At 33.5% G+C, this 72,089-nt stretch overlaps 5 protein-coding genes across 7 annotated transcripts; 3 read left to right on the plus strand and 2 right to left on the minus strand.

Annotated features, from left to right (window-relative positions):
• The first annotated feature begins 8,278 nt into the window (after positions 1-8,278).
• On the plus strand, positions 8,279-9,674 carry LOC117908462. The gene is made up of 2 exons (XM_034822057.1): positions 8,279-8,781; positions 8,869-9,674. Exons 1-2 carry the CDS (start codon positions 8,441-8,443, stop codon positions 9,359-9,361), a joined length of 834 nt encoding a protein of 277 aa, XP_034677948.1. The 5' UTR covers positions 8,279-8,440; the 3' UTR covers positions 9,362-9,674.
• A 1,291-nt stretch (positions 9,675-10,965) lies between these two features.
• Positions 10,966-21,520, minus strand: LOC117908560 (putative cyclin-B3-1). 2 transcript variants are annotated; one of them, XM_034822205.1, is made up of 24 exons: positions 21,472-21,520; positions 21,028-21,090; positions 20,883-20,940; positions 20,727-20,805; positions 20,094-20,151; positions 19,929-19,977; positions 19,737-19,821; positions 18,933-18,990; positions 18,077-18,134; positions 17,910-17,991; positions 17,717-17,746; positions 17,573-17,627; positions 17,353-17,401; positions 17,162-17,255; positions 15,726-15,783; positions 14,551-14,853; positions 14,352-14,474; positions 13,201-13,296; positions 12,883-13,044; positions 12,723-12,782; positions 12,044-12,142; positions 11,635-11,813; positions 11,348-11,551; positions 10,966-11,264 (listed from the first exon to the last, which is right to left on the minus strand). In XM_034822205.1, exons 2-23 carry the CDS (start codon positions 21,040-21,042, stop codon positions 11,416-11,418), a joined length of 1,986 nt encoding a protein of 661 aa, XP_034678096.1. In that variant the 5' UTR covers positions 21,043-21,090; positions 21,472-21,520; the 3' UTR covers positions 10,966-11,264; positions 11,348-11,415. The 2 variants fall into 2 exon arrangements, with proteins under 2 accessions (XP_034678096.1, XP_034678095.1); XM_034822204.1 differs by having other exon boundaries at positions 21,380-21,472.
• Positions 21,521-33,341: 11,821 nt separating this feature from the next.
• Positions 33,342-51,517, minus strand: LOC117909676 (2-dehydro-3-deoxyphosphooctonate aldolase). The gene is made up of 14 exons (XM_034823775.1): positions 51,306-51,517; positions 51,109-51,206; positions 50,934-51,030; positions 49,838-49,903; positions 47,756-47,815; positions 47,566-47,640; positions 47,383-47,467; positions 46,833-46,891; positions 44,661-44,705; positions 36,297-36,395; positions 35,012-35,059; positions 34,798-34,845; positions 34,221-34,303; positions 33,342-33,626 (listed from the first exon to the last, which is right to left on the minus strand). Exons 1-13 carry the CDS (start codon positions 51,339-51,341, stop codon positions 34,247-34,249), a joined length of 873 nt encoding a protein of 290 aa, XP_034679666.1. The 5' UTR covers positions 51,342-51,517; the 3' UTR covers positions 33,342-33,626; positions 34,221-34,246.
• A 795-nt stretch (positions 51,518-52,312) lies between these two features.
• Positions 52,313-57,016, plus strand: LOC117909583 (prohibitin-1, mitochondrial-like). 2 transcript variants are annotated; one of them, XM_034823643.1, is made up of 6 exons: positions 52,313-52,383; positions 52,927-53,107; positions 54,747-54,863; positions 55,469-55,650; positions 56,044-56,245; positions 56,538-57,016. In XM_034823643.1, exons 2-6 carry the CDS (start codon positions 52,931-52,933, stop codon positions 56,724-56,726), a joined length of 867 nt encoding a protein of 288 aa, XP_034679534.1. In that variant the 5' UTR covers positions 52,313-52,383; positions 52,927-52,930; the 3' UTR covers positions 56,727-57,016. The 2 variants fall into 2 exon arrangements, with proteins under 2 accessions (XP_034679534.1, XP_034679532.1); XM_034823641.1 differs by having other exon boundaries at positions 52,341-52,428.
• Positions 57,017-60,486: 3,470 nt separating this feature from the next.
• On the plus strand, positions 60,487-62,077 carry LOC117908498 (zinc transporter 1-like). The gene is made up of 3 exons (XM_034822121.1): positions 60,487-61,145; positions 61,220-61,369; positions 61,553-62,077. The coding sequence occupies exons 1-3, from the start codon at positions 60,519-60,521 to the stop codon at positions 61,856-61,858; spliced, it is 1,083 nt and encodes a 360-aa protein (XP_034678012.1). The 5' UTR covers positions 60,487-60,518; the 3' UTR covers positions 61,859-62,077.
• The last annotated feature ends 10,012 nt before the right edge of the window (positions 62,078-72,089 follow it).

The following is a 72,089-nucleotide window of genomic DNA, read 5'->3' on the forward strand; positions in this document are numbered from 1 at the left end:
CAACTAGTAGAGAAAAAGTTTCAATTTTCTGTTGAATTTTGTTTTAAGTCTTAAAGAAGAGGGTTTTTTTTTTTTTTTTTTTAATTTGTATTTCACTTGGTGCACCCCAATCCTAATTTATTTTTATTTAATTGTGCAAAAATATATGATATTTTTTTAGTTGTAAATTTTCAAAGGTTTGCCAAGTGTGGGATCACTTGGACCGTTAAGCAACTGTTTTAAGAATTATTTTCAAAGATATTCTTCAAACATAACTTTATATTTTTAATTGTTTCTTAGAATTCTTAAAAGAAAAAAAAAAAAAACCTAAATACTTAAAAAAAATTGTCATAAAAAATAGCCTATTTCTAGCGCAAATTCCCAAAAATAATATTTTAAAGAAAAAAAATTAGAAAAAGTGTTTTAAGTTAGAAAATTATTTTTATTCTAAAAATAAAAAATTATTTTAAAAAATAGTTCCCTATATGACACTAATATGCATGTTTCTACGAATAATTGTCTAAAAATTTATAGGTTTTTATAATCTATTAAAAAGAGAAGTAACATTTAAAAAGTTAGAGAGAATGATTATTGAGTTAAATTTATTTATTTTTTTCTCCAATTTTTTTATTATCTGTTATTTCCCTCTAATTTCATAATTTAAGGCAATCAAAATAAAATAACTATTCTTCATTATATCCCTTTCAATGGATATCTTTATTATATCCCTTCAATCTTACAATAAAAGGATATAATATTGATGGTCATTCAATATAATTTATGGCTTCGCTTTAGAAAATGTAATAAAAAAATATTTAAAATTAATAAATTATTTTATCCATCTTTATTATATTTAAAGATAAAAATTTCTCCTATGTTAATTAAAACAAATTAATTAAAGATGAATATCACAAGATTTTATAATTAAAATAAATCAACGAATTTTAACTATTAAAAAACATTATCAAGTAAAAGATTAACCTCAACCTTACTTATTAAAAATAATAATAAAGGAATTTTGAAAAATTATATATGCAAATTATTTTTTACCGTTAAAATCATTCCAATCTAAATCACTTATACCTAAAATCTCTCAATCAAAACTAGTATATTACTTTCAATATTATTCTTATATTTGCACAATGTTATAAAATAATTTCCTCCTATATCTCATTATCACTAGTATATCACTTTCAATATTATTCTTATATTTGTACAATGCTATAAAATAATTTCCTAAGTCATTACAATCTGAGTGACAACTCCAAAACCTTTCAACCAAATCCATTTAAAAACTGAAATATCACACATAAAACATTCACAACTTCATCCATCCAATTAGTCATGCTTATATTGCTTTTCCTTTCCCTAATATTGTTTATTATATTAAGTTATCATGCAAATTTTAAAGTCGTAATTCACATGGCTGGCAATTGAATCGTCACGTAGATAATGTTTTAAATATATTATTGTCTTATTCACTTATCATGGGAGTCATTGAATAAATTATAATCTTATCTTATAAGGTGGGTAAAGAGATGAAGGTGAAAGAATCTTTACATAATAATAATAATAATAATAATAATAATAATAATTTACTGACATACCGCGACAAAAAATAAATAAAAAAATCCCAAACCTTTAATATTATTTCTAGGCTATATTCAAATGTTACATAACTTCCGGTTTGCATTTCAAACATTTATTTTTAGATTTGAAGACTAATTTCATAGTCCTCTAAACATATTACTTTCAAGTTGTATGCCACTTGTCTAATGAATTCAAATTTTGTTGAATCATGAAATTACAATTTTAAAAAACCAAATTTAGTGATAATTTACTCCACCTTTTGATGTGTACAATATTTAAAGACAAAAAATTTGTCCTATATAAGTAGAACAAACTAATTAAAGATGAAATATCACAAATTTTACCATTAAAACATACCTAAAAATTATATCCATCCCAAAACACTAATCAAATTAATTAGAGATGAAGTATGACAAAATTCACAATTAAAACAAATCAACGAATTCTATTTATTCCAAAACATTGATCATATGATTAAGTAAAGTCGACATCCAAAAAAATTTATTAGCATGATCAAAATAATTGAAAGATTAAGTAGATATGATAGGATACTAATCAACTTCAACCTCACTCATTAAAGTTAATGATAAAGGAATTTTGAAAAATTATATATAAATTTTATTTCTCATCCTTAAAACCACTCCAATCTAAATGATTTTTATCTAAAATCTCTCTTCCAAAATTAATATATTATTTTTTAATCAATGTTTTTAGAATTAAACCGTTATTTGAATTAAAAAAATTATCAATGTACAGTTGAGTAGTCGGATTGGTGGTCAAATTTGATATCATAAATATATAATTAAAAATTATAATAATATTAAATATAACATATATATATATAATATAATATTTAAGTTTGAAGATAGATTTAAGATGGAAAGAAAATTATAATATTTAATTTTATTTATATATTTATATATTTAATTTTTTAAAATTATTATATTAATTAATTTATATTATTTTCATATTTATAATTTAATAGTTAAAATAAATGCGAATGTAAATACTTACATTTGTTTAATGATAAAAATTTGAAAAACAAATAAGTATTTTTATATATATGTTTATTGCCTGGTATTTTTTTGGAATGAACACAAAGCGACCGTTTTTCCACTTACACGTCGATGGTTAAAATCCCCGTGAGAAAAAGTTCTTTTGTGGACTGTTTGTGACCAATAGATAGCTTCTGTACTTAGCACTTGATAAGGCGTGGGTGGAATGGGCTGCAAGGGCCGGTAAATAGTAGAGGCCCCATTCTTGAAGCGGTTCCATATGTTAAACCAAATGAGAAAGGTCACTGGTCTTCAACGGTCCAATCAGTTGAACTGAACTCGGATCTAATTTTGAAAACACTATTCTCAATATCATTTTTATATTTGTAAAATGTTATATAAAATAATTTCCTCCTACATCTCATTATCATACAAAGAGGTAAAACAATAAAATAAGTCATTATAGTTTTTGAACCGCGACTGCCAAAAACTCTGGGCCAAATCGACTTAAAAACTGAAATACCACATATAAAACATTTTACAATTCCATCCATCCAAATAGTCATGCTAGATTGCTTTTCTTTTTCCTAATATTTTTATTATATTAAATTATTATGCAAATTTTAAACTCGTTATTTACACAACAATTGAGGCAATTGAATTGTCACGCGGATTATGCCCGTTGCCATCTGACACATTTTTTTTTTAACTCTAAAATAATTTATTTCTTTTTTAATAATGACGCATATTTTTGTTTAAAAAAAAGAAATCATATTCAAATGAATGGTGACGGGACTAGTTGCCCCGTTTGCCGTTTAAATTTCTCATGCAAGTCTTGTTTCCCTCTGTTAACTTTTTTTTTTTTTTTGAAAATTTTTAATTACATCAAACTAAATATATTTTATAAATAATTAAAATATTATAAATTTTTATAACTTATTTTATTGAAAAGTATTTTACTATTTATATATATATATATATATATATATATATATATATATATATATTAAAAATAGGGAAATAAAAATTAAATTAAATTAATTTTAATTTTATATATATTCGGAGTGGGATGGAGCAGTATAAGGTAATACCTAAACTCGTTCCGAACTTGTTCCAAGATTTACAAAAAATCTCAAATTCATATATAAGTCGTTTATTTAAATTTTAAACATATCTCATTAAGAATGACATGTGTATTTGAAAAGGTCTGTTTCATTGTCATCCCTATATTTCATTCTTTTAAAAAATAAGAGTTATTTTCTATTTAGAGATAATTTCATCATTTTTTATCTCTATCTCGTGTTGGTATTTAACGCGAAAATTAACACACAAAATTCAAGATCATTGAATTCAACCCATCTAAAAAAAATAAGAATAAATTATATACCATTTAAAGAACACGCAACCATGTTAAATCGAGAGATTCCCTTCAATTTATAAATCTTAAATCCTTGATCTCTTCTTCTCCTTATCAAACTTTAATACACAGAATTATTTTTTGTAATTGATGGAAGAGAGAATTCATTACACATGAAGGGTTTCTGTATATATCTCTTATTGATAGGAGAAGAGGGCCAAGAATACACGTTCAAAACCGTTTTGAATGTGTTATTCGAATAACTATTTTATTCCTATTAATATTATTATTATTATTTGAATTTACCCACTCCATCAAAGGCTAAATATCCTTATAACAGTTTAAATATTTTGGACATTCTTTTAATTGACTAAAAACTTTTATAAGTGGATAAAATAATTAAAGCACTAGGTTATTGGGCCACCTACTTAATTTTAACGTGGAAATAACATCTCGCACGATTATATATTGAGAGTTTATTAAACTATCTTTAAATATCGTATTTAAATTTCAAACATTTACTTTTAATATTTGAGAACCTCTCCAAATAGAGTGATTGCTCTTTTACATGTTCCTTTTCATTCCAAGGAGCCTTTTTCCTATTAATATCTTAGGTATTTTTCTAATTTATGTCATAATACTAAAATTATTATTATTTTAAAAAAATTATGACTTTGATTTTGGTTTTCATTTCTAATTAAAATAAAAAATAAAACCTCAATCCCAAAGAGGTAATACATATTTAAATGAAGCCATATTCATTACATTTTTATTTCTTAAAAGAAATATGATTGTTGAATACTTTGACAATCATACTACAAATGTAGTTGGGTCCAACATGACATTTTACCAAACCAAATACCCTCAAACCTTGTCTACTATAAGATAAGGTTTTGACCTTTATTGGCTTCATGCATGGCACCTAGAGAAAACATTCGATGTGGGAGTAGAGATGGCAAAACCATCCTCCAATTCTCCATCTTAAAATGGAATGTACTATTATTCTCTTCATAGCATAAAGGGTCTTTAATAGAATATCCATTTAAGATGCTTCCCAAGGGGCTTTCCTTCCCTCATTTTGCTTTCATCACTTTGGAACCATTTTGGCTTTAAGCCAACTTAAAGGGCCCCATAATCCCATTTTTTATGCTTGTGATGAAACAATTATAAATTGATTTTAGTGTACTTCTCAAATTAGGAAATGTAAATAGCATTAGGGTTTGTTGGTGTTGCAAGTGTTCAACTTGTCCTCATAAGAGTAATGTTTTCATATCAAATAACGATCAATATGCATGGTTCAAATAAGTTTTGAATAAGAAAGATTTCTACCTTTCTTTTTTATTAAAAAGATTCGAACTAAAGAATTCATGTATCATTTGAGCATTAGTTACTAAGGGGTTACAAATATATCTTCGTTCAATAAAAAAAGAACGAATGTTCATTTGATTTTGATTCTTGTAGATCGAAAAAGGGGTTATACTAAATCTGTATGAAACCCCAAATTTTCAAATATAAACTTCGTATTACTCAATCTAGTTTATATATATTTTAGAAAAGCGAATTTATATTTTTTTTAAATAAATAATTATTTTTACTTTCACTCCAAGTCATCCCTCTCCTTCTTTTTGGCTCTCCTTATATATATATATATATATATATATATATATATATATATATATATATATAGTATAATTGATGTTATCATGGTTTCAAAGTTGAAGCAAGATGAATTTTATTCAAAAGTTTGAAAATGTCATTAATTATTTTTATATTTTATATAAAAAAATATAATAGAATTTCTAAAAATAAAATCCAATCATACCCACTAATTAGTTCTATTACTAAAGGCTTAAAGCATGCTAAATGCATCATTTATTTTCTAATAAGTGGATTTATTCTATCATGAGATCCAAACTTATATACAAAATTGAAAAGGCATCAAAGAGATGATGAAATATTTTATAGTCAAAGTCAAATCAGTGTGTTCACACCAATAATTTAGGAGTATAAGAAGAGAAAATTTCAATTCTCAAATTTCAAAGTTGTTATTTTGTAAAACTTATCCGATATGCAATTTTTCCTCACAAAAATCCTTTATAAGTTTTCTTTTTCCTTTTATACTCAAAAGAAACCCTTTTCAACACTTCTACACAATTGGAAAAAGAAATGATAAGCAAAGTCAAATTTGTATATTGTTATCAAATTTATAAAAAAAATCATTCGTAGATACGACCTACTTTATATATAATAAGATTTCATAATTTTAAAATATATTTATATAATTAAAATTAATAATATATTCAATGTTGAATATCACAATCACAATTTTTTTTAATATAATCTATCTTAATTTTTTTTTTTTAACAAACAATTAGAAAATTGAAAATGGAGATAAATACCAATTTTTCAAACATCAGTTGCAAATTTTGCATTTGATTGTTTTCGATACATTTCAAGAGAGAAAATTGAATTTGATTGTTTTTAATACTTTTCAAAGGAGAAAATTTGAGGGGAAAAAGGAAAGAGAAACCCAATGCTAAATATCACAACCACAATCACAATTTTTCAATATAATCTATCTTTTTTTTTCTTTACGAACTAAATAAAATTGAAACTCGAGATAAATACCAATTTTCCAAACATCCGTTACAAATTTTGAATTTGATGGTTTTCGACTCGAGATAAATACCAAACTGTCAAACATCCATTGCAAATTTTGTATTTGATGGTTTTCGATACATTTCAAGAGAGAAAATTGAATTTGATTGTTTTTAATACTTTTCAAAGGAAAAAATTTGAGGGGAAAAAGGAAAGAGAAATCCAATACTAAATATCACAATCACAAATTTTCAATATAATCTATCTTTTTTTTTCTTTACAAACTAAATGAAATTGAAACTTGAGATAAATACCAATTTTCCAATCACATGCTAAATATCTTTTTTTTTTTTCTCTGTTGAATTTGATGGTTTTCGATACTTTTCAAGAGAGAATTGAATTTGATTGTTTTTAATACTTTTCAACAGAGAAAGACACCATGTGGCTAAAACCGACCCATTTTACTGAGCTTCATTTCTGCATACTTGGGCCGGGGGACTTTCAAGGCCCAAGGCTTGATGATCCATTCATTTCGCATGCGGCGTCATGACCTTATAGGCGGAGCCTAGTTTGTTATATCACTTAATGTCCTGTCTACGTCCGATGTGGGATTAGCACCTTACCTTTGTATCTATCTAACTATCAAACAAAATAATTATTTATTTCTTCATCACAATAAAAATATATTTAAAAAACATCATTAATAAAATATAAAATATTAATATTATTTTTATAACATCGGATTATTTGATTAAAAGGGCTATTAAAAATCTAATTTTTGAAATTTAATATTTTATTCTTTTTCGACCTCATTCGAACAAAAATATCCTCATTATTTTCTTATAAAAATAATCCTTTATTTTTAAACCTACATGTAAATACTTGAAATGGTAAATGATATTTATATAAAAAATAAATTACTTTTCAAATAAAAAAAATGAGAAAGTTATATTCATAAATTTAGGAATCATTTAATCAAATTTTATCCCTTTTAACCAATTTGTAAATATAACTCTTTTTGTGTTTTTATTTACAAAGTAATTCATTTTTGACATAAATATCCTCTACTATTTCAAATATTTATATGTATTTTTAAAAATATGATTGTTTTTACAAGAAAATAATAAAGATATTTTTGTCCATATAAGATTAAAAAAATGATGAAATGTTAAGTCTCAAAAATTGGATTTTTCATTACCCTTTTAATCAAATAACCCTATTCATTTATATTAAAAAAAAAAATCAATAGCATGGAAACTCCTTCCTTGTGTCGCATGTATAAATATAATGACTTAAATGACCCTCTAAATTAATCCTTTTAGTATAAATTAAAAAAATGATAAAATTATAAATTCGAGTTTGCTTCACTCATTATTTTAGGAAAATGAAAAAAAAAAATCTTTAATATTATCTTTCCACTTGTTTTAGATTATGCTTCAGGAAAAAATTAAGAAAAAATAAATAGAAAAATTATAAGAAAATAAACAAATAAAAAAATGATAAAAAAATAAGAAAGAAATTTAAATTATTGAATAATATATTTATTCCAAGTTTTCCTCGTCTTCGTATAAGAAAAATAAAAACAATTAATTTTATATATAGATATTCTATTATAGTTTTCTAATATACATATTAAAAATAACTAAGAAGGAAAAAGTATGTATGGAAATGACACCTAATTTTATTTTGATTTATTTATTTTATTGAAAAAAAATGAGGAATCTCACTCAAGTCATGGACTCATGGCCATGCTCCAAACCACAAACCCCACATTCTTTTCAGCAACACAAACACAATTCCTCCTCTCTCTCTCCCTCTCTCTCTCTTTAGGCTCCCATGGAAAGAAGACGCTGAAAAACCCAAAACTCAAAACCAAAATAAATTTCAAGTGAAAATAACCGTTGATTTGAGAAAAGTGAAGATGGCTTATCTTCTACCAAATCTCTCACCATCTCTACTCATCTCTTCTTCCTCCAAATCAAAACCCAATTCAATTCCCACAAAACCCATTAATTTCAATCTCTCTTCTTCTTCTTCTTCTTCTTCTTCTTCCACTAGTACTACTCTTACCAATCTTCAATCCTCAACACTCCAGGATGCGCAGGTTAACCTCCAAACCGCAGGTGCGCGTGATAACCAGCAGCAGAACCAGCAGCGGCAGCAGAGGGATGACTTCTATGTCAACCTGGGCCTTGCTGTACGGACTCTCCGTGAGGACCTCCCTTTGCTCTTCTCCAAAGACCTTAATTATGATATTTACAGGTACTTTTCCCATCTGGGTGATTCTTTTCTGTTTGGTTGCTGATAAAATTTAGGGTTTTTGCTGAGAATGTTTGGTTTTCTTTCCAGGGATGATATAACTTTCTTAGACCCACTGAACACGTTTACTGGTATTGAGAACTATAAATTGATCTTCTGGGCATTAAGGTTTCATGGGCGGATTCTGTTTAGGGAGATTTCTCTTGAGGTTTTTAGGGTTTGGCAGCCTTCAGAGAATGTGATTTTGATTAGGTGGAACTTGAGGGGTGTCCCTAGGGTTCCATGGGAAGCTAAAGGAGAGTTTCAGGGCACATCCCGCTATAAATTGGATCGAAATGGGAAAATTTACGAACACAAAGTGGATAACTTAGCATTCAATTTCCCACAGCCGCTGAAACCGGCGGCATCAGTGTTGGATTTGGTCACTGCCTGCCCTGCAAGCCCGAATCCAACCTTCTTGTGGGGTTCGGCTGCAGACGTGTACTCGTCATCTTGGGTGGAGTTTTATAGGGCTGTGAGGGAGACATTGGATCGCCAAGAGCACAATCTTCTTGCCCAAGATGGATTGGTTACTTGTTCATAGTTAGCAATGAAAAATTGAAGATTAGTATATTGTTATGTATACAATGAACTTTAATTCATATATATGTTAGTGTATTACATCATGTATCATATACATGGGGATAGCAAAAATAATTTGGGGGAAGAATTCAGGTTTATGTACATAGGCAGGTAGGCAGGGATGCTGGGGAGTTCAATGTATGTCTTGCATGGGTGAAGGCAGAGGAGACAGGGTGCATTTGGTGAGCTCATACAGTTCAGATATGTATGAATACACAATCTTCAATTATTGCTAGTAATAAAGCTCTTTCTTTCCATGTTGGATTTGTTCCAAATTCTATTGCTAAGGAACATGCTTTCTCGGGTTCAAACAAGACCGGGATTGGCCTTGCATGGAGTTTACATGTTTGGCAATCAGAAGTTATAAGTTCACTCAAATTTATAGTTTCCTGCATGATATTTTAAGGTGATTTTGTCTTCTTTCTGTTCATATCATTTATTGTGAAGTAGGTTTTATAATGCGGATTTGATACGATCTTTTTCTTTTTCTGAGAAGCTGGGAAATGTTGATATTTACTTTTGAGTCATGATATCATAGAAGAAGTGAATTCACTTGGTTTTCCATGTTTGAAACACAGCTTTAAAAGAATATAATATATTGTATACTAGTTCAGCATCATGTATATTATATACAAGATGAGCCCATGAGACCATGTTTCGTTATGGTCTTTGTGATTTTAAACTCAATATTTTTTGAATCATCTCATTTCTATCTGTTCAAGAATATTACATTTTCTTGATGCCCTATCCTCAATGTGTCTGAATGTACTCACTCGATTTATGGGGAGTCTTTCAAACTTTCAGATGGTTTTGAACAAGTTTTTACATGTCTTATTTAGTTGTTTCCATCTATGCTATCGTATTAATAAAGGCGAGTATTTGTTTGATGTAATACAAGACATGGCTTTATTTTCGATATTTTAACCAATCTCTTCCATATCTGCATGAGGAAATGAGATCGCTATTTGATTTAACATTTCTAGTGCACTCGAATTAGCTCCAATTGTCTTTGATGTTGTTTTTCCTTATCAGAATTGTCTTTTATGATGTTGGTGTCTCCATTGCTGATTGTAGAGAGAGGATGAATCCCGTGTTTTCTATCATACCAAGAATGTTGTCATAGCTTGGGTTGGTGTACTATTGCTACATATGTTCATCATACAAGTTTATAATCATTTTACTTGATAATAGTTTATATGTTAGCTTCATTGTGTGATTGCCGGGATTATGATTTCTCTACATATAGTGTGTATTCATGGTGCCTTCTACCAACTATATGATACCATCAAATACGTATAGCATCATTTGTGTTCTTGGAATGCCTAAATACATCCTTTATTGGCTCAGGTTTTCTAGTCCTTTAATGCATCCATCCATCTCAACATCCTCATGTAGTAGTTTTTGTCTATGTGGCAATCTTCTCATGCACCTCATTAGTATTTTTTATGTTAAAGTTCTCGTTTATGACACATTATTTGGATCTAAAATGGTCATGCAAAGGTATTTTCATTATCCTAGAGGCCAGATATTATATATTCGGTTAATCTAGCGGTTAGACATTGAATGTTTAGACTTTCAAATCACAGATTATAATCATCATAACATAGCTTTATACATCAGTATAAGCAGTTGTTAACTATTGTTAGAGCTCAGGATGCCTGAAGGCAGTATACACACACATTGTTAGGGTATGTGACTAAAATCCAGAATGAAGAGAAAAACACTTTCTAAAAACTTGAAAGCACAAAGAACAACAACACATATTGGGGGAGGCAGCTACAGCGAAGTAATTTGCAAAATGTTAAGACTCGAATCGTAGAAGGTAGAAAGTATCCTCCATTGCCAATTGGGGTAGCATTCATTTTCTGCAAGGGTGAAACAAAAAGATTAATTTTCTGGTATGGAGAAACAAAATGAGCAGTAGGACATAGGATTCTAGACTTGTTACCAGTGTCATAATATGTTGAACATATTTACGGAGCTAAAACAAAGAGAACAAATCCAACTTTGGTAGAGTTAAAGAGGAAGCCTATTCAAGGGTGTTATAGCAGCAACACCACTTTGATCAGGCCTCATGTATTTCTCGTATGTGACTTTCAACTGCCCTGTTCTAGCAGCTTTTTGAAACTTTAAGATCATCTCAGCACAGTCCCTAAAACAACCAAACAAGCATAATTAAAATTCGTTATGTAGTTAAAACTGCAAAAGAACATAAAAATCTTCAAAAGAATGTGCCTGATTTGAGATTCTTCATAGCGTGCATGCTTGTGAAGCAATGGGGTCCATGCAGGGGTCCTTTGTAGGGTGCACCTCGCAAGATAGATAGCTGATGCACATAGCAATGAGGGCTTGTACTTCAAAGCCTCGTATTCAACCAAGCACAGCTCAATGAGGTAGAATGCTAGATGTTCAAGCTGAATCCAGAAAGCAACACAAAGTGTTAGCAGATTGGGGACTATGATCAAGTGTAATCCAGGCAGAAACATTAGCCACCAAAATATCAATTCAATTGCATAAAATACATCTACCCAGATCAGGAGTTTGTTGAATATGGATGCTTGTCATATGTTAATATTTTCAGATAATCAAATCTTTTAAAAAGCCTAGAGCCTGAGATTTTGAGAAGAGAAATGTTGCTATATACCCTTTTGTCCGACTGAGCAGCCTTCAGAAACCTCATCATGAAAACATATGGTGTAGGTACATTCAGACGGAATTTCAACTTATTAAGAACAACCTTCTCCTGAAAAGAGAAGATAACACAAAGCATTAATCCAAGAAAGCGAAACTAAAAGGCCACTGTCCACTTATTGTGAACAGCCTACCCCTGAAAAGAGAAGATAACACATAGCCTTAGTCCAAGAAAGTAAAACTGAAAGGCCACAGTCTACCTAATTGTAAGGTCGTATATACCAAGGCAGGGGTAGAAATGCAGGCACCACTAATACATGTTCTTCTGCCAGAGGATTCTAAACAGTAATCTTAGCTCAGCATATTGCAGGCATATTATTCAACAACCTAAACTTTTAGGTCAATTGGTAACTTAATATGATATAGAACTTTGGTTAACTAGGGAGTCTCCAATCAAAGAACGAGTCTCTCTTACTAATATTTATCCCCCATCTGTCTACAACCTGTGTGATTTGCCTCTTAACTTAACTAGTAAAAAGGGATAGCTTTTTAGAGCATAAGATAAACAAGTGCAAGGGGAAGAACATCTTGAATTTAGTTTCCCTCAGTCCTACCATAGTTTCTAAAACCCCCACCCCTCCAAGGTCAAATTCAATACTCCTAAAGGGGTTTGAGAAAATGCATGTGCATACCATTCCAAGCATCTGGTCTCTTGTGTATGACTCTGCTGAAATGCTAATCAAATCTTTAACCTGTACCAGACGAAACATGAAAATGAAGTGAACACAGAGCTTGGAAAGATCCTGTCAAATTTAGATATAAACTGTAAGGGTTGAATAAATAATTAGCTACCCTTGGATGCCAAAAGTCCTCATATTTAGATGCCAGCAAGAGTGCGGTAAGGCCAACCAATTGCATGTCATTCTTCTTAATTGGCACCAGAGAGAGATATCGATCAAACAAAGTGACCATGAGATAAAGTGTTTCTTGCATCAATTCAAATTTGTAGTGTACCTGTAACCATGGTGGCAACATACAACTTTAGAACATAAAAGGAGCAAGGTTGTAGTGGCCTGATAAGCATCACAGAGAAAACAAAGAGAGAATGCAAAAATAGAGAAAGGTGCAGCAGCAGGCAACAGAAAAGGAAAAAGTAAAAAAGAAACGCACTTCAATTAGCCAATTGATCAATATGCCCCGCATCTGAGGTGTGATGTCTGACTGAATTGACATATAATTTTGCATGGATGGATTCTGCGCCTGCAACTACAAGTCATTTTTTGCAAAAAGCAAATTGATTAACAGCAATACTAACAGGAATGAAGACATGGGCATATCAGGCATTAAACAAGGTAGAATATCATCGTATGACTGGAAATCCAGGGTGAATTGTACACAAGGAAGATTCACACAACTCTATAATAGAATTCTAGAAGCAAGTAAAAGATTCACTTGAATTATATATGAAATTATTAGCATAAGCTAATGACAGATAATCTCTTTGTTGGAAGGTCAGGAGATGCCCTCCACATACTTAATTTCAATCTCTAGTAAATAATCATCTCTTTTTAAAGGAAAAAGATGCCCTCAGTTATATCCATGGCAGACCAATTTCTCTGTTCCAAAATATCCTAAATTAACACCAAAAGGGCAAATGATGATCTAATGGAACCCTCCCATTTTCAGTTGTATATTGCAGGACCCACCAGTACTAAATAGATAATACTTAAATAATTAAATAGCCAACATAAAAAGTGTATAATGGCCTAAGTCCTAACATCCATAGCCAACACAATGAAGAAAATATTGCGTTGTCAGTTTCAAAAAATAGATCTTTATTGTGTCAAGATGATTGAATAATGATGACCTTCTAATCTACTAAAAAGGGACTAAATTTCTCTTTTGTGCCGGATTTAACTATTTATCATTTTAATAGATAAATAAATAACCAAGCTATAATAGTTGATCCCTCTCTCTCTCTCTCTCTCTATGTTATAATTTAACTTTAATACATTTTGGAGCAAGTCATTGTTGAGGCAATCAAGTCAAACACAACTATTGTCAATAAGCTAAACTCACTGAATTTTGTGAACTAAGTGAACATACTGAAATCCATCATATGACACACAATTGGAAACGCTAAATTGTCATTTCTAACATCAATGGTGTAGATAGAAACAAAATCCCTTAAAATTTATTGGTTTTATTTCCATTTAGTATGCCAAAAGACATAGACGCATATTGAAAGGAAAGATTGCCAGCCTATTATCCTAACAAGATTGAGTTGGAACTTGGAAGCAATTAGTATAGGGAACCATTACCTCTGTAACCCAATAGTACTGGTAGATTTCTTCAACATATTCAGCAACTTCTAGGTGATTGCAATTGTCATCTATACTCGGTAACTTTTCCAGCTTCCTGAATTCACCATGCTCCTCCAATTGCTGTAAAAGAATGCCATTTAGGAAGATAATTCATAAGAAAGGAATAAAGGCACTCCTAAAATACAATAGGCCCAACCTTTGATCTTGTCATCAATGACAATGTAAAAGATCTCCTGCGATCAGATTTTCTCCTGTTATTGATATCTGAGGTATTTGTAGAAGTGCTGGCATTGCCATCAGGTGGAAGCTCTCCTTGTGCTGGTTGATGAGGACCCACGAATCCAATACTTTTGGGAAGAGAAGATGGCACTAGTTTCTCCTTGTTCTTGGATGAAATTGCAGCACCAGATATTGACTTGTCTAACACCGATGTCCGCTTGGACTTCAATGTCCTTTGAGTTTGAACATTAGAAGTCTTGACTGTGGTTCTCAAAGTAGGCTGGATTTCAATGAAGTAAAGAAAGAGTTCAAATAGCTGAAACTGGTTAAGCAAAATAAAATCTCTAGTTTTGAAATACTAGGAAGAGCTAAATGATATTGACTTTAAAAGGGACAATGAAGATCCTGTTCTAAATTGAACTTGATGGTTATAGTTGATTATTATACCTTAGTCAAAGGCATAATCATAATGCACTGTAAAGAAACACTAAGGATGATGTTAATTCACCATTTAAAAGTCGTAATAATTCCAGTGGAAGTTTAAAAAGCAACAAATAGGAATTATATTTTTGTCCAATTTCAACATACAACATGGACCAATAAATGAGAATACCAAGAGTCTAACATAAGAAGCAGGTCATGTGATGCACAGATAAATTCCATGAAGCTATATGGTCCTAAGGCCACTGGAAAATTCACAAGCAGCTTGGAAACTCAAGCTTACACTAAAGTAATTATCCTTGTTTCACACTAATCTTTAAAAAATCCAGCAATTAAGCTTAATGAAACAAGTTCCTTTACGGCTGATTGTCTGTGGAGTCTCAGTTCCATTTGATCCTTTAGGAGAATGAAGACTTTTGGTCTTTAGGGGTTTGAGCAGTTTGAAATATTTTGCGAAAAAAGAAAGAATGTATCAACCCCCCAAATACCACCATGAGCCAATCAGAAGTCACTTCTGCATTTAACAATACAAATCAAGGACCAGTCAATCACATCTTTATTGCTTCATTTTCCAAAGAAAAAGTGACAAAAATAACCTTGTTTGTTAATTAAACTAAATAAGTTAAACCAACTATACAACTGAGCTGTTACAATGAGATGGAGTACAATAAGCTGAAAACAATGAATGTAAGCTGTATATGATATGCATACCCTGATAGGTCTTTTTGGTATGGCATGAGCACCAACATTAGTTTGACGCCTTGAAGCCCTGGAAATGTACATGAAAATCTACTATCAATAAATAGAATCCTCAGCTTGGATCAATAAAAAATGCTGTAGTCCTAGTAAGAATTTTGCTTATAATTTAAGTAAATAACATATATGAAGGATAAATTTCCAAATGGAAGTAGTGGAAAGGATTGAGGCAGATGTAAACTCCAAACCTTGATCTTAGAGGGCTTAAAAACCAAAATCTCTACCAAAATAACCTCATGTCTCTTGTAAACTGAAACTCTTCTAAATTTGAACTCTAGACATCACTAACTAGTTATATCAACTATGAAGCTAACTGCATTCTCAAATTTGGTGCATATGTGTATGAGTAAATAATATAGAAGGGAAAAAGGAAGGTTCTAGGTATGTGTTAGTGCCAAAATATTTGGTAGCTCATAACCATGTTGGCCCTGTTTTCAGATCATCACATATAAAAATCTTATGTGACTCCTATACAAAAAGAAAACAGCATTTCTGAATGAGAAGTAATCTTAAGCAAGTCCTAAAAAAAGACAAAAAGGGATTTCCTCAATGAGAAATGTATTTTTCAGTTCTGAATATGAACTTGATTCCACATTTGGATGATATTTTTTCTCTTTTGACATTTTTGCATCCATAGTCTCTAAAGATCAATCTGAAGCAGAAAATGGATGGATCTATTTGAGAATATGGGTTATGTGATGTGAAGCCTGTGGAAATTTATATGATGGTTTAAGACAAAACCTTGCTTTTAGAGACCTAATAAGCAAATTTCTTTTCTGCTGATTGCATGTGGTTTCCTTGCATAGATGAGGCTTGTTTGAAAGGATTACACTTCTAAAGGTGTCGCCCATCTCTCTTATTTGTGTCATTCACTTTTTGTGGCTTGTCTCATGCCTAATACAAGTAAGGATGAAAATAAGGCTCATTTTTTTTGGATTGTTACTTCTAACTTTACATGGACGGTTTTTTGACACACACAAGAAACAAAGTCCTCATTAAATACTATAAGCACTGGAAAAAAAAAAAAAAGATTTAAGAACATTTGGTCCATGAATCTAGAATTCATCAGAAATTTCAGGATTCACTAGCAGAAACAACAATGAAATTTTCCCCAAAACTTAATGAGCAACTTTGATTCTTGGTGTTCCCCCTGAATGTTGAAATGTGCTCGACTCTTATTGCTTTGATCTCTAATATTAAAGTATTAGACATACAACTTACACCATATGCAAGCCAGTAAACCAAGATCCAAGTAAGTGTAAAAAATATCAAAGTCAGCTTTCGTTTCACTGAAGTAATAAGAAGAATAATTAGAAATAAAATCGACCAGAGCTTTGGTTACATTTATAATTATGTAATCTTTTAAACAATTGTGGTTGTATAGTACTTACATCAATATGAAGCCATCACTTGCTCGATTTCTCAGAAGATTGGTTCTAGTGTTTCTAACTTGGGGTATCACTTTTTCGCCTGCTTTAGTCTTAACTGAAGCCCACAAACAATTAGAAACACCACATTCATCAGTGCAGTTATATGCACTGCGTTTTTGAAGAATTTCAAACCATAAAACATTGTATCTCACCCAAGAAACTGGATTTTCCTTTACCCTGCTCTGAAGTTTCAACATTTTCCTATAACCAAACAAGAAGATGAATATTTTTTTTAAAAAAATCACAAGATCCAATGGTCATAAGAACCTATATTTAAAGAAAAAAAAATGTGAAATTACACTATGTGATCAAAATAAACCTTCTTTTCTATATTCCATTGAAAAGAGAAAGAGGCATTGTAACTATAACAACCTTTAGATCACTTCTGTCCACCTTGTTAACCCTCCTTATAACTGGTAATGACTTCCTTCAAGAAAAAAAAAAATAATAAAATTGTCATGATTAGTTATTTGTTCTTAACAAATAAACCAGACTATATTCTGCAAACTCACAAACCTTGTCAGTACATGAGAAAGCCTCGCAGTCCTGGCAACAAATTAGAAAAAGGAAAGAAAAAACAATTCATTGATTAACATTTTTGTAGGTATAAGAAAAACCACAAAGTAGGTTGTGTATTCAGTTAACAGCATTAAAAGATTCAGGTACTAAACTAAAATTCTGTAAATATGAGAAAAATAATGAAGAATACCTTTGAGCATTATTAACAGATTCACGGCCCTTATCCTTGGTCATTTGGTTATTAGAAGAGGCCTTCAAATTTTTTGTACTTGCTGTTCTTCGGAATAAGGAACATATAATGCACCATTTAATCAGAAAAAAAAATGAAAATAAAATTTCTGAAAAATAGCAAAGTACCTCTCTTTGAAGTATTACAAACACCAGCGCCTTGACTTATATTTGTTCCCATTTTACCCTATTAAACAACAAGAAAATTGTCAGTACTTCATGGCTGCAGGCAAAGGATAAAAGAGGATGAGAACAGAGGATGCAAATATTTTGCCCTAATAACACCACTTTGGCATTCTGCTGAACACATAATAGGGTGCAAGCAATATCAGAGAGAGGGAAGAAGGGGGGAGGATGTTATGCTGTTGCATGCTCAAATTTATGTCCCTTGAAGTTGCCTTTGCTTAAGCTTTGAGAAATAAATGAATTACCAAAACCACCTTGGAATTTTTAGTTGCATCACTCTTTGTTGGTTAAGCTTCACCCTTTCCAATCGAGTAATTGTTGTCTTTTCCTTTAGCAGATTTCTGCCTCTTATACTTATTGCAATGCATGTTTCTCACCCTACTAAACATCAATTCCTTTTTTCTTATAACAAAACTTCTATTTGAAAAAATGGCTAAAGATTGAAACCCTCCCTTGAGCATCTGAATATCACTTACCCTCACTGAGATTTTAATGTCAGTAAGAGTAACTTATTTACCTGAGTTACCTTCCAATGAAAGTAACTTTAAGAGGTTGTATAACCATTTTAACCCTAATTTAAATGTTAAAATAAGGGTTAAAATGATATTTTAATTCATTATTTCTTATAATTATGTGAAAATAATAAATTATGTTGGCAATTTAGTTGCCTGAGTAAGGTACTAAGTGGCTACAATGGAAATGATTCGAATCTTTTGTCCCTTGCTAGTCAGTAACTAACAAAGAAAGATGAAAGTAGTTCAAAAATTACAAAGTGAACTTAGTATTTGGTTTCACATACCATGGAAGGTTTCCTTGATGAGGCACAAACAGTGATAGTGCCTTGACCCAGTGTAACCCTAGAAACATATAGAACAGGTGGAGTACAACACACGAATTAGCAAACATGGGATAAACAAGATGCAGATCAACAGAAAAAGAAGATACAAAAGAAATATGTAGGCAGCACAAACTATATCCCGAAACCTGTGCCAACAACAAAAAACATCTAAGTGCTGAAGCGCTGAACCCTAGAGCCATAGTATTAACAAAAAGCTCACCAAATATTAATGAGTTCCCCTTCCAGAACCCCATTTGACAAAAAGGAAATGATCAAGTACTGAAGCTATTGAAGCACATACAAACACAGTCCATAAAAATTTTGGCTTAGATTTTTCAAAATTTTCTTCTGGCATCACTTTCCAATTTCATATCAAGTCATTACTCATGTTTTAAGGAGAACATGGAAATGGAAGCATATCACTTGATTCATTTCTACAAGCAGAACAGTGCACAAAGATAATGATGGTGATGATGCTAATAACTATCAAGTGTGCATGCTAATGTCAAGTCAAATTTCTCTCACTTTTACACTCATGCACCAAAAGAGCATGTGATTTTAGAATTACAGGCTCAAGAACAAAATGTAGTCCCAAATGTCAGAATTTCCCTAATTATTTCAAATGACAGCACATGACAACTTACATTAGCCAGCCTTCAATTGAAAGTTCTAAAGAAAATAATACCCTCTCCTCAAACTAAAAATTCAACAAGATCACATCTAAAAAAATGTGTCTAAATCAAAAAATTACTCAGTAGTACTCACACTGATTTGGACCCGTCACGCATGCTAGTAGTGGAACAGTTTCCCTGAACATTGCTGACATCAGCCAAAGCTTTTCTTCGAACAACTGTTTTTACTAAGATGTCAGAAAATGGAAGAGAGGAAAGGTTTCTCAAAATTCTCAAAACATACAACAGTAGTTTGTGTTACAAATTTAGTCTAGTTGGGCCTTACAGGAACTATTCCGCTTGTCTTTGTCCTTCTCGAAACCCTTGAGATTCCCCTTTATATCAAAAGGAAAATAAAATGAATAAAGACTTCTAAATCATCATACTGCAAACCTTACCAAACAACCGCCAAAATCAACATATACTAAAGAAGAGGAGCAATTGAAATAACCTTTGAATCACTTGAATTGCTCTGAACAGTCCCTTTGTTGAACTGCACAGATTTCCTCCTGCAGATAAAAAAGGTAACAGTTAAAAGAACACAAGTTAACAAAAAAAACTCTTCTCTTCCAAGCAAAATAGCCATAATAGGGATACCTAAGGGAGACTTTTGTTCTCTTGGGTACCAGAAAATGTAAAACCTAAGATTTAAGAATTCTAACCTCCATTCTTCACCTCCACTATCTTAGAACCCAATAAAAAAGGCTCTGGAAATTGTCAGTCATAAATGGTTGCTATTTGGGAATTAGAGCCCAAGAATAGCAGAATCTCCACTGGACTGAGCTTTACAAAACCAGTTAGATAAATTAAGGTGGGATTTTTTTCCAATTTTCAGTGAACAAAAACATAAAACATGAGACTCAAATTTTCATTTTCCTTTTCCTTTTCCTTTTCATTTCCTCTGTTTTGTCTGAAATCTATGCATTTCTAATTCAATATTTGGTTATATCACACACCTGGTTGGGATTAGGGTCTCTCTCATGGTTCTACTAAAAAAATTGAAAACACAACATTGAATTCTGAGACATCCATCAACAAAAACTTATTGTTGAAAAGCAAATGATAAACATCAAACCATACTTACGTGCTACTAGTACCAACAGAATCACGGGAACCTACATTAACCCTCTCATTCTCAGAATAAACCTTGAAACTTAAGCCAACTGTTTCAGAAACAGAGCATCCAATTAATACATAAGAATATAAAAATTTCTCATTAGAAAAACAATGTAAAATGTACCACTCTTGCGATTTTTTTTATCTCCTGTAACTCGACTTGGAGCTGCATTCAATTTTCCCTACATTTATGGAGAAGAAAAGTTTGATCATGATTCAAAACAGAGGAAAAGAAAAGGTATTATATAAGAATAAGAGCTGATATGTACCTTGACAGCCACCATTTTGTTTTATGCTTTTTCTTTCTCAGAATCTTCTGATGATCCAATACCCTGTAAAGCAGAAGCAACATCCAAAGTTCGGGTAGTCAATTCTTTTTTCCCTGTCTTTTCTGGGCGACCAAACAGAAATTAGGGTTCCGGGGAAATTGTGACAAAAAATTCTTCCTCTTAACTAAACAGTTTCCGTTAGTGACCTACTGGGTTAACGATCCTAGTTTCGGAACAGTTTCCATTTGTGATCTGTTTGGTTGCTGAGAAATCAAAGGAAGGGAAAAGAAAAAGAAAAAAAAAAAAGTACGAATCTTGGAAACACCCATTTGAAAGGCGGGAATGTACTTACAAGTTTGTGATTTCCTGGAAACTTAAGGACAAGAAAATCTGGATTTTCTCGGCAACCAAACGGAAAAAAAAGAAAAGTTAAAATGATGATACCTTCGACTGTTTTGAATTTGCAACGTCTCTGGGAGAAGAGAGAGAATATGAAGTCCAAAAGAGCGCTTCTTTTGCTTGTTTTGAAATCCATGTCTTTTTACATTTATACCCTCTTTAAGATTCCAATTCTCCAAATTGCCAAAGTGTCATATTTATTTTTATTTTGTTTTATTTTGGGATAATTGTGTTATGAATCAATTGGACCCAAAAATTAAGTTTTGGTCCATTTAAGTTGCATAATTAATAAAAAGGATATAAAATATAAAGAGACCAATATACCATTCAAAACTATTTTCTACCACAATGTTTGATAAATTTTTTTATCTTATTTTTTTTTAATAATTATTCTGAAAATTTATTATTTTTAAAAAACTAAATTTTTAAAAAATATATTCGAAAAATACATCATTTAAAAAAAATTAACATATTTTTAATTATTTTTTATATACACAATTTTAAAAATATATATATTTTTAAATAATAATAATAATTTATTTTTATTTTTTTGAAAAAGCGTGTATTTTTTTTCAAATCACTAAATTATATTAAATTTTATTGAGGTTTACAAAATGAATAAAATTTAAAATAATAATTTTCTTTTTTTTTTTTCCACAAAAGTCATTTTTAAAAAGATAAAAAATTAAAATCTTTCTTCTCAATTTTAACACTTTTTCTAAATCTTAACCATTTTATTTTATTTTAAATTTGTTAGAGTATGATAAAAGAGAGTGGGAAAAAAACCATTTGACTGGAGGGCATGGTTTGCAATTAGTCTTGCGTGAAGGCTGTAATGGATTAAGATTCAGCCTTCACGCTATAATTATCTTGTGAGGGCATGATAAAAGATATATTAATTTTATTTTAAAATTAATATATCAAATGTAATGCTTTTACACAAGCATCAATCAAGTAAGAAGCCAAGAATAAACCATTTTTGTAGTAGGTCATAACATGATTTAAAATTAATATATCAATTTTTTTTTTTACTAATTTATTTTTAAAAAAAAAACACACAATAAAGAAAGAGATTTTGTCAACATATTGAATAAATCTCTAAAGTCATGATATTGACAAGGGAATATGTCATTTTATTATTGATCGTCCTTGGACTCTAATCATATAAAGCATCCAAAATTTCCAAATCTCCATTTAGTTTTCTACCATATTAACATAGCACAAAAGCTAAATGGCCTTGTACGTACCTCAAGTTAAAGCACTCAAGCTGATCTCAAGCTAAATATAGTGTTCTTCTATCCTTCCCTGGTCATTCAAAATCCGAACAAAAATTAGGAAAAAGAAATGAAATAGAAAATGAAAAATAAACAAAAGCAGACGACAACCAGGAACAATGAAGCTCCCTATCCTAACAACAAAAACGACCTAACTTAAGCCAAAGCATTTTGCTCTGCAATTAAGAGTGCTATAGAAATCTTAGAATTATACAATAGTAAGTTTTATTTTTTCCCCACAAACATGAACCTATGTTGCGAGATTCGTACCAACCCAAAGAAAAAATTTCATCGCCCAGGGTAAAAATAAATAAGGATAATACCACAAGTAGACACTAGTACAGAGAAAAAAGCTTTTCACAACTTCTCAAATACCAAGTATAAAAGAAAAACGTGCCACATAAGCTTTAACAGAAGCAACAAAGTAGAAAAGGAAAATAGAGCAATAAAACCCTAAGAATAAATTATATCCAAAGAAAGATGAAAATCAACTATGGAAGCAATAAAACTTAAAACTAAAAATAAAACAAAATCAAACTGAAAACCACATTAAAACAAAGTTATCTCAAAACAAAGGAAAACAACACTTTGGAACATTGATGCTTCACTTCAGTTCATGATTTCAAAATTCAAAAGTATCTTTATGAAACTGACCAATCTGATAACCCTAACTAAAAACAATATAGAAATATATTTTGCTAGTTGGAACTATGGTAGTTGTGTCCTAGAAAAAGATATCAGCCACTTCTTAACATACATGAAAATGCCAAGACATTGCATGTGATTTTTTAGGTTTTTTTGGACAAACTAAACTAGAGTTCACTTAGTTAACCTATAGGTCACCAACGGCCAATACTTCCATTCATTTGGCGAAGTAAACGGGGTCTAACACTTGTCTTGATGCGTACGATATAAAAATTATCAAAATACAACACTGAATGGATTATGGCAACCCAAATTACCAACAAAGTTACAAAAAATAAAAAATAAAAAATAAAAAACCATTTTTCAATTTTTTCTTTGTTAAGATGTCTGGCATCATTCTCCCCAAAATTAGACTTGAGTTTTGTAATATTGAATTATATTGATGACTGCCTACAATACTTGCATCCTGGCAATTGAAGTAAATATCTAGTTGACGAGACTCTACCCTTTTTGTCTAAAGCAACAAGATCAATGATGTTAAAGATTCCTCCTTCCAATCACCATAAAAAGATGTAATAGTTTGAATATTCTAGCTATATAGGTTAATGCTATTCTAAAATATATTGAACATGACTATAATTTCTTTTATATACATTCAAAGCACATCCATGTCTATGTATGCGTATCAATTCAGCCCCAATCCTCATCTCTAAACTATGATGCACATGCACATGCAAATAGGTGCTTTGCATATAAAACTTAGAGAAGAAACATGTTATGCTCAAGTAGGATTGGATTTGGTATATCAGAACGAGATATCCTGTCATAGGTAACCCTAGAGGTGCATTATGACAGTGAGTAAGAAAAAACCCCATCAAGGTAATTTGGGGTTTTATATGCAAAGTAGCAATTTTTTACTGAAAACCACAAGATGAATAATTGTATGTAGAGGCGTGGGGATAAATACAAAGTAGTGAATGATTATACATAGGAATGGATATCACAAGATGAAAAATAATACATAGAAATGGATACAAAGTAATGAAAGATTATGTAGAAATGCATGGAGAGAAAAGGATTGAAGACAGACCATGAATGGAAGTAGGCACTACAAATGACAGGATTCTCTAGGCCCCATGCATGAAGGTTGTAGAAACCTTTTGTCAAGCAAGTGACATATAAAAAAGGTGGCAGCTCATCACTATCTTGAACAGGTGTTGAGACAGCAATAGTCTTGGCTCGCTTGGCTCGCTTGGGGGTCGGAGCTGAGGAACCCTCGACACTAGTCACGGCGGGGGTCTGAGCTGAGGCATGCAGCTTCTCAATGCAAAAAGTGGCACTACAAAAAAATAGGTTTTTAATGACGAATCTTTTGTCATGACCAAGATAAAGTTGTGACTATATGTGTTAATGTGGAAAAAAACATGTTTAGTCACGGTGATTTTATCAACCGTCACCAAAAGTATTGATGAGAGGGTATTTTAGTCACGGATTTTTTTGAAACTGTGACTATTTGTAAATCTATGGAGGGAAATTTTGGTGCCAATAATTTTAGTCACGGTAATTTTATCATCCGTGACAAAAAGTGTAACGAAAAGATGTTTTAGTCACGGTTTTTTGTGAAACCGTGACCATATATATATATATATATATATACATATATATTTTAGTCACGCCATTGATTGACCGTGACTGTAGGGGAACCTATAGTCACGAATTTCTCATGACCGTGACCAAATGTATAGAGGTTTATTTTAAATATTTTGAACCTATGGTCACGGGGTTCACATAATCGTGACCAAAAGTCTATTATTTATTTTAAACCATTTTTTGGGTTATCTATTATAATTTTTTAGAAAATTATATATATCATAAATAGAAATTATCATTAATAGTAATAATAATAGTTTTTATTAATTATAAAAAGTTTAAAGTTATATTACTATTTTTTTTTTTTAAGTTAAGAAACAAATTAGTGTGTTACCTATTTTTTTTTAGTTAAAATTATTTAATTTCCTTGTTATGATTAATGTTTTAATAAGAAGTAAAATAAATTTTAATATGTTAGTTTAAAAATATGATGGTTCAATTTGATTATTTGATAAAAAGTTTAAATGCAAGTGAGTTAGCAAATTAAAAAACAATTTTGATTTTATATATGATAAATAATTCTTATTATATTTAAAGTATCAATAGTCGTGATAACTGAATTTTACTATGAACAATTACTAGTAAAATTGTTTATAGTTTTATTTAATTTTCAATCATAAAATATTTTTTAATCTCTATGATTTTTGTAATACAGAAACAGTTTATAACTACAAAAATAACATTCTTTGTTTATAATTAAAAATAAAAGTTCTAAACTTTTATAATTCTTAAATTTGTAAAATTAACAAATTTATAAAGTTAAAATTCATGGAAAAATATTCTTAAACGCACCATTCTCTGTTTATGTTTATTATATTTAGTACCAAATGGAAGTCTGAAATTCTGTTGTCCAAATGTATGATGAAATTAAGCTACAAGCATATGGGATAAGGTAGAAATTAATATCATTAAATATGAAAAAATGATACCATATGATAAAATAATAATAGATTGGTATAAGATATAAAGGGACACGTGACTGAAAATAATGAAAACAGAGTAAGAATAGAATGCACATGTAATATTTCCTAGCACCAAAGGCCCACAAAAATACTAATAAATTATAGTTTTATTTGTGAAGTATTTTGACATTTTCATAAACAGTTATACAAAAACGGTTTTTTAAAACATTTTTAAAAAATTTGTTTGCGAATGTATTTTAAAATAAAAGTCGATTTAGAAACCTATAATATTCTCAATATATTTTTTATGTTTTTAAATATGTTTAAAAAATAACTTTTATATGTTATATTTTATTTTTAATTATTCTTTGTATTTATATAATTATTTTTGAAAATATCTTTTACTCTAATAAGTGAAAACAATTTAAGATAACTAAAAATATTAATATTTTTTAAAAATATCTTATTTTTTGTTTTTAAGAACAAAAAATTGTTTCCCCTCTATGGTTTACTTATTTATTTCTTTATTTTTTTTATTATTAAGAATAAAAAATTGTTATAATTAAAAGCTCGTTAGCAAACACTACCCATACCTGTTATAATTAAAAACTCGTTAGCAAACACTGCCTATACCTTTGAATTATTTTAGAAAAAAGAACATTTTATATATGATAAATAATAGGTTTTATAATAAGATAAGTTATTATTAGAAGATTTTATTAAATTTTATCATCATTAATATTAACATCATTAAGAGCAGTTATTTTTTTTTTAGTAAACTTAAATTTACTAAACATGTTTAACTATTAAAATTTTAAAATATAGAACTTGATAAATTTCTAATATAAAATTTTAAAATTTTAAAACTTGATAAGCTTGATAAAACTTTGAAAATAACAATTGTAAAATATAAAACTTGATAATTTTCTCATATATAATTGTAAAATTTAAAATTTTAAAACTTGATAAAAAAAATTTAAAATATAATACTTGATAAATTTCTAATATAAAATTTTTAAATTTTAAATTTGATAATTTTAAAAATTGAAAAACTTTATAAAACTTAATAAAAATTTTAAAACAACACTTTGAGTAAAACATTGAACTTTCAAAATTAATTTAAAATTTTAAAATAATTGTAAATTTAAAATTTTAAAATAATTGATAATAACCACGGCCAACATTTTAACCCATAAAATGTTAAAATGAGATTTGATAATAACCATATATAAAGCCATGAATATAAAGTCTCATATCACTTTCCAATATAATATATCACTCTCCAATATAATATTTTAACCATGTGGGCCTTAACCATTGACTTTCCAATATAAAAGACACAGGCAACGTTTTAACCCATTTTAACCATTGAGTAAAACCCCTCTCCTGCAAACATTTCCAATATAAAGTCTCTCTCTCCTGCCAACAAAACCTATTTTCTCTTCTTTTCCAAAACCCACGGCCATAAAACCCACAACCCCCATTGCTTGGAGGAAGCCATTGCTGGAAAAAGCTTATGGAAGCCATGCCGAAGAAGCCCCATGGAAGCTATGGTCCGTAAAGCCAAAGCCACCTCCAAGAAACTCCCGTAAAAATCGTTTCTCTCTAGGTTTTGGTGAGTTTTGGGATTTTTTTTTTTTTTTTGGGTTTTGTTAATTGGTATTTTGGAAATGTTTGTGATTAGGTTTGAGATTCCATTGTTATTGGGTTTATTTTCATTGTTATTGGGTTTATTTCCATTGTTATAGGGTTTTGGTGCTTTTGGAAAAACCACACTTAATTACTTCCTAAGGTACAATTTCTATCTAGTTTCTCTCTATTTTTTCTATGATTTAATTCTGATTTCATTGTTATTGGGTTTATTTCCATTGTTACTATGTAATGAAAGAATTTTTCTTTTGTGTGTTGCATTCTCTTCAATTGTCTATTTCCATTGGGTTTAATTATTGTGTTAAAATTTTGATTAGTTTTCAACAATGTTGTTTTTTCTTTGTTTATGTAGCTTTGAGTTTGTGAACATGTTGATAGGCACTCTATGACTGCCACCCAGAGTGTTGTACACCAGCCACTCATATGGAGGACCATAATGGTAGCTTTTATGTGTAGCAGGTTTTTGTCGTCAGTAACCAAGAAGGTAGGGTCCCTAAGTACTGATCAACAAATGAGATGGTGGATTCTCCCTTCAGAATGGCCGAAACTTCTAACTTACACTTTTCATTGCACCGGTGACAAAGAGTTATAGACCGATTTGTGCTCTTTAATCAATGTTAGAAATCAGTCAGTGTGGAAAAGAACCCAGCAAATAGAAAAAAGGACCCCATCGATTTGAACCGTGAGCAGAAACCTTCAACTGAAGATCTAGAAGAAAATATGGGCAACAGATGCAAAGCCCAGTCTTCCTCAATAGAAGGAAACTGAGTTAAAAACTTTGAATATGTTTCATAACTCCCAAATGATTTCATCAACCATAAATTAAGACGAGCTTTCAACAAACTAGTCAATTTGGAAACAACTCAGCTTGTAGCCTCACCCGAAGCATCATCACCAACCAAAGCCTTCAATTCACCAAAATTTACAGCAATACCAGGCCCTAAACATTGCTCAACCATGTGATCTTACCCATTCAACTTCAGAAGCTCAGTGACCTGTAACTTGGCTGTAGCCTCAATTTGGTCGCTCCTTGGGGGTTCAGATGACATCTAAGATGGATCTAGTATCTCTTCAACATCCCAAAATAATATGCTCAGAAAGTGCATGCCCATAGCTTGATGCTGCTCCAAGAATAGTTTTCAAGTTCGCTTGCTTGGCCTAAGCACCATCATTAGCATTTTTGCTTGGCTCAGTCGACTTCATGCCCTTGACACTTTATTTCCACCCTCACTGGCCTTGACTGCTTCAAGTGTTTGTCCAACGTATTGACTATGTCCAATAAAAATCTTATTCTTGTTTCGAGAAGACACTGTCCGAAGCCACTTGGAACGTTCCCTCGCTGCAACTGCCATTTCCATCATGATATCACTACCTCTTATCAACTCACCTTAACAATGAAGCTGTAGAAATATTAGCCATGTACTGGATAATAATGCATGGCTTTCTGCAATGTGGACTCCGCATTTCTAATTGGAAAGTGCAGGTATACATGGGTAGGGATTTGTGAATCCAAGGCTTTGCATGCTTTTCCTTTGAGGGTCCAACAAACCACTCATTATTGTGAGAAATGTCCAAGCTTCCATTCAGTGCTCCCTTCAAAATTCAAAGATACAATTGCCAATTGGTATCCTCACAAGCCCGACATCAAGAAAGACATGGAATGGTTTTCCCTGCCGTATGTGGGTTTTACAGTGTAGTCATCACCAATGGATTCCATATTGTATCTTTATTTATTCCGGTCAATATTGGAAAATGTCATATGGACCATGCAAATAAGAGAACAGGAAATGTGGCAAGGTGATCGGGTAGAGGGTAGGGCATAGGAAGAGTGAAAGATGGCTATGTGAAGAGGTTGGTGTTGAATGGAACCACGGTTAATGATAGAAATGGGTACGAAGGGTTCGGTGGGTATCCTTGATGAAATGAATGGCGAAGGGTGCTGAAGGAAACGGGTCCAATGGGTATATGACAATTGGAAGTGTGGCAGGGAGGTGAGTGTGAAAGATGGATGTAAGTGGATAGACATGTAGGGACCTTCGGAGGTGGATTGCATGCATGGGATTAAGAAAAAAAAATGGGTATGCTCAGATGTAGAGAGAGAAAGGTGGTGATATGTGTATGCATGGAGATGAGCATGAGAAAGTTGAAGTATGAAGGTTAATGGGATGGAAATGTGGAGAGGTTGTGTGGCTAGGTTAAGTTGAAAGCTAGGGTGTAACCCATCATCATCCTCTATACACCTGGAGTCGTAGTAAAAACATGTTCACTCAGTCACAATTTTATGCCAATTCATGAGAGAATTTCCTCAACTGAACCATTGAATGACTGCTCTTGGGATGACCAGGTGAAAGTCTCCTCTTCAAGCCATTAATCTAATCTCTCACTTCTTCATTGGAACCAAGGTCTCCGCCAACGAGACTGCCCTCACGTGCATGGAAAATCTGAACACGTGAAATAGTGGTATTGTGAACAGCGGCATTGCCATCCTACTCTTTCTCTAGTCAGTTATGATGGAATCCAACAATAAGTGTGATCATGTTTCCGGCGATCCTAGCAAATGCAAAACCTCAATCTGGTCCATCTCTAGTAGCACGCCTATCACCTTAGCTGCCATTTCATGTTCTAGCTGATCCACAAGTGGGTACAAATTCTCACCCAACAATCATTCCCTGCTGATCAGGTGGTGCATTTGCAAGGGCAATAGCCAGTGCCCCCAATCGGTATGGGTTGTGAGACTGCAGCATCACGGAATGGCATTCTAGTTATGTCATAAGGAACAGAAAGCATGCCTCCAGGAACACCATGAATAGGAACATTAGCCATGTTACATCGAAGGGAATATGGGTATGAACGGTTAGAAAGGTGGTGAGAGAAAAGTGGCCATGCCAATGGGACTTCTTGTACGTGGGAAATAACAGAGGTGAAATGGAGGTGGATTAGATGGTAGGGGGGATGATGATGAACGGTAAGTGTGTTGTGGTGGAGGTGCTATGATGACCAGGTTCAGTTAGCATTTCTTTCATTAAGCGTTTAGCAATGCTCTGAATCATTGAGAGCCAAAGAACAGTCAAGGCCTTGGATCAATTTGTAGCACCATGTATGACAGGTGACCTGGCATAAAGGGACCCATATGATTGAACCCGCTTGCTGACAGTGGAGTCAAAAACCGATAATTGCTCCTCAAAATACCCATCCCTTGTTTTTCCATTCTCATAACGAATTATTCTTCTCCGAAGCCTCCAAATAACCTTAACAGGCTGATCCTCCTTGTTGCTACCATTTAGCTTCTTTCCATCTTCTAACTCAGCTAGGTTCTTCATTCTACCCATATTCTTACAACTTGAGCAATCATTCTTGCACCTGACTTGCCAACCATCAGAATACCCATTTCGCAATACAATGCAAAATCCAATTTATTTTACATGAAGGTCCAGGCAAGGAGTTTGTCATTTATCGTACAGAATTCTTCTATTGTGAGTCCATTTCATTCTCACCAATGTTTGCCACATTCTCAAGCAAAGACTCCTGGAATCCCAAAAACTACTGATATCCCTTTCAGACATTTTCAAATTCAAATTCTGTAGCTGCCAACCACCTCTTCATATCATCATCATTCTCCATCAGCCAATCTCCCCAGATTTCCAGTCTTAAAGCTTGAAAGTCTCTTTCAAAGGAAAACAGAGGAACAAGAGAATAGAAACAGGAACAGAGCATGGAATTTTTAACAAATATGCAAAACCTATTTCATTATTTTATCCATGGGTCTAACAATCAATGGGATAAGATGGATGAGGTTTGCTGGGGTAAAACATAAAAATGCAGCAAGCTTTTCAAATATTAAACCAATAATCATCAAAACAAAGCAACCCAACAAGCAAAACTGAAATCACAGAGAATGAGATAGGAGAAATATGAAAGATGAGAATATACGGGAAAACCATAAATGGTCATACCTGAAAGCCTCTTTCTCCTCAAACTTACTATTCAGAAAAGCAAGAATATCTCTCCGTAACTTACTGAAAATACCCCTCCTCTCCTCACTCAAAATTGTATACGCTATTCCTTTTCCTCTAGCTTGTCCCTTCAAGCTCCAGAAGCTCCCCACAAAAATATATCCTCTAATCCTCTGCAAAAAGCACCTTTTAGCTGGCTACGCCCACCTCCCTCTCTCATACGCTCCTCCTCATAACAGAAAATGTTGCCCTCTGAACGCTCCTCTACAGGTGTCAACCATTCATTGGACTCATTCAAACCACTAACTAACGTGATTCTCTGATAACCCATTAGGATGCAGCACCTGGCTCTTTGAGAGCCATCCACCTGGCAAAAGTGAGTCGTAGGAAAATGCAAAAAAAAAAAAAAAAAAGCCCCAAAGTGGGGTCTACAATATGTTAAAAAGGAAAAAAAATGGTTAATTATATAACTCATTATGCAACTTTTGGGCCTTCAAATGTGATAAAAATGGCAACGAATAACGGCGGAGCCACGTAAGTCATATCCATAAGGGTTTCATTCATAAGCCTATAAGCCTGTGGTTTGAGGAAACCAGATTACCATTCAACTATCCAATTGATTTTTGCCTTTTTGCCTTTTTTTATTTTATTTTTTTATTCCCTTAAAAAATAAATTAGAATGTATATGACAATGATTTTAAAAAACATTTTTAATATTTCTAACATTTAAATAATCAAAATTTCAAATATTAAAAATGTTAAAAGCATTCCATATAAAATCACGATCAAACCGGCTATTAATATTTTTACCACCTAACTTATTTTTTTAGCTCAGCAGCTGCAATGAATAATTTGATTAGATTAAAATATTGAATTGTACCATTTTTGGTGAAATCATAATTTTCAATGGCGCACAAGAAAGGCCACTAAAGAGGGACAAGTTTGAAGTTTGAATATATTTTTTTACTAATTAACATTTGTTTTATTCCAAAGACATAAAAAAAAAACCTTACATCTTATTTGGAAACTTATCTTGAACACAATTTTTTATTCTTTAGGCATGATATTTTTTTTTTTTATTAAAAATGATTTTTCTTAAAAAAAATGTTGTTTCTAAAAACAAATATAAGATATTTTTAGATATATAATTGTATAATATTTTTATAAAGAATAAATTGAAAAAACTTCCTACATGATGCAATCCGCAACAAGAGATTTTAAGAATTTTCATTTGTTTTCTCACATTGTATTTTTAAGTTATGTTTGATTCTCAAAAAATTTGAAAGAAAGAAACAGAAGGAATCAAATAATAAAAGAAAATAAAAAAAATAGATTCAAAGTAAATAAATTATTTTTATGTACTTTAAACTCATTTAATTTATTTTTCTTTAGATTAATAATTTTAAAGTTCATAAACTTTTAATTAATTTTAATTATATTTGATTTTCTTTTATTTATTTATTTTAATAGTAAGACCATATATATGAGAAAACCATTTCCCTTATCATTTTTTTTTGTTTCTTTAATACTTCTTGAAAACCAAACAAAGCCTTAAGTAATTTTCTTTTAAATTTTACAGGCAGAAATAAATTAGTTTATGACTTGAATATAGCAATAGGACAACATTTTTAAAATAATTTTCCAAAATTAATTATTTTAAAACAATTTGAATTTTTTCATCTCTCTAAAATATTATAGCAATATGATTTGTTTCTCAAAACATTCTATGACAAAAAAAAAAATCAAATTTGTGCCAAAATAGCTATAAAGAATGAGAAGGAAAAATCAATTTACATTGATGGTCATTAATGTGTTTAGATTATTTTTTTAAAATGAGAATAGAAATAAAAAATTTATTATTATAAAAATAAAATGTCACTTTTAATAGGATTTAGATTCACATATTTCCCGATCATCGTAAATTCTTGTCACTCAACATGAACAAATTTGATCCACAACAAGATCTGGGTTTGGTTCACATACATATAAAGCTGGTCTAGTACCCGAAAAAGGGCATTGCAGTCTACATGGTTTAAAGCAGATAGACAACGCCAACCTGCAAGCAGTCGCCTACTCAGAAGGTGCCTTCACCTCCTACCATGTTGAGTGAATATCCAAACGATCACCTGATCATTTCAAAGAAATATGAGTAACCAGCTCTCTGAGCAAGGAGCAACAACTTCAAAAATTCGATGAGCCATAAGAGTGATCATAGGAGGATGAGATCCTTACAGAGAAAAAGTATACAATACAAGAAAAGTGTGGGTTTTAGAAAGACAACAATGCACAAAACCTTCACTCTGAAGGCCCTAATCCCCACACTCTGATAAATCACAATTCCCAGATTGGGGGGGATTTGCTTTTGTTTGAATCTCCGAAAGCAGATTCATGACTAATTCAAGAAAGAATTCAACATCGTTTGTCACTACAAATTTTAACATCGGGTTTCTTCCTCCTCTCTTATGCTTAAAGTTATGAAGAAAATCTCAGATGAACTCAAATTCAACAATATCCCATTGAGGAACAACTTTTGTTAAGGTAATGGTACTGTTTTTTCCCTATCAGAAATGAGTAAATAACTACATAAATAAATTTTGCAACTGTGCATCCCTATGTTTATGTACTAAATTCAATATTTATAAATTTTTAGAAACAAATAATATTTTCTTTAGTCATGGGAAAAAAGAGAGCCTTAAGGTCGTGAGCTTATCCTCCCTTACCCTTGAGAAAAGCCTCAAAGAGCTCCTTAATCATGGACTGGTGTGAGATCAATGTTGAAGCGTTGCTTCCCCTTGCTTACCCTCTTTGAGACATCAACACCGAAAAGGAAAAAAAAAATAAAATCCAGGTTAGATATTTGAAATGATAATAAGCAAATTGTATAATACATATCAAGATTGATGAAATGTACGGTATAAGTGGGGCAATATCCCACTACTAAATGGACCCAACCAAAAGATAAACTTGGCCACACCACCCAAAGGTTTCATTCGGACTCCTGTGGAAATGAAATTATCCAGATACATACATACAGAACAAGTTCGTGTTATTTTGTTACTGTAGCATTTGCGATCAGTATTTCTGTTGTGTGTGGATCACTTTCTACCTGCTTGTTCAGAATCGTGTGTGCCTAGATAGCTAGTAAAATTAGAACTTAACGACAACAATTCAATACAGGACATCACTAAGAGAGAGCAGCATCTACCAGATATATGATATTGCTTGAGAGTTACAACCTTAATATAAAGTACTTTTCAGAATTGTAACCGCTATTTCAGGATAGGGTGGAGAACTTACAGCTATTGCCACAAGCTCTTCCAGCAGTTCCTCCAAATGGCGTAGAGGCTATTGTCAAGAAAAAAAACAATACCTTATTTAGTTTATAGTTAAATGAAACCCTCATGACAATGACCATGGTTTCTATCTGTGATGAAGTGAAAGCAATTCTCAGATTAAACTCGCATATAAAATGTGCATAAACTTGAGTGGAAATTATGCAAATGAAGCTCACCCATTGTGTTGGACCGTCGACCGGAGCATTTAGAGGATCATTGTGCACCTAGACATCACAAAGCAGCCCTTAGAAGACTAAAAGTTAAGGAAATAAGGGACCAAAAAAGATATTACAACGCGAAATCATGGAATCCAGGGCTTTTGATGAATCATGGTTGCATTGCATGAATTCCAAAAAGTAACTAATATTGATATTTGCAAAATTGAACAAAGAAGGTAAGATGATACAGAGACATTTAAATAAATGCAGCATCATCAGTCCAGATAGCGAACTTCTTTTCGACTAAAAGCACTATAAAGCATATGACTGAGAAAGATAAAATCTAAGACTAGGTCTACTGCCAAGATATGACAGAGAGAGAGTGTTGGAGGATTGAAAATGCTCTTAGCACAAACAGCAACTCAAAAATCATTGTTAAATTTTGATAAGATCTGGGTCACTTGGTTTTTGGAAAATGAAATGGTGGGCAAATGTCCGAGTTAGGAGATTAAGATCTGGACAATTACAAGTCAGAAGACTCCAGCAGCAACCTTTTCATCTCTTGGATGGTCTGTAGGCTGGCACTAGATGGCTAATAATCTGTTCGTCTTATCTCACCATTGTATTCTTCAATTAGTTTCTGCTCATATCCATACAACAGTTCCTGCTTCTAAGTAAACTTGAGCCATGATTTATTCTTATGGAAAATAGTTTGAGAAAATTTCAGGGATACTTTTTTCGTCAAGGCTCGATTTAGTTTATGGATATTTTACAGTAAAGTTGGAAAAATCATCGTGTCTTTAGTTAACTTTCGGGAAAAGTATCTATCCCACTAGATTTGGTCCTCTTTTCTGGGAAAAATACTGTGGAAATGATTTCCCTTGAACAACAGGAGCCTAAGCCTATGTTTGGTTCCTGAAAAAAAATTAAAGGGAGAATGAAAGGGGAAAAAATAGATAGGAAAAATAGAAGGAAAGAAAAATGAAAGGAAAGTAAAAATTAGATTTAGAGTCAATAAATTATTTTTATATGCTACTTTAAACTTGTTCTACTTATTTCAACTCTTCTATAAGAAGATTAAATAATTTAAAAAGCCTAAGCATCATTGTTTTAACTAGTTTTTTAGTGCTTTCCTAAAACCAAATATAGTGTAAAGGAATTTCAAGAAGTACCACTTTTAACAACAATAACTAACCCTCAAGTATTTTAGTAATAAAATGAACCCAATCGAGCAACAAGTACCATAAACCTGAGAGAAGATGGCAAAAAGATTATCCACTCTTAACAAATTCTGATTTTGTACCTCCATGAAAATTCCATCCACTCCAACAGCAACTGCTGTCCTCGCAATGCATGGTATCAATTCACGAAGACCTCCACTGGCAACACCTCCGCCTTCCAGCTGTTTGAAAAATAGACCTTTAGCTCTTCATCATCAGTGTTTTTTTTTTTTTTTTTTTTGTTAAGAAAAATGGCTCAGCATCTAAAATATTATGTGGCATTCAAATTTACAGCACCTGAAAGTATGCAATGACACATCAACATTTCCAACCCATGAAATGGACAACAACATGACATAAAGGTGGCATGTCATAGCAAAAAATGCACCCTGCTAATATTCATAGGGTTATATTTAATCATTCCACTTTGAATTAGTTTAATGTTAACTTGCAATCCTATGATAAAAAGAGAAGAAAAATTGTAATGTAAAAGAAATGGCTTAAATATGAGCCCCATTCCCAAACAAGTGAGTACCCCAAACACAATGATTTATCTCTGTCCATTTTCCTCCAATTAACATCATAATTCTGCCACATCCATTGTCTAATGGGAGGAAGTACATTGTCAAAATTTCAACCATTTAAAAGCTTTAATGAGTACTGTTGAGAGAGAGAGAAAGAAGAAAGACCTTAATTCTCATTCATGTAATGTCTACTTACAATTGAGAAATATATATATATACAAGGCTAGGAGTCCTAACTACCATACATGTGACCTATATTAACAAGGAAAGATTATACACTATAAATACATTATATTCAACACTCCCCCTCAAGCTGGAGCATATACGTCATATGCACCAAGCTTGTTACAAATATATTTAATCCTAGGACCTCTGAGAGATTTAGTGAAGATGTCAGCTAGTTGATATTTGAATTAACAAAACTTGTAGCAACACATCCTGATGCGATCTTCTCTCTAATGAAATGACAGTTAACTTCAATATATTTGGTCATTTCATGAAAGACTGGATTGGATGCAATATGTAATGCGGCCTGGTTATCATAGATAAGTTTCATCTGTTCATCCTTTCCAAATCTCAACTCTCGAAGAAGATGTCTCAACCATATGAGTTCACATGTTGCCAAAGCCATAGCTCGATACTCGGCTTCAGCGCTAGATCTGGCCACTACATCTTGTTTCTTACTCTTCCAAGATATTAGATTACCTCCAATAAAAACACAGTACCCTGAAGTGGAACGTCTATCTGTGGGTGAGTCAGCCCAATCTGCATCTGTGTAACCAACAACTTGAGTATGACCTCTGTTCTCATACAACACACCTTGGCCTGGTGTACTTTTGATATATCGAAGAATGCGGATTACGGCATCCCAATGGCTATCATATGGTGACTGTAGGAATTGACTAACAACACTCATAGGAAAAGAAATGTCTGGACGAGTAATGGTGAGATAGTTCAATTTACCAACGAGCCGTCGATATCTCCCGGGGTCTCCTAAAGGCTCCCCTTGTCCTGGTACAAGTTTGACATTCGGATCCATAGGTGTGTCTACCGGTTTACAGTCTAACATACCGGTTTCTTCCAGGATGTCTAAAGCATACTTCCTTTGGGAAAGGACCACAGCAGAACTGGATTGAGCTATCTCAATTCCCAAGAAATACTTGAGTTTCCCCAAGTCTTTGGTCTGAAAGTGGGTAAAAAGATGTTGCTTTAGTTTCTGAATACCATCCTGATCACTGCCTGTAATGACGATGTCATCCACATAAACAACCAGATAAATACACTGCCCCAAAGAGTTATGATGATAGAAAACTGAATGGTCTACTGTACTGCGAAGCATGCCAAACTCTTGAACAACAGAACTAAAACGGCCAAACCATGCTCAAAGAGATTGTTTCAAACCATATAGAGAACGACGTAACCTGCATACTAAACCAGACTCCCCCTGAGCAACAAAACCAGGAGGTTGCTCCATATAAACTTCCTCGGCAAGATCACCATGAAGGAAGACATTTTTAATATCCAACTGATAAAGAGGCCAAGAACACATAGCAGCCATGGAAAGAAGCAGACGGACAGAAGCAATCTTGGCAACAGGAGAGAATGTGTCACCATAATCAGAACTATAAACCTGAGTATAACCTTTAGCAACTAAGCGGGCCTTAAGGCGATCAACCTGACCATCAGGACCAACCTTAACTGCGTAGACCCAACGACAACCAACGGTAGATTTACCAGAGGGTAAAACAACAAGATCCCAAGTGCCATTAGAGTGCAGAGCAACCATTTCATCCACCATTGCCTGTCGCCAGCCTAGATGGGAAAGAGCTTCATGGGTGCTCTTTGGAAGAGAAACAGAGGATATAGCAGAAACAAAAGCGGAATAGAGTGAAGATAATCGATGATAACTCAAAAAATTGTAAATAAGATGAGGATTACGAGTAGAGCGAGTACCTTTCCGAACAGCAATGGATAAGTCATTAGGAGAAGGCAGAGCCGGGGCAGGTGAAGCCGAAGGGATAGGAAGTGAGTCAGCAGGTGCCTCAGCAAAAGGGAGAGGAGCAATGACACGAGGGCGACGATGATAAACCTGAAGTGGGCGAGGAGGCATAGCATCAGGTGGGAAGACAATGGGAATAGGCAAGACTTCAGAAACAGGAAGAGACTCAGAAGTAGTGGAAAAGAATGGTGAGTCCTCAAAGAAGGTGACATCAGCGGAGATAAAGTATCGATGAGTCTCAAGGGAATAACAACGATAACCCTTCTGAAGTCTGGAGTATCCCAAGAAGAGGCACTTCATGGCTTTGGCGGAAAGCTTGTCCTGTCCAGGAGTGAGAATATGAACAAAGCAAGTACAACCAAAGACATGAGGAGAAAGGAAATAAAGTGGTTGGTCAGGGAAGAGAAGAGAGTGAGGAATTTGATCATGTAAGACAGAGGAGGGCATACGATTAATCAAATAACAAGCGGTAAGAACAGCGTCCCCCCCAAAAACGAAAAGGAACATTACTATGGAGGAGGAGAGTACGAGCTGTCTCAACAAGATGTCGATTCTTGCGTTCAGCTACCCCATTTTGTTGAGGAGTATGAGCACAAAAAGACTGATGAAGAATCCCATGATGAGACATAAACGAAGTAAATGGGGCTGAAAAATATTCCCTGGCATTGTCACTGCGTAACACACGAATAAAAATATTGAACTGGGTTTGGATTTCAGCACAAAATTTCTGGAAAATAGAGAATAACTCAGCTTGATTTTTCATTAAAAATAACCAAGTACATCGAGAATAGTCATCAATGAAAGTGACAAAATACTGAAATCCTAAAGTAGACGCAGTCCGACAAGGACCCCAAACATCAGTGTGGACAAGCTCAAAAGGAGACTTTGCCCGATTATTCAAATGCTTTGGGAACGAGACACGAGTATGTTTCCCAAGCTGACATGACTCACACGGAAGCGACGACAAAGTGGAAAAACGAGGGACCATCTTCTGGAACTTGGAGAGACTAGGGTGGCCCAGACGATTGTGAATGAGGAGAGGAGCATTAGTGGAAATGCAAACTGCAGGAGATGAATCCAAGGTGAGGTGATAGAGGCCTTGAGACTCACGTCCTATGCCAATCGTCTTCCCCGTACTCCGGTCCTGCAAGGTCACAAATTTATCAGAAAAGGTAATAGAGCAATTAAGAGTACGAGTGATTTTGCTCATGGAAATAAGATTAAAAGGACATTCAGGAGTATAAAGGACAGAAGTGAGAGGTAGAGAAGGCAGAGGAAGGGTCAAACCAATACCTTTAGCCACAATTTGAGAACCATTAGCTAAGATAACAGTAGGTAAAGCAGAGGTAGTAGTAATAGAGGAGAAAAGATCCTTATTACCAGATAAGTGATCAGAAGCTCCAGAATCTAGAATCCAGGGTCCAAGAGAAGATGTGTGGGTAAGGCAGGCAGAGGCATTACCAGGCTGGGCAACAGAGGCAACAGAAGCCTGAGATGCGGAAGAGCTCGGAGGCTGAGGCAGCGGAGAATCAGAGGACTGGGCCACATGGGCAGTGTGAGGAGGTCGTCCATGTAACTGATAGCAACGATCGCGAGTGTGGCTAAGTTTATTGCAATAGGTGCAATGAGGACGTTGACCTCTACCTCGGGTACCACTGCGGCCTCCTCGAGAGCTAGTTTGAGAAACTAACACAGAAGAATCTGAAGTGCTATCAAATGGCAAAGTCTGAGTGGAGGAGATACGAAGGAGGCGAGCAAACACATCATCCAAGGACGGTACTGATGAGCTACCAAGAATCTGATTGCGGACAGGCTCAAGATCCGGACGGAGGCCAATAAGAGTAAGAACCATGAAGAACTTGTCAAACTGTGTTTGTTGAGCCCCAACATCAAGAGTAAGAGGCATCACAGTCAAGAACTCCTCCTTAAGAGAGGCAATCTGGCCAATATAAGTGGATAGATCCAAGTCCTGTTGGCTGATATGGACAATAGCAGAAGCCACCTTATAAAGACGCTGGATATCATTCGTATATAATCCTTTGGCCTGAGTCCAAAATTTAAAACAAGTTTTGTAGGCCCGAAGATGAAGAAGAATCTTGGGATCAACCGATTGCCATAATACACTACATAACTGTGCATCTATCTTCCTCCACTGTACGCGGTCAACCTCAGGGATATTTGCCTCCTGTGTAATCAAGTGATCCTCATATCCTTGACCCATAAACCAAAGTTCAACAGAGGCAGACCAGGAAAGATAATTGTCACTGCCAACCAATTTCTCCGAAGTAATCATAGGAGATCCAGATATAACAAAGGAAAAAATGGAATTTTTAGTAGTCATATCTACTTATCTGGAGAATGATGTATATTTGGATCGAAGAGAGCCCTAATACAGCTGCAGATCGTTGCGTGGCACCACTGGAAAGGGAGACGGCTTCAGATCACGGCGTGGCACCACCGTAAAGGTAGAAGAACACTTCCTTAGGCACGTGCAGGGATTAGGATGGAGAAAAAGTAGCCGAAGTTCGTCGGAAAAACTGTTTAGAGGGTCGACGGAGGCAAAAAACCCCAAAAGAGGTACGTGCAGGGCTCGGATGGTAGAACCAGGGATGAAGGAAGGCTAGTCGGCGTCAGGCGAGGCTGGAGGAGGAGGCGTGTGGCCGGGAAAGCCCTCATGCGCTGGCGCGTGAGATGCAGTTGCTGGACCGAAACTTGCGTATGGCCGACGCGTGGATGATCTTTTGGTCCCGGTGCCTTCACAAAAGTTGGAGATCTCCTCCAGGCGCTCCTTCTGGTATGGTCGGTGTCGGAAAAAGACGTTGCCGGAAAATTCGCCGGAAAAGTTTGCCGGCGGTGAGTGTTTTCTGACGACGATCCGACTGACCGGAAAGTATTGGGAGATGGGGAAGGTGACCGGAATGAAACACGGTCACTGGAAGGTTTCCCGGAGTTGATGACACTGGAAACTGGAAAGAATTAGGTTTTCTCCCTTGGCTCTGATACCATGTTGAGAGAGAGAGAAAGAAGAAAGACCTTAATTCTCATTCATGTAATGTCTACTTACAATTGAGAAATATATATATATATACAAGGCTAGGAGTCCTAACTACCATACATGTGACCTATATTAACAAGGAAAGATTATACACTATAAATACATTATATTCAACAAGTACAAAGAAAGTGACGGACATGTAAACCAACTAGTAAGACCCATCAAATGGTGATTTCCCATCTTTTGAACAAGCTGATGTAGAAGGAATTATGACCCATTACATAGTGATTCCTGTCCTTTGTAGATGCTGACATAGCATGGTATTCTACGCAGATGAGGAAACATGGGAATAAAAACCGGAGAGGAGCCAAACTCCAAGAGACATGCCTTAGCACATTCAAGCAATCTCTCTCGTCCATCCATCCTATTTCCCCAAAAGAACTCAGATCATCCACCCATGCATCTACAGCACCAAAAGAACTGAAATTCCTCAAGGGACTGTCTTGAAGCATCAGAAGCTCTCTATCCATCTCCCTCAAATCTATTGCAACATCAGAAGCTCTCTATCTATCTCCCTCAATATAATAAATAGCATCAAAAGTTCTATATCTATCTGTGCTGCATAAAGAACAAAAACCCCTCAGTAGAATGTATAACAGCATCAGAAGCTGCTCTTATCCATCAATTTAGTCATCTGTAGACATAACTTACATGGTATGTTCACCTCAAACCTATTTCAAGCTGTGTCTATCTAATTAAAATTCCCAAAATCTCTCAATAGATTGTAGCACAGCCTCAGCAGTGGAAGCCAGAAAGCCCTTACCTATCAATATAAAGTCATCTGTAGATATAAGTTATCTACTGCCCATCAGGGCATGGTCCAATAGAAAGGGCGAGTGCTGAGATATGTGGTAGAGGTGCACGGTCTTAGATTAAATTCCTGCCATTGGGAATCTCTAGATTACCTGGTGCTGATTGTGGCAGGCACAATCAACACCCCGAGGTTTGGGTCCCATGAGAAGTCTGAAAGGCTCTACAATTGAAGGTTCCTCGATTATTAAAAAAAAAAAAAGTTACCTATTATATTCATCTTAAACTCATTTCAAGCTCTCTCTAGCTATCCATCTCTCTCTCTCATCTATACAACATATTCTCATGCTCTTCATCCATCCATCCATCTATGCCCCCATAGGAGATGAAATCCCTACATAGAATGTATTGCAGCATCAGAAGCCCTCCATTTCTCTCGGTAGAAAGTATTGCAACATCAGAAGCTTGCTATTTATATATCCATCCACCCCCACAGAACTGAAGTCCTTCAATAGAATGTACCAGTATCACAGCATCAGAAGCTATCTTTATGCCCTCAGAATAACTGAAATTCCTGAAATCACTCAATAGATTGTATCACAGCATCATTAGATCTGAGTAGGAGATATTTAAGACCATGGTTGGTACAACCCCCAAGATGATCACTCACTTAAGCCCAATCCTCTATGCTCCTCTCATTAGATTGTATGTGAATCAAAGATGTTTAGCCCATGTTTTGTATAAACGCAAGATGACTAAAACCGGTTTATCATGTTTTCAGTATTGCAATTTAAAACATTTAATATATATTTTAGTGGTTCCTGCAGTTGCAGCCACAAAACTAACTAATAGTGTAGAGAGCCTCTATAGCCCTGTGAAATGGGAATTGGCACCTCATAGACCCAATGAAGAACAGGAGAGCAACCAAATGATCAAAATCAAAACATTTTTCTGCATTTTTGTCAAGCTTATGCAAAGATTGAACAACTAGCTAATGTGAATAACAGAATTATTACCTAGAAAAAAAATAACAGGTTTCCTTTCACACCTAAAAGGAGCATCGCATTGGCACTAAAAAAATGAAAATCAGGATAATGTCATAATATTCAAGGATGAAAATATCGGTAATCACAGATATATCGGTACTTCGATTTTACGAATATATTAGAGATATATCGACAGATATTTTGGAAAAAAATATCAATAAGCCTAAAATTGATCAAAATTTATTAAAATATAAGAAAAACTTCATAAAATGGTAATTAGAAGTATAATGATATTTTAAAATAGTTTTATTAAATAATTTGATATATGTATGATATGATTTATCATATTTGATAATAATATTGTATGTGTTAATAAAAAAACTATAAATTTCAAAAGTATATATTTATTATTAAATTATATCAAATATTATTCATAATAATATTTGTGATATTTGATTATAATATGTCTAATTTTAAAATATATTTAATATTAAAATTATAATTCATTTAATTTAATTGTATTAAATGATGATATATGTATAATTTTTAATACTTAATTAATATATTAATAATATTAAAAACACTATGAAGATAATTATCATGATAATTTTTATATTTTTGGTATTCAAATAGATGAAAAAAAATTTATTTAATTATAAAATAATTATAATTAATTTGTTCTTTAAAACATTTTTTTAAAATTATGTTTATATGATGAATTTGACTTTATATATATTTGGTGCACATTAGATAACAAGGGGCAAACTTGCCCCAACGGTTGGCTCGTTGACAGCCAAACCTTTTGGCTGGGGTTCGAGCCCCCGCGACGGAAATCCTAAGGCATTTTTAAAAGGTTGACCGCATTGATCCTCATTTGACCGTCCAAATTATCGCGATATATTGAAGATAAAATGATAAAATGCCAATAAATCCCGAGAAATAGGTGAAATTCACGATAAATTGATCAAATATCATGGAAACAATATTTCTCTAACATATATCGTGTCGATATGCTCCGATACTCGATATTTTCCTCCCTGATAATATTATATCAATTTGCTAAACTATTCACAGAGTAAAGCAGCATGCAATACTCTTTAACTTTCAAACACAAAAGATAATAAAGTCCATACTTTTCTCCCCGCAGGCTGTTGTAGTGAATGTGTGACATCTGCCACCTGCAGTGAAACAGTTTAATAAGATGAACAGGTTCCCCAGAGAATCATTTGTGAATGGAAGAAAAATAGAACAAATGTCATCATTAAATATCGAAGATAAATTATAGAAGAATAGTAGTCAGGAAAACTAAAGAAATATCTGACATGGAATAGAGATCAATCTTTATAAGCACATGAAAGGAGCAGTGAAAGGTCACTTTGATCCCATTACTTCATTGGGGATTTCTTAAATTCTGGAATTCTATTGAACTGACTTTTATTTTGATACTATCACAGCAACTAATTTGGGGTCAAGATAAGAGTTGGTCCATTAATGAAGTTGTGCTCACTAATAAAGTGATCATCATTTTTAATAAGAAATAATTTTATAAGATAGAAGTCACAATACCAGAGAAGGTTAAAAAATTCTGTTTAAAAGTGGCCATCAAGCATCTCAAAGGATGTGGCTCTGTGCTAAGCTAGAAAACATGCTCCAGAATTTCTGCCTATGATTGAGTAAACAAAATTTGATTTCCCCATAGGTTCCACTAAATTGTTCCTCACCCTTCTTTCTTAATTATCTAAAGCCAAAACATGGTTTGACCAAATACCCTGTTAACCAATCGAGTATAATACTCATATAACTTAACAGAAATTCCTCTTAGAACCAACAGTTATTTTCTAATTTCACATATACAAGTGGCCTGTCAAATAGTTTAAATTCTATCAGCTGCCATCGATAATATGAATCATATGGAGCTTGAGAGAATTGGAATGCCAGCATATAAAACTTGTTGCAATTCTTCTGCTGCATGTGCAAGTTGGAGCCACATAAACAACTCAAGAGAAATGCAATTGTAAAAGCTTTTTTAATTGCAGTACCAGATCTCTAAACAAGTAAATAACTTTTCTCTTTCAGAAAAAACGATTAACTTAGCAAACCCCACTCTCATATAAACAAAACTTCACAGACACACAATCTACAACTAGATATGATTATGCTAGGATAAGTGGCAGCACTAAGAATTGCACAAGAGAAGTCTCATAGGCCTTGATTTAAAGGCCCAAAATCTAATATGGCAATTTCCAGATGGTGTAGGGTTCAGTTGTGAAGTTATCTAGCCAATATGTTTATCAGTCCTAATATGGTTACTTTCTTTGGAGTCTTCTATTGCTAGACTTTTTACTTATTCTAATTTTTATGTTTTAAGTAGGATAAATTTCAAATTTCTGTAATAACTTACTGTAACATCATGTTCATTATACACCCTATTGTGTTATGATTTATTCTACAGTAGTAAGATAATTTTCACACCTTTATAGTAATTATATGTAGCAGTGAACTAAACAGAGTCATTACATCTTTCAAAGTCCTTTCTACTTATTCTATATTATGATAAATAAACAGGTTGAGTTTCTATTGACCCGTCAAAAATAAGTCACATCCAGGATGGCCCTTCCAGAACTATACTAGGCTTTTCCTCATATCAAAACATTTTATGTAGCTGTTCCAGTGAAAAGGAAATTCTTCGGTCACTCTTTAGAATGACATATCTTCCTCATTTAATTTGTACCTTGATTCTCCTCTTATCTATATAACCATATGTGAAGACTTTTGTTATGGCCACTTCTCCTGATTGATTTTTATTTTTCTTGGCCTTCTTGTAGTATTGTTTGGGTGGTAGAATCATGCTTGAATGATTAAATATCATTAACTCAATTAATTCAAAAAAATAATCTTCAAATCTCCCAACTCAAGGACAATCTTAGGTACCAGAGATCTTCAAATGTTCCCTTCCTTGAGCAACAAAGCACCAAACTTCTGCCTTAAACTAAATTCCTTCATATCCACTAAATGACTAATGACCTTGTGGCTCCTACCAATTTGGACAAATTAAGATTCCTATTTAGCATAGCTGATTATCAATTTTACAAAATCTTGCCTGTTTTTTCAGCAAATCATGGGTATTGTGGGTCAATGATACAAAGCATACACAATTGACATGAGAGAGACACAAGAAGTGAACAAGCATGCCCAGAAAACCTGTATTTATGCAATTTAACTTACAACTGCCACAAGAACATGACTGCTTTAGCAACAATGTATCAATTTCAAGAGATGGATGGTTGAAATGGATAAGTACTTACAATAGGACAATTAGCTTCCCTCATCCACTCCAAGTTGCGTGGATCAACAATCAGATCATCTATAAAATCAAAGCCCAAATATAAGGTCAATTGAATGGAAAAAACAAAAAAAAAAGAAGGTAAAAATATCTAAAATGCATCAATGACCTTTACTTCCAACATGCTTAAAGAGAGATTTTAGTGTTGGCTTTAGAACAAACTTCATGAAATACAGAAGCATGAATTAATCAATTAGTAATCTAAACAAATAACATCAACCAGAGTGGGACAGGACTTTAATTCAATTTCAATAGGGCATAGATCACATATGAAATGTGACTAATTAGTGAAAGCTTATAAAACTCTAAACCCACAGGTGAAAAAGGAGAAAACCATAGATATACATGATCCCTTTTTTGACATTGGATTATGCCTTCTAATAATTCAGATTAACAAGAAATTTGAAAATAGTTATAAATCTCCATGTGCGTCAACACCTTTATATTAGAACACCAAAAAAACACAACCCAAAGGCCATTAGACATTTGAACTTAAATCAAAGGTGACTTACTATAGCCAAACATAGTTCCCCTCTCACAAACCATCACATTTTCATTCCCAGCCAATCTGATCTTTTCAGCAGAATTTACCATGACCTGCAAATGTACATGACTATAAGATAGAGCGACTGTAGCAGATAGAATAAAGGTTGTTGAAGGCTTGCTGCCGAGATAAAAATGCCAGATTCACTTACAGAGGGAGCACAAAATTGGCCTTTCTTAATATTGATAATTTTTCCAGTCTTGGCAGCAGCGACTAGGAGATCTGTCTGTCATTGTAAGAGACTTTGAATGAGATAAGCATATCAGATCAAAACACACTCTTTGGACCTCATAACAGAATCACTAGGACATTGAAAATGAGAAACAAAATATTGGTTCAACCTGACGACAGAGGAAAGCTGGAATCTGAATGATGTCCGCAACTCTGCCAACTGGTTCACACTGGGAAAAATCAAGGGCTAAAAACAGTTAAAAGACATTGTGAGTAACAATTCTCCACTAAACATATTCTATATTAGCAGAAAATTTTCACTACTGAACAAAGCATTGACATTGAAATGGTTGCCTTAAGCACAAAAGATATGAACCTGTTGAATTCTCTCCCCCCTCCCAAAGAGGGGTGCCTTAAGCTCAACTTAGAAAGATGCTTGTAAGTGAACTGAGGCCAGCTAGGGAATCTGGTGGTTTCGAAGATTGTGTTGACACAGTGATTAGAGCATCCTCCAGACCAGCTAGTTTCTACAATAGCCATAGATGCAGGGATCATAGCATCTTTTGAATGTTTGGTTAAGGCAAAGACTTTGGGCTTCAACAACTTTAAAGCCTTAAAGATTGGATGTGTGGCTCCACATAATAGTAGACCTCTCAACCAAGCAGCCTTAATAACTTTAAAGCCTTGAGTTGCTCCTTCTCATGGATACTTGGATCAGCTAACCGAGCATCAGAGTGGTTGGTTAAGCATACTGTTTCGTATTGGGATTTCATCCCTCCCTAACAAAAGTCCCCTTTCAGTTCATTGTTGGGCTTTATTTGGAAACAGGCAGCCCTAATAACTTTAAAGCCTTGAGTTACTCCTTCTCATGGATACTTGGATCGGCTAACCGAGCATCACAGTGGTTGGTTAAGCTTAGTGTTTCCGTATTGGGATTTCATCACTCCCTAACTTAAGTCCTCTTTCAGTTCATTGTTGGGCTTTATTTGGATACTGGCAATTTGGTTTTTGGGGTTCTTCATTTACTCTTTCTTTTAGGAATTTTAAAGGATAGCTCATATTTGCTTGTTGTTTGTTGATTGATTTACCAATGAATTCTTTCAATTCCTATCCAAAACATGGAATATAAATATATATATGAACATGAATGCAAAACTTTGCAGGAAGATGTGCCAACTTTTTGTCCTCAAAAAATTAGTTTGACAAAGTAATTCATAATAACAGAACAAAAAGAGTTCTATAGATCCAAAGTTGAGATGTCTTAGAAGCGGACAAAATGTCATTGCATGGGTTACCATTCTCTCTTTGTCTTCTCCTTTCTCCTTAAAAGAGAAACAAAAGGAAAAATGGAGGTTGTCAGAAGGGCACAGGAGGTAACCAATTCATCCTGATAAACACAAAACTGCTACTGCTGGTAATACCACCACAGATAATCATGATCTTTTGGAAAGAAGTGCAGCTGTTATTTGGTTAGAATCATTGGATATCAGAAAAATCTTCTAAAGCTTGTGATGATATTATCCTTCTTAATGTGGTAAAAAGCTGGCAACTTATGATATTCAAAAGACTCTTTCATCCTGATTTGAAAAAAAAAAAAAAAAAATCTCCTTGTTCTAAGGCGTCACCTTCTTCTACTCATCCTCTTTCCTTTTTCTTTGAATGGTCAAATTTTCATCCTTATATTCCAACTCAATTACTCAACAGAAATTTTGTTACATACAAGGCATAGACGGATATAGCAGTTGAAAGGGATACTACTATTGTTGCTTTTATCAAGAACTAAAATTTTTGAAACTATATCAATACCATTTGAAGAATTTCTTGTAGATGCAACATATACTCATGATAAACTTGAATGAAAGGCAAAAACAAAGGGTCATTTATAAACCATCAATATACTATTGAGCATTCAATCTCAGAAGCAGTGCAACAACAGAGACAAGTAGCGGATTGGAGCACACAAAAAGAGACATCAAATTGTAGTTTAAAACAAGTGTAATGCATCAATAGCATATACCCTTGATGACAATTTATGAGGATCCTTTTCTTAAATCAGAAAGCAAAAAGGTAGAAATACAAACAAGGTAACAGAAGTACACATTTGAAACTGGTGGTTCAAGTTAACATATACCTTAAACAACAAGAAGTTACCAGTATGTGTTCACGCACATCACACTCTAAACTGGGGATTCAACATAATATATCTGTCACAATGGCAGTACAGAGAGAGAGAGAGGGAATATTATAATTACCTGTTCAATTTCATGTACATCAGTCACTATGGGGATGTCATATGCTACTTTGACCTTCTCAAGGATCTGCAAACAAAAGCAAGTAATACAAAGAACTAAGAATTCAGGGAATTTCATTAACTGGTCTCTATAAAATGTTGCATTAACTGATTTCAAATTAAGAAGAAAAGGTACCATTCAAGATATTCAGGTCAGTTGGGAGTAGGAGGCACTAGGCATAAAGGCACTAGCTATAAAGGCATAGACTCTATTGTACATGCTTTCTTTAGTTTGCTAAAGGTGGGTTTTATTATTGAGGCAGGTATTAGCATGCTCTTAGAAGGCTTAACAGAATCTCAAGAAGGGGCTCATATTAACATTCCGACGATTTGATTGAAAAACAAAACAAGGAACTGATATACCTACAGTTGGCAGCAATAACGACAAACATATCAGCTATTGCCTCCGCAGTCTAAATCGGGACAATTCTGTGCCCAATGCAGAAGTCAATTTTAAGTATTTTATTACTCATGATGTAATGTTTGAGCATTGGTTACAAGATGTTGATTGATACTGCCTCTTTTTTTTTTTTTTGATAGGTATTTTGATACTGCCTCATTATGCAACCTAAATCACTGATATCACACAAGTCTGCCACCAATACTTGTTTTAACATGGATTATGATTCCTCTGTGCATAAACCATTTTTTCATAGCATATCCCAAAATTTCAAAGAAATTTTTTTCAATTTACTTATTGTCCCCATTGTTTTCATTATGAATGAGCAAAGAGAAAATGTTAGAATTTCCTCTCCTTTATCTCGTCCTCTTCGAAACCAAAACTGCACCTTGGTGTTTCCCATATGTATCTTACTTGTTTAATATATGTTTTTCTACAAGTAACATATCTCAACACATCTCCATAGGATATGTTTGCTTAAACATTTGCCAAATTGCCAAAAAAAAAATCGATCTTTATTCCAAACACTTAAAATTTTTTCTCTTGCAATCATTAGCCTTGACAAAATCCAAGGCAATGTAGCACTTCATTTAGGATTAATACATCCAAATTTAACAAAACCAAAAATTCATGACATCAAATTAACAACAACCAATACCTTCAGGCCTTCAATCATGCCAGGACCCCGAAATGATTTTGAGGAGGTTCGATTGGCTTTATCAAAGCTCGACTTGAAAACCAGCTTCAACCCAAATCTAGAAATTGTAAAACAAACCCTATGAACAATCCACAAACCGTAAAAACAATGAAATTTTCCATCAAACAAAACATACTTTGATGTGAGACTCTTGATGGCTTTGGCCATATACATAATGTGCTCCTCAGATTCAATCACATTGGGACCAGCCAACAAGAAAAAGGGTTCTGATGACTGTTTTCAGTAAATCATCACAGCAATTAAATGTTAAATCATTACAATTCAAAAAAATCAATAAAAAAAGAAAAAAGAAAAACATAAAGTGATCCAAACCTTGAGCTGGTTGTACAGCATTGTTGAAGAATCCATGGTTTTTTACACACAAAATTCAGAATCAACTGAAGAAGAAAACCTAAAAGAAAAAAAAAAAAAAACTCAGAAAATTCAAAGTTTTCTCTGAGAAATTCAAGAGCTTTGCTCAACTGAAGTGAATTCCAAGAATCTAAGTCGAACTAGAGTTGTGATTTGGATATAAGATTTGGGGAATTTCAATAGAATGACATCTTTCTCACACTGAAGGATAAGATTGTAATTTCGAACTTTTTATAAATGTACTTCCTCCGATATCTAACTGTTTAATTAACGAGTTAAATTAAATTGCACCTGAATTTTAAATTTATAAATGTATTATTTTAAAATAATTTTTATTTATTTTAAAATTTAAGTTTTAATTTTTTAAAATATTAATTAATTTAATTATTTAATTTTAATCATAATATAAAAGTAAATTAAAATTTTAATTTTACACTTGTTTATAATTTTATTTAATATTTCATTATAAAATATTTTTAGCCTTTATAATAAAATATATAAAATTTGAGTTAGATAATTATTTAATTATTTTAACTATTTGATATTTATAATTTAAAAAATGTTTTTATTTTATGATGTTTTAATATTTATAATTAATAATGACACTATTAACTTAATATACAAATTGAAAGTTCAAAATAAAATAAATGAGGGTCAAAGTAAATATAAAAATAAAATAAAATAAAATAATAAAAAAGATTGAAATAAGATGAAATAGAATAAAATAAAATGAATAAAAATAAAAATAAAAGTGTATGGGCTAAAAGTAAGACGGACTAAATTGTATTGGGCCTAGAGTGTATGGGTCTAAATTGGGCCAAGATGGGATGAGATGAAAATGACCAAGGTGACGGGCCATGTGTGTAGTGGTTTGGGGTCTACAAGTTCCAAATTTGGGCCGGCCCAGGCTCAGCCCATTATAGCCTGACCAATGCTAAACCCCTGCGTTTTGGGGTTTTTCCTTGTGACACAAGAAGCCGCGATCTCTGTTTACACATTTCGTCTGCGCTCCGAAGGCCGATCGATCTCCGAGTTCAAGGTTCTGCTCCAATATCTAATCCCTATTCAATCAATCGACTTATATGTAAGATACAATCGTTTGATGAGAAAAATGAAAGAGAATTTTGAATCGTGAAATTTCACCATCTAGAGCTCGTGGATACAGAAAACCCATGCGACTCTTTGGCTTGGTTCATTTGAGTTTTGGATTTTATTTTTCGTTTGTTTTGGACTTTTGGTAAAAGAAAGTGATAGCGATATAACATAAGAGTCAAAATGTGGTTTTCTTTTGTTTTTCTTCATTTTCTTGGTAACCAAATAGAGGGTGGGGTTTTAGTCTCGAGTACTTTATAACTTGGGAATGCTACTGCCAGAGATTTTGAATTCTATGGTTTCTCTTTGAACAGCCGTTGGAATAGTTGCAAGTTTGGATTACAGCTGTGACTGAAATTTTTGTTAGATTGTCGGTCTTTGCTATTTGGGAATGTTTTCTTGTGCAAAAATAATTTTAGTTTAGATGCAGGGAAAAGTTGTCAAGTACCTTTGGTTTATTTCTTTTCTACTACTAATTCTTCGCATTCAGGAACATGAATTTCAACAATATCAAAGCTCCCAAGGTGCCAGGCGGTGGTGCAGCTTCTGCTTTGATTAAGCTGGGAGTTGTTGGTGGGCTTGGTTTGTATGGAGCTATTAACAGTCTGTACAATGTTGAGGGAGGTCATCGGGCCATTGTGTTTAATCGCATAGTTGGTGTCAAGGACAAGGTTCTCATTTCCCCTTGGTTTCTTGCATATGAGACCTAAAATCCATTAAATTATTTTTTTCTCTGCTTATATGGTTTTTTGGGTAATTGCTTTTAGATTTTACTTGCTTTGCTTCTGTTACTTTCAATATTCAACTCTGATGTGTTTTATTTAATGGGTTTTTCATATTTTCCAGTGCTGTAATCTTTCAGCAACCTATTCACTTTTTTCTAGGCTGACTTGTTTTGCATGTATGTTGCATCTAGAATGTGCATTCTGGATGACTTTGTCACTTACACAATAGGGCAATTTTTCATAGGTATCTGTTCTAAGATGAGAAAACGTCTTCAGAAACTGTCCTATGAATGGGTAAATGGTTCTGTTTTGAAATAATTCTATAACATGCAAATCAAGTTTTCTTTTGGATGCAATAGTGATAGTCACCATCATTGGAACTGTTTTGTTATGATATACCTGTTGTTTCTTCAGCTTCTTCATATGTTCTTTCTTTGAAGAGGAATGTGAAGCTAGCTAGCATACTCTTTCATGAGAGTTCTTTGAATTTAGAGATATCAGCCTTGCTGCATTAAGTTGGTTCAAACTCATGTTCCAGCTTTAGCCATTCTTAAATTTATTGACAAATCTTGAAGTATTTTTAATGCTTGAATTGATAAAATGAAGGATTTTTTAAAAAGAGCTGACAAACTGCAATGAGTTTCTTGTCTTAAACTGTGAGTCAACAAATATATTCATTTGAGCTTTCTGTTGCTGGTAGCTCACTGCGAGTCCTTTTCAGATTACTGTGATTTTATTGTCGGCTAAATTGATGGCTGGACAGTTGACTTATGTGCTTGATGTGGAAAATAAAGTTTGTCTTAATGAGTTAAGTTTCCCACAGAGATAAAAAGCTATCAACTGAAATACCAAATTCTATTCAGGCTTTCACATCATCATTGTTCTTATGGTTTGGTTTGAATGCACCATGGTGTGTCGGGGACCCAGTGGGTTCAGTACCTGCATTTCACCTCATAGCCCATCTATAAGCTAGGATGGACTGACCACTGTGTTGGTAGGGCGGTAAGAGTCCTTAAACATCCCCTCATTGGTCATGGGTGGGTTAGAGAGTGAGTTCGGTTCATGCAGTTTTTTTTTTTTTTTTTTTTCCTGGAGTGGGCTGATTGTCATATAATCTTTAATAATAACAATGACAGCAATAACAATAATTTTTTGATAGGCAAAGACAAATTTATTAAAAGTGCCTAAAAAAAGGGAATAAGACCCAAAGTACACAAATGTCCTCCAAGTGAAAACAATAATGAATAGATATGTCTTCCAAGGTTATTTGGAGCTCAATGTTTTCGGACCAACACTTTTTGAATCAATTGGGGCATTGGAGTTGGATGTGACTGTGAGCATCTTACTTTTTTTTCTCTTTTCAAATGAATCAAGTTCCCTTTATGTATACGTACCACATTTGCTCTATTTGATGATAAATCTTAATAAAAATGTTAGTGTTATTGTGTGTTTGATAAAACCTGCAATTAGGAACCTTAAATCTTGGAGTTTCTTTTCCTGCATCACTAATTCTATAATTTATGTTTTTCCTATTTTGTCATTCACTGTAATTCATTAGAACATCATACTTAGATGGGATGTGCAGGTTTATCCCGAGGGAACTCACCTGATGATCCCATGGTTTGATAGGCCAGTCATCTATGATGTCCGTACGCGCCCTCATCTTGTGGAGAGTACTTCAGGGAGCCATGACCTCCAGATGGTAATTTTGTATTCTAGTTCTTGTTGTAGAAAATGTTGTGATTATATTGTTGATCATGTGTTTGGGTGATGAAGTGAGACATAGTTGCAAATTTCAGACTCTATTTTTAGCCATTATCATAATTTTTTGTTTCCTCCAACATATGCATCTGGGACATATTCTATTTATTATTTTAACTTTTGGGTGTTTGTATGTATTTTCTTAGTTACAAATTCTTGAAAACAACCAAATGCTAGGGAGATCTTGTAGGTGTGATTCAGTGGAATCTTGCTGCTCTTGCCTTTGGAGAGACCTTTTTTATTTTATTTTTTTCTCTTTGTGTGTGTATTTTTGTTCTCATCTTATCTCTGGAGCAGTACACCCCTAGTTCTTAATTACTACCTTGGAAGTGGACTGCCTTGCTAAGAGGGGAGTTACTTATTTGGGATTGTCATCCATTTTAAGTCTTGTGTTGTGTTAGACGATGTACTATTATCCACTTCTGATTATCTCTCACTTTGTTATTTCTTTTCTGATGACTTTCTTTTAATGAGATATCAAGGTATAGTCATTATTAGTTTGAATTGTGTTCCTTTCTGAACGTGGATCTTGATTTTGCTGCACAGGTAAAGATTGGTCTTCGAGTTCTTACCCGTCCTCTGCCAGACCAGTTACCTACAATTTATCGAACCCTCGGTGAGAACTACAATGAAAGAGTCCTGCCTTCAATAATTCATGAAACTCTGAAAGCTGTGGTTGCACAGTATAATGCTAGCCAGCTTATTACTCAGAGAGAGACTGTTAGTAGGTCTGAACTGTCTTTCTTTTAAACAGTTTTAATTGCAAATTTGAAGTATGAGTATCAGATAAATAGTGATAGCTGTTTAAGATTAGGATTTTGTTTTGCAAATTTTGGTTGTTAGTATGCTAATTCTTCCTCAAGTTCCCAGTTCTTTCCATTGAGTGAGTAGTGCTTTATTGTCGGAAATTTTCTGTGGGCCTTTTCTGTCCTTCCCCAGTGATCAAGTTAATGAATTCTATCATCAATCACATGAGCACTTCCCATCCCGAGTTGGGTTCTTGCTTCCTATATTTTAGCATGGTTTAATAATTGTGGAAGGATAGGTTGTTAGGATTACGATAAAATTTTAAATATATCAAGTTCTGAGCAATCCATATGTTCTTTATAGACTGTTAGTAGGGAAATACGTAAGTTATTGACAGAAAGGGCAGCCAATTTCAACATTGCCCTGGATGATGTGTCCATTACAAGCCTTACTTTTGGGAGGGAATTCACTGCTGCTATTGAAGCTAAACAAGTGGCTGCACAAGAGGCTGAAAGGGCCAAATTTGTTGTGGAAAAAGCTGAGCAAGACAAGAGGAGTGCTATTATCAGAGCACAGGTGAGAAATAACAACCGGTCCATCCATGCCCTAGGAAATGCAGATCTTTGTTTCCATTTAAGCTGCTGCAGTGTTGTTCTGAACTAGGATTTTCTACCATTATGGGAATGTTTCCAGTTCTGATAGTTTTCCCAGTAAGGTTTGACCTTCTGGGCAACTAATTTCAAATACTAGTTTGATTTGGACCCCTGATTGAGGGTGGTTCACCTTCCTCTTAGTTACACTCAAATATTGTGCCCCTTCTTTTCAGTTTCATAAATTTTAAGTAAGCAAATCTGTCTCTGGTGAACAGGGTGAGGCTAAGAGTGCCCAGCTGATAGGTCAAGCTATTGCCAACAATCCAGCATTCATCACGCTCAGAAAAATTGAAGCTTCCCGAGAAATTGCACATACAATTTCAAACTCTGCCAACAAGGTTTTCTTGAATTCCAATGATTTGTTGCTGAACCTTCAGGAAATGAATTTGCAGAGTGCCAGCTGACAGGTTAACATTTAGGTTTACCCCCTGTTTCTCACATTGTTCTATTGTGGGAATATATCATCAAGATTTGAGTAGCAGACAAAGTAAAGCTTTTCTCTGTTTCTTTGGACCAATATGAAATCAGTGAATTTCTGTATCCTATCCCAACTGTATATGGGGAGGCAAACCCCCACCAGATCCTATGGAAAAATTTTAGTTGGGATGCACAATCCATTGGATATAATTTCCACAAGTTTTGAAAGTTATATCACTCGAATAATTTCCAGTTTATTCAAAGCAGTTTGTTTAAATTGGTATGTTTCTTTGCTCGGGTAAATGCAGCAGTTTGTAATATTTGAAAGCAGGGTGGTTGCTGGACAATCCATTGCTGTGTGCAGCTTGTTTTAGACAATTGCATTGCTGTCACTTTCTCTATGAGAAGAAACTTGAGGTAAGGCCTTTTTCTTTTCCCTTTGATGATGATCACTTGCCTGCTTGAATCTTTCAGGTCACAGGTGGTTTAATATGGTGCATCAGATGCCTGATTTTTTAAAACAGGTTGGAGTGGTATGATTTTAGGTGTTTTGGGGTATGATTTTACGTCTTTTGGGTTATAAATGGTTTTTGGCTAAGATCCAAAAAGCAGGGCATTGGGTGACTAACTTGGAACTTCATTCAGAATGTGTTTGATAGTGATTTTTAAAAGTATTTTTAGTTTTTCTAACACTTAAATTCTTGTATTTGAAGTATTAGAAAAACTAAAAACATTTATTAGAATCACTACCAAACATATTGTTAAAATGCTAATTCTAGGAAGTGTTTTTAATATTTATAACACTTAAAGATTTTTATATTTCAAGTATCAGAAAGGTTAGAAACTCTTCCTAGAATTAGTGTCACATATAATCTTAATCACTTATGCAAAAAAATGCACTATTATATCCTTAGATCTCATGTATCATTCGTTAATGAGGGCAGTTTAAATACTAGTTTCTTCACAATGTTGGCTGGTTAGACCATGCCAAAATTATGGCTATTCACTTGTTATTTTGGAACTACCAAGGAAAAAAAGAAAAGAGAAACACCAATGCATAATAAAAAATGAAGATAATAATAAAGATGATTGTATCATTCAATAAAATGGAATTGAAGAAGATAGAAGGGCAATAGAATAAAGGAAGCCTATGTTTAGTTGATAGATAGGATAGGATATGATAGTGGAATTTTTATGTCTTGGTATTTCATTTCTAATAGTGCACTCTAATGTTTGATGTTTATTTAAAATAAAATAATATAACATCTCAATATTTATTATGAACAAAACTGTGGAATCTCTTTCATATTTAATATTACAAAATGAGTAATATAAAAAAAATGTGAAGAAAATGAATGGGAAGAATAAATTTACGGAGGATTTATATTCTCTGCAGGTACACCTTTGTCAACCCATTTACATACCCAAAAGTAGGTGTTGAAAATGCTTTTGAATGGGTATTGAGCTCCATCAAATCCAAGCCACTCTTTATTCAGTCCCTGCAATTATGCTTTTACCACCCTTTTTCTTCAAACCACTGCTTGTCTGGGTCAAATCGGATACATCAATCGTCTACTCAGATATACTTTTACGAGACCACAATCATTACATGAGATGAACTTTGGTCTGGCTTGAGAGTTTTGCTAGCCAGCTCTTGATATCAGATGAACGGTCAAGGAGGTCTTGATAGATATTATAGGGTTTACACAAAAATATTTTTATTTAATATATCATATTTGACTAGAGAAAGGGTGAAAACATAAATAAGGAAAGGTCTAGACTGGAAATGATAATTCAATTAGGGGTACATTTATAAATAAGAAAGTTCATGAGGGATGGAACACATGGCACCTGGACGAGAGCAGCCAAGCGTTCCGAGGCACGTAGAGGGGCCTCGGTGGTGGCTCTGTCGTGGGTTGACAGTTGGTGTTGGCTAAATCATTAAGGATGGATATGAAAGAAGAAAAGACGTCGCTAAAATCCTTCAAAAATAGTAGGTAAATAATTGCTCAATAATTTCAAATATAGCTTGGTTGAGACTTAAGTTTAAACTTTTGCTATATATGGAATTGTAATTTTTCTATATCAGTATATGGTCGTTTATGTCTCGTGTATTTTATCGGTAAATAAAATTAAAATAGAATTAAAATACACGAGATGTAAACGATGGTATACTGATATAGAAATAATTCAAAATTTATACATTTTTAATAAAATATAATACGAGTAGGATGGTTAAAGGAAATATATATATCATTAAAAAGTAATTCGAAAAAGATAATATTTTAATAAAAAATATATGTTAAATATTAATTATTTTTAAATAATTATTTAAAATTTGCATTTTATAAATATGAGTGTTTTCTCGATATTGTTTTATCGTTTAATTTTTAAATTTTTTATTTTTTGCACACTTTGATATTATTTACTTGTATCGTCATTTACTTCTAATAAGAGCACTATTGACATAAAGTATTAAAAGAAAAAACATTTTAACCAAAATCATTTTAAATGTTAATCCATGAACTATAAATTTTTAAAAATAGTTTTATGAATAAAAAACGCTTTCAAATGTTAGAAGTGACTTTTAATCACCCTCAATCACTCGAAACACTTATATAGGATGATAGAATGAATAATAGGACACGAGCACGATACAAAGGAAACGAGGACAAAGCCTCTCCTCCTCACAAAAAAACAATTGAAAAAGAATGAAAAGAAAGAAAGAGAGAGAGAAAGCGAACACCCACCAAGCTCCATTTGGCCATTCAAATACTAAAGAATTAATAAAGATGAGGCATTAAGTTTTATTAATATAGACATGCATATGCACACATGACACACCATCATATCGACATTTTGGTGATGAATTTACCTAAAAGATGAGGTTAGCATTGAGAAATCTCAGTGGGTGTCTCTTCCTTGAAGGTTGAATGACAACATGTTGTCTACATTGCACTTTATCCAAATTTTGGGTTTTTTTGGTTGATTTCTTTATTCTACACTTGTCTGACCTTCCTTCTTAATCATTTCAAAACACGACCATCCTCATCCCCACCCTCTTTTTTTACCACTTTGTGGATTGACATCTTTACCATTACCTTCTTCATTGGGATGATCGTATAAAAAATTTGACTCTCATTTTATTGGGTTAGGAAATATTCAACCAATCAGATGTCATCCAGATATTTATATTTGATTTTTTTTTTTTTTTACATGTTGTCTTCGTGTTATCTATATACTCCTCTTAATTTTATAAATATATTTTAAAGTTGTGAAGGTTTCTTTAAATCTAAAGCGGACAATACTCGACCTGATATGAGCTTTTTTTTTGTTTTTTTAATCTTATAGATGAATACAACTTAATCTCACTTTTTTATGTTTCATCTCATTGTTTATTCTATCATTCATTAATTTTCAACGATTTGAATGTAAAAATTTGATATTTATAAAATCGACATTGAAATTCGGTTGAATTATTAATTTTTGAAAAATTTTAAAATTTTCTTTTAAACTACTAATTTAATAAATAAAAAATTGAATAACTAAATAATGGTAAAGATATTTGTTTCTAAACTCCCAAAAAGTAGCATTTTTACTAATAGTAATATGATGAGACTCGACGCATTGGTTTTGCACTTTTGTGGCCATGGTGGGAGATTCTCTCATTTCTAGCCACCCATATGAATTTGCAGCAACCAGCAGTGCCCATTCTTTTCCTTCTCCTTCCCTATATAAAGAGCTTGTGACCTTTCTCAAAGGACCCATCACTACCCTCAATGGCCTCTGCCCCCACTCTCTGTATCACCGCCACTAACCTTCTCATTCTCCTCATTTTCTTCCTCCCTAGCTTAGTCTTGTCTGACTGCTCATGTGATGAGGCTGAGCACTCTGATCACCCCATTAATGGAGGTGAATCACTCAAGTATAAGCTTGCTGCAATTGCCTCCATCCTTGTTGCAGGTGCAGCTGGGGTTAGCATCCCTCTGCTGGGGAAGAAAGTCCCAGCTCTAAATCCCGAAAACCACGTCTTCTTCATGATCAAGGCCTTTGCTGCAGGCGTGATTCTAGCCACTGGTTTCATTCACATACTTCCCGAGGCGTTTGAGAGGCTCACTTCGCCTTGCCTCGGGGAGAATCCTTGGGGGAAGTTCCCGTTCACCGGGCTTGTTGCCATGATGTCCGCTATAGGGACACTCATGGTGGACACTTTCGCGACGGGGTATTATAAGAGGCAGCACTTCAGCAAGCCTAAACAAGTGACTGCCGATGAGGAGAGGGGTCAGGAGCATGCAGGGCATGTGCATGTCCACACACATGCCACACATGGCCATGCCCATGGCTCGGCCAGCCCATCCGATGAGGAAAGCCTCTCCGACCTCATCAGACGCAGAATCGTCTCGCAAGTGAGATTTGAACCCATCATTAATTCAATACTCAATTTGTTTTTTCTTCGGCTAATTTGATAAATGTTGGTTAGGTTTTGGAACTGGGAATTGTGGTTCATTCAGTGATAATTGGAGTCTCCTTAGGCGCCTCTCAAAGGCCAGAAACCATCAAGCCTCTCCTAGCAGCCCTGTCTTTCCATCAGTTTTTCGAGGGGCTGGGGCTTGGGGGCTGCATATCTCAGGTACCATTCTTACATTCTTACCATTTCTTTATAATTAATCCAGATTTCCGCAGAAAATGGCCCAAGAATGTTGACACAATGACAACATCAATCATTCTTTATGAGTCCCCACCAATAAATTAGTCCTCAAAAGCCCGAATGAATTTTTTTTTCACTTTTAAAAAAAGTATGCTGTTTGGGCAGGCCAAATTCCGGTTCTCAACTATGGCCATGATGGTTCTTTTCTTCTCCATCACAACCCCAGTGGGAATAGTGCTAGGCATTGGAATATCAAGAATTTACCACGAAAATGGCCCAACTGCACTCGTAGTTGAAGGGGTATTTGACGCGGCATCGGCTGGGATCTTGATATACATGGCGCTGGTGGATCTTCTAGCGGCGGACTTCATGAACCCGAGGCTGCAGAGCAGCCTGAGGCTCCAGTTAGGGGCAAATATCTCCCTTCTTTTAGGGACTGGCTGCATGTCTTTCTTGGCCAAATGGGCTTGATGAGTTTTGATCAATTTTGGTGTACGTCTAAATGTAAATCTACGTCTTTTCTTTCTTGTGTGTGTTTTTGGCTTTATATATAGCAGGACGCATACAAAAATATGCAAGTGATGGTTCCTAAGCAAACAAATGGAGCCAAAAACGAAGTTTTCCCTTGATTTTTCGACCTTTTCTGTCAACATAAAGCAATGGAATCGCATGATGAAAAGGCTTTTTTCATGATTTTGTATGTGAATAAAGATACATACATAACCATAAGAAATGATTTGGATGCCCCTAGAAAGTTGTATTCCACGTTGGTTTTTGGCCCCTTAACATGCTCAAAAATGCCTCTCACCACCACCACCACCTTCCACATTCCATGGGCTTTTAGGGGTTTTTTTTTTCCTTGGTGAGAAACAACTACACGGACAATAATATAAACCTCAATTCTCACTTCCATCATCTCTAGTGGAGAACTTTGGAATCAACATAGTAGGGTTACTATACCTTGAGAACCTACCAAGGCATTTTTTTTAGTTCTCTTCCTTTCTGGCAAAAAACCATGCATAATCAACTGGAAAAAGCTCTCAAAATTTGTTGATGTGCCTTTCTTTGATTAGAATATGGAATAATATGCGTAGTGTTGGTGAAAATTATATGTTCAATCTCTTAAATTTGAACTCACTATCAGAGGTCATCGTCGATCGATTGTTAAGATATGGACTCACATATCTAATAATAGTTCATGACTAAACTATTCACTCTTATAGTATTTGTTTTCTGTTTGTTTTAAGTATGGACCACCTCATGTGTAGAGCTCGATACCATATGTGTCTCAGATGATGGACTTGAGACACATATGACCTAATCTTTTAAATGGAATGGTCCCTAAGGCAGGAGGGTATAAATATTAAGGAAAGTGTTTGTTCTCAGATATCACATCTTTTGAAACAAGAACAGAACCCGTTCTCTCTCGCTCCCATTATTAGAGAGAATATAGAGAAAGGTGGTGCCCTTTACAGCCTTAGAAGGTACATACCTCTTCAACAAAGCGCATGATGGATTTAGGTTGGTTCCCTTTTCTGGTGATCAGGGCATGTTTTCAATGCTTGATATAAACAATATTCAGTTTCCATTGTTTGGGTGAAAAATGGAGTTTAAATAAAGATATAACATTGATCACCCTCGAAGTACTCAAAGTAATATTCCTAATTACATGACATAAACTTGATCCAATTTGAATTTGAAATCATCCAAAATTTGAATTAGTTGTATTTATTTGATCTTTCCGGTGATAAACATCAATTTCTTTGATCTCTACATTTTATCAATATGTTCATGCATGCAACTAAGGTTTAGTAAAACCCTAGTCAACTAGATATAGTTTCCAAAGGAAAGTGTTGTAGTATGTGGCTCATATTGAGTGAAAGACATATATGGAGAAGAAAGGGCAAATGCTGGAGTGAAACATAGTGGAACGAGGGGAGTGTAGTGAGGGTTAGTATAAATATCATTTTCTTGTAACCCTAATTTTTGGTGTAGTGAAAGTCTTCAATCCTGCTCCATGGACAAAGATATTTTGTCGAACCACATTAAATCAATGTGTTTTTTTCTTTTGTTTTTCTCTATTTTCTTTATTCGAAATTCCTGCAGGAATAACAACAGAAAGGTACAACCATAACATCGGAAACATGGAATTCCAAAGAAAAAGGGACAAGCATAACAATTGTAAAAATAAACCAATTTGACAAGGTGTTGATTGAAGATACCGAGTCAAGATTTGGAGTCTCTTTCAAAACTACTTTTGAAAGTAGTTTTTTCATGAATCTCTTTTGAAAGTAGGCTATTTTGTAAAATAATTTGAGGTATTTTCAATTATTTTTTTTAGTAATAATTGAAAATATAAATGATATTTTGAAAACCTTTATATTATACATATAATATTTTTATAGAGAATAAATGAAGAAAAGTCTTTTTTATATTGGATGAATTTTGAAACAGCATCTCATTCAAATGGATTCTAGAATTTGTTCTCAAATTTTTTTTTTCAAAATATAAAAATAAAAAAATATTACTTTTGGAAACATTGAATAATCCAAAATTTTCTATCCTCCCAAGTTGATTATGCTGCCAAAAGTAAAGGGCTAGACAGGCAGAATGAAACATTTTCTTCAACTTATATATCATGTAAAGTAAGAAGATTCTTTTTAAGAAGGAAACAAGAAGTATCCTTGCAATTGGTATGGAAGTTTTTGTGAAAGAACATGCCTTAACTTCTAACATTTAGGCTTTCTATTGTTTGGTTCTATAGATAAAAATAAAATAAAATTATAAAAAAATGCATTTTTTCTTAAACTTCCATCCTTTTCTATCTAAGGAAAATCTTTTAATGGCTTCTTTTCCTTATACTATGTTTGGTTACTAAGAAAAGGAAAAAAAAACACAATTAAAGAAAATGATTTTATTGTTATGTTTGGTTGCCATGAAAAAAAAGATAAAAAAAAATATTAAAGAAAACACAAGGGGAAAACACAAGGTGAGGAAAGCTTGAGGAAAGAGTATCTCTTAATAATTTAATTTATTTTATTTTTTTCTCAATTTTTCAATAAACAACTCAACAATATATATATATAATTTACTATAACTTTTTCTTTCCCTATATTCCTCCTTTGCATTTTCTTTCCCTCAAACCTTCTTATAATCAAATGTATTCCTAGTATTCTTTTCTAATGTTTTTCCATGTTATTCAAATATGAGAAAATCATTTTTTTTTAATAATTTTTATCAATTATTAGAAAATTTTAGAAAAAAAATATGAAGAAAAAATAAAAAAATAAAAAATAGATTTTAAAAATTAATAAATTAGTTTATATATTTCTTCGGACATATTTCTCTTATTTTTCATCGACCGAATAATTTGAAAATATATAAATATTTAATTAAAAGTACATGTTGAAGACCCCAATAAACCTTGGGCTGGGCCGACATGTCGGGCCAAGTTGGCTAACCCAACATGTATGTAGTCCATTATGAATGGGCGACCAGGCCTTGAATCAGTTTTGAACCCGACCCAAATCAATTTTTGGGCCCAACCCAGCAGGTGACCCAAATCAATAGGCCGGCTTGGAGTACTAGAGCCTCCGAGTTGACCCAAAGGCTTGATTAGGTTTGCATGGGCATGAACCATAAAATATTCTCCATTTTGTTTTCTTTAAATTTATATACCTTCTTCTAAATCATATATCAGTGTTTCGATCCGATCGGTCACATTTCTGGTCCGGTTCACACTTTTACAGAGAAAGGGGAACCACTACCACATGGCCATTTGTACGGTTCACGAAATTTTTTTTATTAATTTAAACTCTTGAATAAACCTAAATATTTAAGTTTATTTTATTTTTATAATGTTATATATGAGAAGAATATAAATTAAATAATATAATAATTTTTAAAATTTTATAAAACAATTAGATATATAATTTTTGACATATAAATATAATTAAATATTATATTTTTCCTTTCCTCTTATGTTTTATTAAAAAAAAATTAAAAATATTGATACATTTATATTTAAATTCATCATCATTGAATTTGATAATATCAAATGTAAAAATTGAGATATCATGAAAATTTTAAGCCATACATGTCTTAATTTCTTATAATTACTTTTAATTTTATATAATATAAAAATTCTATATTTATGACATGCCTAGTTCAACTATAGTCATCGATCCGATTAATGAATCATGAATTGATAATTTTTTTGGTTTAACAATTGGTTTGATTCTAAAAACATTGAAGTAAATACTATTGCACTTCATTTTATTCGACAAAAGATGTATTTATCTTTATGACATCACTAAGGCCAATGGATTGTGAACTGATATTTTTTTTTATATATTCAATGTCCGATCTGATTCTAAAAATATTGTAGTATATACTTTTTCAGGTCATTTTATCCAACAAAAAAATATTTATATTTTTAACCTTTTTTTATCCCTCTCTATTGTATAATATAGTGTTTAGTTAAACATTATCTTTACTTTTATTGTTGCTTTTTTTATTATTATAATTGAGCTTAAAGTTTGAATAGTCTAAAAGTTAACAAAAGGATAACGTAAAAAGATAGTTACGAAACTATATACAAATATATATACTAAATATATTTTAGCACAGAAATCAAAAGAGAAGTTGTAAACTAATGTGAAGGTATAATATAAGTGAATTAAGTCCATCTAACTCCAAATATAATAAGACTAAAAGTGATCTAAGAAGATAATAAACCATAGGGAAACTATGAAGTTATCAACCAAGAGAAGTAGAGTCCTTGTCACTTATTTTTGAAGTTGTCTAACACAAGAGAGATCATGTCCAAGTCTGCATACTTGCCATAGGTTAAAGGCAATGTAACATTATGCTATAGGGCGAAGCAATGAGGTAACCGTGGGGAGTAGGATAGACCCTTCAACACTAGGCTATGTTTGGTTCCTAGAAAATTTGAGGAAAAATATAAGGAAAATAAAATACAAAGAAAAAGTAGAAGGTAAATAAAAAAATAAATTAAAAGTCAATAAATTATTTTTTTTTTGTTTTTTCAAACTCATTTTATTTATTTTAACTCATCAATATAAAGATTAAATGATTTTAAAATATATAACTTTTTAATTAAATTTAATTATATTTGATTTTTTTTTTATATTTTTTATAGAACAATCAAACATAAAAAAATCAGTTTCCTTCGCATTTTTTTTTCTTCCCTTAGTATTTTTCGAATACCAAACATAACCTAAAACTCCACTAGTCAACCATGTCACACCGTGTCCAACAACTATGTTATGTTGCTTCCTTTAAGAGTCTTGATGCTTCATTCAAACTTGTCTTCAACCAATTAACATTGCATATATGTAAATAGGGATTGTAGTTGAAGTGTATATCATGGAATGATTCGTTTTCTCGAAGAAACTAAAAGGAAAAGTTGCTCATGTTTCTATGACCGTTTGTACTAAAACCTATATGAATGAGAATCTAAAGAGAATTAGAGGTGGTTCATTGCTTCATCGAGAGGTGATCTACCTTTGCTTCATGGAGGGTTTTAATTTTGTATCATATAGCCTTAGTTATAAAGGATATTGTTCCGCTTCCAAAATTCTTTTCCCTTTTATTTTCTTGTTACGAGAACTTTTTAGCTCTAATAACAACTTTTTAAATAATTTTAATTTATATTTATTTTTTTACTTTTTATAATAAATTAAATATGATAAAATTAATATTCGTTTTGTAATAACTGTTCTTGAAAATAGTTTTTAGAAAATAATTCTTCGTAGAATTTATTTTGAAAGCATGTTATTTTTTAAAATAATTATTTCAAGATAATTTTCATTTTTTTTAAGAGATTTTTAATCAATAAGTGAAACAATAGAGAAGAAAACATAGACTATAAATCATGCATGAGTATTTTTCCACTTGTAAATATGAAATTAAATCCATATTAATTCCATCTTAAGGTTTGGTTTCTATTGAAAAAAACATGTACATATCGTCTTATTTGTTTCCACCATTGTATTTTGATTTCATTTATCCTTATCATCCTTATTTCATCACATGGAAGCTTGTGAACAAGCGTTTGACACGTCACTCTATGCAGTACGTTATTACATTGAATGCACATACGTAACAGCAGTTACAGCACCACTTCTCATCCTCCTCCTCAATAAACAACCTGCACAACTGGCTTTCCTTCACAATTCACACCCACCTTCCACCACCCTACATGGATTCCAAATTTGCAGAGCTCGTCTTTCTTCCTGTTCCAGAAATTGGCCATTTTCTATCCATGGTCGAGCTCGCCAAGCGCCTTGTCAACCGCCACCATCGCCTTTCCGTCACCATCCTCACCTACTCCGCTTTCTTCGCCACCGTCCAACTACCCTCCCCCGCCGCCTCTCTCCCCGGAATCCGCTTTCTCAACCTCCCCCACGTCGACCCACCTCCCCTCCAAGGCGTCTCCGGCGAGGCATGTCAGTCTCTTTTCCAACAACACCTCAAACCCCACGTCAAACACGCCATCACCACCCGACACGGTGGAGCCACCGAGTCCGATCCCAAGTACTCTTCACGACTCGCTGGGTTAGTGCTGGATTTCTTCTCCACCGCCATCATCGACGTCGCCGACGAGCTCGGAGTCCCGGCGTACGTCTACTTCCCCAGCGGAGCGGCATTTCTGGGGCTCTTGCTTCATCTCCCGGCTCTCGATTCTCAACTCGGTGGACTCGCCACTGAGTTGACCATCCCGAGTTTTTTCGAACCGGTTCCGACTAGTGTACTGCCGTCGGTGTTTCTGGAGACAGACCAAGATGGGTACCACTGGATGCTCTACCACGCCAGGAGGTTTCGAGAAACAAAGGGCATTATCGTAAATTCATTCACCGGCCTCGAACCAGGTTTGGCCGACTTGGTTTCGAAGGTAGATTGTCCGCCCGTCTACCCGATCGGACCGCTCCTAGATCAGATCGAACCGGACCGGTCCGGCGAAGATCGCATCATGAAGTGGCTTGATGATCAACCGGTGGGGTCAGTGGTCTTCCTCTGCTTCGGGAGTAGGGGAGCTTTCGGTGTGGGTCAGGTTCATGAGATAGCGCATGGACTCGAGCACAGTGGATACAGGTTCTTGTGGTCCTTACGTCAACCACCGAGGGTCAAACACCTTCCACCGTCAGATCATACGAATTTCGACGGAGTCTTGCCGGAGGGTTTCTTAGATCGAACAGCGGAGAAGGGCTTGGTTTGTGGGTGGGCCCCACAGTTTAAGATCCTTTACCATCCATCAATCGGAGGGTTCGTATCGCACGGTGGGTGGAACTCCATCATGGAGAGCTTGTGGTGCGGTGTACCGATTCTGGTGTGGCCTATATATGCAGAGCAAAAACTCAATAGGTATAGAATAGTGAGGGAGTTGGGATTGGGTGTGGAAGTCACAGAGAACGATGAGGAAATGAACGGCCGTGATTTGTTGATGGCTTACACGGACGGTGGACATTTGGTGAAGAGGGAGAAGGTGAAGGTAGCAGTGAAGGCGTTGATGGACGGTGAGAGTGAGGTGAGGAGGAAGGTGAAGCAGATGAGTGAGACGTGTAGAGAGGCCGTGAGGGACGGTGGATCTTCATTTGCTTCATTGGGACAATTTATCACCGATCTTTTTGCTAGCATGAAGAAATAAAATTCATTTGCTTGATTGTAGTCAAATTCAGTATGAAAAATGATGCTCATTTTATTCTAAAAATAAAGAAAATCTATTCATGTTTCATAACCATTATTCCATGTATTATTGGGCAAAGTAGTAATTAATTTTTTTCTTTTAAAAAAAAATACTTTTTCATTAAACAAAAAAAATTACAATAAATAAATGGTGTGTTTGATGATTTTTTATTTTTTATTTTTGGGAAAAGGTTCTTAAAAAGAGCTAGGTTTCAAATGTTTTTAGCAATAAAATTTTATTTCAAAACCCAAATATGAGCAACAGTTTCTTCCAATGTCGAAAAATAAAAACATTTATTCTTTGTTCTAAAACAAACATAGTTTTAGAATAATTATTACAATATCGTATCATTCCAAACAAGATTCCGGTAGTTCTTTTTAAATATTCCTAAAATATTCATAAATTTATAATTGTGACGTAAAATTCATATTCAATCACCTTTCAATAGCTAGGACTACAACTTGGCGGGTTGATCCGATCCACTTCAAACCTAACTTGATGTTTGGTTGGACTTGGGCAATCATTTTCGATACTCAAGTTGGGTTTGGTTTAGGTTTTTTCAACCCGATCTCAATTTGGGTTGGATTTGGGTTAAGGTTTAGACAACCTGATCCTAACCCGAACTCAATTTGATGTTTTTATAATATTTATAATACATTTCATTTTATATAATAATATTCATTTTTTTATAATTTTAAGAAAAAAATATCAAATTATATTATTTCATATGTGTTTTTATTATTTTTAGAAAAATATATAAATTTATATTTGTTCTTTTGTTGCTATATTGAAGTTTTGTCCTATTTGTTATTTAAATTTTCATATAAATATATTAAAAATAATATCATAGATAGATTTGGAATTATGCAATCCGATCAATCCGAGTCTAACCTAATTAATCAAAGTCTAACTTGAACAACGAGAGCTTAACCCAAGCTTAGAAAAATATGGTTGGATCAAGTTTAAGTTGACTTAGGGTTGAGTACCTTGGGTTAGAGTTTGGGTTCGTTTGAGTTCAAGTTGGACTCGAGTTAGTCATCAATCCAGTCAATCCACTCAAGTTACAGTCCTACCAATAGCCCCATTTCATGGTAAATTTAAATAGAAGAAGCAAAATTTTATCAGAATTTTTCCTTATTTGTAATAAATAAAATATGGATATTGTACTATTAATTCAATACCTTAAATATATTAATAATTTAACATTGTATTAATGTTTTCTGAAAAATAAATTATGAGTTTAGACTTTATCGAATCCACCTACAAAACTTAAAAATGCAGGCTGGTTATGAGATGGGGTGTTAATCTATTTAATTTAATTTAACCCATCCTATATACAATGTTGGTTCATTAGCTAATATACTGTTTAATTTTTCCGGTCAAATTGGTTGCTTAACATCAAGGTCCAAAAAACTCGATTTTCTAATGTCAATTATTTGTATCCATGTATTAATTTAATGCAAAACATGAAATGTTTTAAGTGAACTAATAAAATAAATAAATCAAAACATTCACAAAAAAAATAAAGAAAAATCTTAACTATATTTACTTTATTACTTATATTCATACTCGTATATTTTTATGATCTTTTTTATATTATCAGTTTTAAGTTTAAAAGATCCTCACGACTTTAAAACCATATTTAAAAGGTTAAGATGAACTCATATATATAGTTTTAACAATTTTTTCTCCTATTTAATATGAATTATTATAATCACCTTCATATAAATAATATGTTTTCAACATTTCTTGTATAATTATGGGGTTAAAGAGACAAACACCCTTATAAGTTAAACAAACTCCCGTGCTAGGAATGGGATTGTGACATGTTTTATTACTATATTTTTATTTAGTAATTAAATGTAAGAAAAATAAAAAATTGTAAATAAAAAATAATTATTCATGTATTATTGTTTAGTAAAAAACTCTCCTCAACGACGAATTTGTAGAGATGCTAACGCGCCTCCTGCCAATGGGAATGACTTAGATAACGACAATTCATTTCTTAATGATGGAACACTAGTCTCAGTGCCCACGTCAATGCATTTCTGTTTCTTTCATATACATCATTGCACATAATTTAGATGGATCATTGGTATAGTATTAAATATATTTTCAAGTTATATTAAATATATTTTCAAGTTATATATATATATATATATATATATATATATATATATGTAGACCCCTTTTGTGGGAGAGGCCCGGGGAAAATGGTTTTTTCTCTTCCTTTGCATTTCCTTTTGAAATAAGGAGGGCCCCCTTTCCTCCCGGGAAATCAGCTGCATGGGCATGGCAGGGGCCATGCTGGTGATGAAGGAGCCATGCTGGCTGATGAAGAAACAGTAAGGTTGGTGGTGGTTGGCCGAGGTCAAGAAGGAAGGAACGCCAGGAGAAAGAAGGAGGGAAACGGAGAGAGAGCTGGTGCGAGAAGGAGAGGAGACTCTTTTACACGGAGAAAAAATAATTTTTGCTTGAGAGGATTCACGCAGGTTTAGCATTCTTACGTCTTAAGTTTCTCCATTATTACCGTTTTGCTATGTTTTTTTTTGCTGATATCCAAATACCTGCTTTGATCATCTAAGATGTTAAACTCACTTTTCATGGTTACTTGTCCGAGTCTCTGTTCTTCTTCTAAGTGTACTGTATGATGGTTGCGCTACTTATTCATGTGTTAGGATCCCCCACTAGCTTCTTTTGAAAGCTTCTTAATCTTCATTAAAATAGGTTTTGGAGTTGAAGGCATCATCCTCTCCCGCATGCTCTGTTTCTTCATTCTATTTTCCTCTGTTTCTGTTCTCTTTCTTTCTTTGAGTGTTGGGCATCTCGTTTGAGTTTGGCTGTCTGGATTGGGGTGTTCTTTGAGGGGGTCCCGTACCTATTAGCTCACTTCCAGATGCAACAACGGAACCTCCTCGGCAAGGTAGCAGAGAGCTATTACTTGACAGCGGCATCAATGGGGTTGAGAGCAATTGAAAATCTGAAGAACAACCC

The sequence above is a fragment of the Vitis riparia genome, chromosome 19 (assembly GCF_004353265.1).
Source record: "Vitis riparia cultivar Riparia Gloire de Montpellier isolate 1030 chromosome 19, EGFV_Vit.rip_1.0, whole genome shotgun sequence".
In the NCBI taxonomy this organism is placed as follows: Eukaryota; Viridiplantae; Streptophyta; class Magnoliopsida; order Vitales; family Vitaceae; genus Vitis; species Vitis riparia.

Coding starts and splice junctions, on each gene's coding strand:
- LOC117908462 (XM_034822057.1), top strand. CDS start 8,441: ATGGCTTATCTTCTACCAAATCTCTCACCATCTCTACTCATCTCTTCT. Junction 8,782..8,868: donor CTTAATTATGATATTTACAG/GTACTTTTCCCA, acceptor TTTTCTTTCCAG/GGATGATATAACTTTCTTAG.
- LOC117908560 (XM_034822205.1), bottom strand. Junction 20,152..20,726: donor TCTGTTGGTACTAGTAGCAC/GTAAGTATGGTT, acceptor TTTTATCTGCAG/GAGGAAATCTGTGCAGTTCA. Junction 14,854..15,725: donor TACCAAAAAGACCTATCAGG/GTATGCATATCA, acceptor ATTGAAATCCAG/CCTACTTTGAGAACCACAGT.
- LOC117909676 (XM_034823775.1), bottom strand. CDS start 51,341: ATGGATTCTTCAACAATGCTGTACAACCAGCTCAAG. Junction 47,641..47,755: donor CAGCTTTCCTCTGTCGTCAG/GTTGAACCAATA, acceptor TTACAATGACAG/ACAGATCTCCTAGTCGCTGC. Junction 44,706..46,832: donor GGGAAGCTAATTGTCCTATT/GTAAGTACTTAT, acceptor GTTTCACTGCAG/GTGGCAGATGTCACACATTC.
- LOC117909583 (XM_034823641.1), top strand. Junction 54,864..55,468: donor GGAGCCATGACCTCCAGATG/GTAATTTTGTAT, acceptor TTTGCTGCACAG/GTAAAGATTGGTCTTCGAGT. Junction 56,246..56,537: donor GTGCTATTATCAGAGCACAG/GTGAGAAATAAC, acceptor TCTGGTGAACAG/GGTGAGGCTAAGAGTGCCCA.
- LOC117908498 (XM_034822121.1), top strand. CDS start 60,519: ATGGCCTCTGCCCCCACTCTCTGTATCACCGCCACTAACCTTCTCATT. Junction 61,146..61,219: donor GACGCAGAATCGTCTCGCAA/GTGAGATTTGAA, acceptor AATGTTGGTTAG/GTTTTGGAACTGGGAATTGT. Junction 61,370..61,552: donor TTGGGGGCTGCATATCTCAG/GTACCATTCTTA, acceptor CTGTTTGGGCAG/GCCAAATTCCGGTTCTCAAC.